The sequence below is a fragment of the Phoenix dactylifera genome, unplaced genomic scaffold, assembly GCF_009389715.1.
Source record: "Phoenix dactylifera cultivar Barhee BC4 unplaced genomic scaffold, palm_55x_up_171113_PBpolish2nd_filt_p 000207F, whole genome shotgun sequence".
NCBI classification, from domain to species: Eukaryota; Viridiplantae; Streptophyta; class Magnoliopsida; order Arecales; family Arecaceae; genus Phoenix; species Phoenix dactylifera.
Genome location: NW_024067723.1, coordinates 632,207 through 703,053, shown reverse-complemented (window position 1 = coordinate 703,053; position 70,847 = coordinate 632,207). Strand labels below are relative to the sequence as shown.

The following is a 70,847-nucleotide window of genomic DNA, read 5'->3' as shown; positions in this document are numbered from 1 at the left end:
GTGCGCATTTAATTGTTGACAGTCGCTCAGGCGGAGATCGCAGGATTATATCCTAGGAGAGAAGGAGAGGAGCTTGACTCCCGGTGGAGAGGAGAGGTCTGCTTCATTCTTTGATTGGATCTTCTTCGGACTTAAGGTCGATCAAGGCCGCACGGCTGTGAGCTCTGAGGTCGGGCGCCACGAGGTCAAGCGCCTTGAGGGTTGCTGCTGTGGCGTTCGTCATCACGTGCCGGCGATGCATCCACGTGCTTCGGGGCAATCCATTTTTTTCCGAACACTACTCTCCGACTTTCGAGTCCGAGCCGCTTGCGAGCTCGGGCGAAGGAAATAATTGTCTTTATCATGCTGGTGGGACCAGGTAGCTTTAAATTGCTCCGCCATTCCGCGCGCTTCAGGGCGTCTTTAATGAGGGCTCGAGGGCACGAGGCGACGCCCTTTTGCCTTTCGAGGCGGTTTTGAGCCGCAGGCTCATGATGAGGCTCCGGGATCCAACGGGACGCCGCTTCGATTTTGTTTTTAAAGAGGCAATGCCATCGGGGGTGGTAGAGGAGGAGGAGAGACAGTGGGTGAAGATGCTACTAGAGCTACTGGAGGTGATCATGAAGAGGGGGGGAGGAAGATGGCGAGCAGTTGCCGCTTCGGAAAGATGTGGTCTCTTGCACTTGCATCTACCATGGAAGAGGGAGATCACCAAGGAGATCATCAACTCATCATTGAAAAGCGAGTAAGTCATCTTCCCTTCCTCCCTCAAACAGGTAAAGCTAGAATTTTTCGCGGATTTTATCTTCTTGTTTTAGTGGTTTTTACTCTTGATTTATTTTTCCCACTTAAATCTTCAAGGATTGGGCATGGATCTAGTGGAAGCTTGGGATCTTGGCTCTTGTTATTGGGGATTTTTATTTTTTTTAAAAGAATCCCATCTTGTAGGAGATTTCTCGATGGAGAGTTCTCGAGCTCTTCGAATGCTTGCTATAGTGGTGTGTAAGGAAGGAGGGATGGCCGGACCTGAGCGAAGGATAGAATTATTGGAGCTCATCAAAAATTGGTGGAGGATGGAGGACTGGAGTAGGGGATTCGAAAGAAATAACCCTCGGCATTGGAAGGGGGGAGCCGGAATCAATTTCAAAATGCCTAAAAGAGGGAGAGGGTATTTTTTGTTAAATTGAAATGACAGACTAATACCTTCCACTGGTCAGTGAGCCGAAGGATAAGTTTAGAATATTTGGATAACTCGAAGGACTAGTTTAGCACTTTTTAAAGTCGAGGGTTAAGTAAGATTATTTTAAAATTGAGACGGTGTCTCTGTAATTTTTCTGAATTTTATTAGGTGCATTATATTGGAGGATGTTGTATGGGGTAGGCTTTTTAGTTTGTTATATTTCTTTTGGCGCTCATCTTAAAGTGGAAACCTAAAAATCAAATTGGAACGAAACTACTACTAATAGAGTCCGTCTGCGCACATGAATAGAAGTTGTCCGCTCACATCCCCTCTTATTCCTTTCGAGACATTTCTCCTTCTCTACGAGTCCCTTTCTCATCTGAAAATTTTCTTCTTTATGAAAGTGTTCATTTCAATACACACCTCCAGATAAATCAAGCCTCACCAGTTGATTACCTAAAAACTATATATCAAGTTACTTGGAGATGTGTATTATATTGCTAGATGACTATTTTGCCAGATGTATATCACTGCTTATGTAGTTTATATTGATAAACACCATATTATGAAAATTGTGTATTAATTTACATAGAGGTGCGTATTAGGATGTTGGATGATTATTTTGCTAAGTATATCAACTGTCTATGTATTGTATATTAGTGAATACCATATTTTGGAAACTATATATCAATTTATCCATAGTGCGTAGTTGGTTGCTGCTAGGTAATATATCACAAAGCTTATAGTATGCATTAGAAAGTTAATGGAATGTCTATTACCTGATCGTATACTATGTATCAGTGACTACGATAATCTGAGAGCTGTATATCAACTTGCTTGGAGGTATGTGTTAGGTTGCTAGATGACTATTTTGTTAGGTGTGTAACATCTGTCCATATAGTATATATTAATGAATACTATATTCTGCAAATTGTGCATCGATTTATTTGGAAGTGTGTATCGAGATGGATGCTTTTACGAAAAAGAAAGATTCACATAAGGAGAAAAAAACTAATGAAGGAGGAGAAATGTTTTATAAGGAAAAAGAGGGAATGCGGATGGATGACCTCTCCTAACATGCATAATTTTATTTTAAAATATTGTGAGATTGGTGGATTTTATTAGTAATTTTATTCCTATTTAATTTTCAGACTTGGTCTTTAATATGGGCGCCCCGGTATAAATTGAAAATTCCAAAATGGGCCTTAAGAGAGAGAACAGGTCCCGGGCAGCCCGTACTTGCCCCAACCAGAAAAGAAAACGTAATACGTCCCTAGCTTACAGGGGCAATGGGGGCGGGACCACTCACCGCGGCGACGTGGAGGAATCAGAGCCGTCCGTCCTCCTCACCTGCCGACTCGGCATGAGACGCCTCGCGGGCAGCCGGGCAGCCTCAGGTGAAAGCGTTCGTTGTCAGCACAAGAAATCTCTTATAAATGGCCTCTTGCATCTCCAATATCAACCCAATTCTCCTCCCTCTCTCCCCCTTCCCCGGACGCCCCCTTTTCTTGCCGTCAATTCTACGATATCGCGGCGACTCCGTTCTCTTTAGTTAGGGTTTGAGACCTTTCCTAATCTCCTAGCTCCCCGCCTCTCTCTTTCCACTCTAATTTGGCTCTGGTTACGTCCTTTGTTTCTATAATTGGAGCGGCCATCGTTGAATGCCGTAATTCGGAGGTAATCAGCGTAGAAGGGCCTTCCTACCGGGAGAAACAGGTGCGTTATTTTATGGATGGTTCTTGATGGGCTTGGATTAGGGTTTTCGTTCCATGTTCGTTGTCTTGTTTCATTTTTCGTAGATTTGTCGTTGGCTTAGGTTGCGTCTGTGGCTGAGAGAGTGTTGATTAGGTTTCATGATGGTAATTATGTTTTTCTGTTGTAGTTTGAAAGAAATTACGTATTTGTTACAAGTTCTGTCCTTTGGTTTTTTGGGGTGTTTTCTTTTAAAAATTTTAGATTTTTTTAGAGACCAAAATTTTGGAAAATTTCTATTTCAGCTATTCTAAGATATAAAAGTCAGGACTGTGTCATCAAAATCCTTTTTTTTTTGTTCCGTCTATTTAGATTATGTCTTCTGACTTATTGTGTTTTTTGGTTGATACTGATCTGGGTTCAACTCTGATTTTACGATGACTAAAGTTAGAACATTCTAATGTCTAATATGCTTTGTTAGTAGAAGTCCAAATTTTTTTGCATCAAGTGTTGTCTTCTCCTCACTCCACCTCTCATCCACTCTCTCCCGCCCCTCTCTCTCCGCCGAAATGTTAACTATGAACTTCTGGCATTTAATTGAAATGGAGATCCTTGGTTGCGGTGAACATATTTTATGTAGAATAATCTAGATAATGTCATGTAAGTGATGACTTGTTTACTACAACGCTTTGAATATTTCCCTTATTAGTTGAATTCATGATCTCACTTTCTGGCTATGCATGTGCTCATTATTGTCTTGTAAAACAGCTTCACTTTTAGGTTATCTTCTTTTTCTTTCTTGAGGACTAGCAACATAAGAAATGTTAGGTTTAGGTTATTTATGATGAGCACAGGTTCTTTGTCGTGCACTGTTTGCACCACAGAGTGCTGTGCAGTGCTCTATGCCGCCATCAGGAGATGGATGGCTATCAAACAAGGCAGCTTTACATGCCATACACAACATGTCGCTGTTGATGGCCGTCCATCTCATGATGATGGCCATCGAGTGCTGCACAGCACTATACGGTGCAAACACGCTGCAGAGGATCCTAGGTCATTTATGATTAAAAGGTCTTTCCTGTTGCTGTGGTGACATGTCTATCTGTTCTGGTGATGGTTTGCTCTTATTATGTTTCGGAATTTTGAGGCAACCATTGATGCAGGAGGTTTGAAATTATGGAGCACGACAAGACCGAGTGCCAAACTCCCGAAGCTCCAATTCTATGTGTCAACAACTGTGGATTCTTTGGGAGTCCTGCAACCATGAACATGTGCTCCAAGTGCCACAAGGATCTGTTATTGAAGCAGGAGCAGGCCAAGCTGGTAGCATCATCTGTTGATAGCACTGTAAGTGGCAGTGGTAGTAGCAGTGGAAAAGAGCCAGTAGTTTCTTGGAGTGTAGATTTTGCTGTTGGTCCGACAGAGCCAAAGACCACATTGGCATATCCATCTAATGCTTCGGCCATAAGCAAGGGTGGTGAGACAAAGGTGAAGGACGGTCCAAACAGGTGCAACACTTGTAGGAAGCGAGTTGGGTTGACTGGGTTCACTTGTCGCTGTGGAAATCTTTTCTGTGCAATGCATCGCTATTCCGACGAGCATAACTGCCCATTTGATTATCGATCAGCAGGCAGGGATGCTATATCCAAAGCCAACCCTGTTGTCAAAGCTGAAAAACTTGACAAAATCTAGAGAGATGGACAAGAAGGTTGATGCAGTTTGGTCAAAGCTTCTTTTATTGTCTATGGCTTCCCAAATCATGCTGGCTGCTTGTCTTCATATGTGTTCTTGGCTATAAATGGATGGAAGTATGATGCTGAGGCATCTCTGCAGCCTCTAGAACTCCTGTATCGTTGATTGCTGAAGGTTCCCTTGTTGGCTCTGGTGTGTAAGCTTTGTATTTGCACTGTGGATGATTTCGAGTTATCATGATGTGCTACCTTTATGATATTCTGTTGTGTCCTTCGAATTGCATCTCATTGGTAATAATGCCCTAGTGATGTGAATGGTTTATCTCTTACTTTGTATTTCATTACGATTTCTGCTGGAAATTGAGTTACAAGGTAAGGTTGCGATTTCTGCTGGAAAATGAGTTACAAGGTAAGGTAAGGTAAGATACCGTACCGAACCGAACCGAATCATACCGACCCGGTTCGGGGACAGCGTATGCGAGAGCGCGCGGCCTTGCGCGCACGAAACCCATTTTTGCGCGTTTTCCTCGTTTCCCTACTTAAAACTGCAACCGTAAAATGCGTTTTCTGCGCCGTTTCTCTTGTGGATGCGTTCTCCGCGCGGGATTTCCTTCCTTCTTTTCGAGCTTTCTCGTTTCTTCTCGTTTCTCCTTCGCTCTTCTCCTCTCTCCTCCGCTCTTCTCCTGCAAGCAAGCGCCGACGAGTATTGCCCCGACGAGGATCACCACAACGAGGCCCAGTACTGGTAAGTCTCCTCTCTCTTCTTCTCTCTCTTCCTCTTCTTCTTCTTCTCCTTTTTCTCTTCTTCTTCCTCTTCTTTCTTCCTCTTTCTTTCTCTTCTTTTCTGTTCTTCTTCTTCCTCTTCTTTCTTCTTCCCCGCGTCGGTACCAGTGCGAACCGGATTGGTTCGCACCGGTACACAGCAGGAACCATTTTCCATGGCTGAACCGTACCGATTGGCCCCAGTACTGGTACGGTACGTGCTGAACCGGCCGGTACGGGCCGGTTCAGTATGCCTTGCCTGAATTATTAAAATATCTTCCCAATCTTTGTATCTAATTCTGGAATTCTTGCTAACTGTTTCTTTGTTCTGTTAACTGGTAAAAATACCTTCAAATATCTGATCTTTGTTGCTTCATCTTGTTTATACACGCTGTAGGTGTTTTCTCCCTTTGACTGTTCTATATTTTAGAACTATCATGAACCAACCATGGAAATTGTTGATCACTATATCGTCTGTATGAAGCATGAAGCCATGTCTAGGTATAAAAAATATCAGATGACTTGTTGATAAATATTCATTTCTTATTATATCTCATGGCTTGTTAATGTAAGATTTTAAAATTTGCATCTTATAGCCGTAGCTCAATAGTTTTTTTTTTTTCTGGCTATTACATTTCACGAGATAGGCTGACACAAAGAAGAAATATTCAACATTGATGGCGTTGAACATAGCATGCATTTTTTATTTATTTACATTTTATTTGCAGTTTATGCTATTTTTATATGTTGTAGGGAGTTTATGTTGTGCTATTTCTGTGTGTTTTAGGGAGTTTATGGCATTTAGTTATTTTGTTTTATGAAAAATGGCTGCCTGGGTGTGCCTAAGCAGGGCACTGCATAGGCTCCTGCCTTAATATTTTGCATGATGTTTGGGCGTAGAGGATGAGATGATTTATGAATTAGTAGTACTAGATATTGCCTAGATGCTCATTTCCAGCACTAACTACATCTTGTTTGAATGTTATGTTACGAAATATGGCCGACAACTAATGTTCTATATCCGTGTATGTTATGCTTAAACTTTGAATCATAATTATCATCAACATCATCTTTGTGGATTCTGCCTTGACCTCTAGGCGTTCACCTAGTGCCTAGGTGCTAGTGCCTTCTACAACATTGTTTTCTATATCATAATTGTTCTCTACTAATATGCTAGGATTTAGTGGTCACATATGCTAGGCACCTTAAACCATGCAACCAATGTAGCTGACAAGTAACCTGGCTAGTTTGATGAGTTGCGTGGGGTTCTTTTTGTTGGTTCTCACGAAATGGGTGTCTAAGACTACTCTTTTCTGGCGAGGTTTTCAGGGAAGTGATTACTGAATCATTTTTATTCGTTATAACTGGTGAGTTTTTGTGAGTGTATGAGGTGAAGACAGTAATGAACTGTTGGTTTGTCCAATGACTGTAGGGTGAAAAGATTACTGAATGTGAACTGTATGACTTAATGATAGTCTAGAATTCTGAGGCCATTCTGGCAATTAGTGATGTTTATTTGAACATTGTCCAATCATCCTCACCTTAGACACTGAGATCACATTATTCTTTCAAGCTTACAGTAGAGGTTAGTGTATATTGTTATGGGTGTGTGCAGCCTAAACCTTAATGCTGGCATGATCACTATAACGTTACTTAAGATGTTTAGCTCTGATGGTACATAAAATCCCGTGTGATTGGACGGAAATGTTTTTTTGGGGTAAACCTGGTATTTGTTGTTTATGTGCCTTAATGAGGTTGATTCCCTCTGCATGGTTGGATAAATAAGGAAGGCTTTGTCCATCTGCACTTGATTACCCTTCTTTAAAGTTGTAAATCTTATCATCATGTACCTATGAGTGGCTTAAGCATTTAATTTTTTTATCTAGATGTTGATATGTGTATGCGAAGACTTGAATGTTTAAAAAGGTGATGGTGTCAGACAAAGTGTTTAAACTGTCAATAAGGTGAATTATAAGCCTAAAAGTCATAAGGCAGAAACCTCAAGATTATCTATAAAATTCAAAAATCTAAGAAAAGTAATTTGAAATAAGTTACGTAAAGAATGTGGGTGGACTTCTTGACGAGATTTGGTATAGATCAACTTTCTATGGTTAGTATACATATCTCACCATACATTAGTTTGGTATTTAAATTATACAAAGTGTCATGCAAAGTCATAGTTTGCCGTACCAGTGTCGGTAACGGTGCGTATCGACCGTACCATACCGAACTGGTATATGGTACAATGGGCATATTGAGTGTTGGTACACTGAACCGGCTTCTATATCGGGTGTACGGACACAGTGATAGGATGGTACTGGTATGGGGTCCGATACCAAGAAAGCAAACTTTGGCAAAGTACATAGAAAAGAGCCAATCCTCTTTTGTGAACTATAAAATAATTGGAACTTAGCTTCTATGAATAAATGAATAATAGTTTAGGCCTCCTACATTAAACATTTTTTAAGGCATAGGGTGTCTGAGCCCCTTTGCTCTGATTCCTTAACTCAGAGCCCCACCAATGATCTTTGTCACTTAGACAGAGGTGTTATAAGCATCGTATGAGATTTTTAAGAAAATGATCAGAGCTTATGCTGTTAGGAAATGTTAGAAACACTCCTTGAGTGTGCTGCTAATGTTTTGCAATTTATTTTGGGCGTTGATATTGCTTTATCAGATATGTTTCACTAGTGTTTGCTATCTTACATGCTCAACTAGACACAGCAAGAGTTCATCTCACTCAAGCTGTAGTGCATATGACTATTGTATAACTTTTCATTCCTTTAGGCTGATTGAGATTGGACAGGTGTTTTTTTTTTAAAAAAAAAATATGAATCATGACTTGTTTACTTCCTTCGGTTCATTCATAGGGAGTCAAACTAGAGTTGATAAAATAGCAAGATGCTATCTTATCCTGTGATTTACTACTCAAATTGTACAAAAATAAATAGAGAAAGATGCTCTATCAGTTTCTGGAAATTATCTTTGTTTGTGTCTTTTTCTTTGTTGTAGGCTGCTAGTCTTCAAACAGTTACCAGTTCTAAGTTGTTGCCCCATTTTTGGTCTAGCAAAATCATTTAATTAATATAAAATGTTGGAAAGATATCATCTTGTTGAACCTTGAGTTAAGGAGGGCGCCTTTTCACATTGCCAACCCTTGTGAATTATGACACAGCAAGAAAGAAGCAACAGAAGTTCTAAAATGACTTCATGAAAATTATGCTTATTTAAGTTTGCTATTATGGAGGTTTCCATGTAATTTTCTTGTCATAGTTATTTATGTACTTTGAGTTTCATTTTGATCTTATGTGTTAAGTAAACAGTATATAGATCATATTGGTGGAAGGAGGCTTCAGTCAATTTGAAAAAAATCCAAATTGCCTTTACTATCATTATGATTTTTGCCGGGGGCTGTGGTGGTGGGTTGTTAATTCCAAATTAAAAACCATGTACCAAACTTTGATTTCTTTTTTGGTAAGTTATGTTATTGATGGAACTTGAGAAGCTGCCAGTGATCTTTTTTGATTTACCTTTGTATAGCATTCATTTATAATGAACTGTTAAAAAAAACAATAAATGCATTTTTCTCATCTTCATGTTGGAGGCTTGGAGTAAAGTATATAGGACTTTTAGTACAACATAGATTGCATTTCAAGTAAAATCATGTGGTCCATGATTTGAATGATGAAGATTTTGATTCAGAGCTCCTCAAATTATTATATGTTGGCAATTTTTTCTTGTTGGTTATTATTAAATCTTGCTTGCCTTCTTTGTCAGGGTCCTTGTGAGGTCTATGCTAATCTTGTAGGTTTGCTCTCTGAGTGCATGATCTTGAACTGTATAACCAATAAGGTAGGTTTTCACACCCTGCCAACTTTCATTTTAGGCTTCGTAGCAGGTTCCCTGCTTGTTCAAAATTTTACGAGTTAACTATTTAACTTTGTAGAGGGTTGATGTCAAGTAAAGAGCTGGTTATAAACATTTTCAGTCATCATTAGATCATACCATGCTAGATAAAGCTGATCACTTATAGGTGAGGGAGACATTGCCACTGCACTATATATGATAGTTACCCAGGTATAATTTGACTTGTTATTTTTTTATTTCATTTTATTTTATTCTAGTTTTTGTTCGTTAGTTCTTTTTTTCAACGAATAATATACTTATGATTTCCGCATGCTGCTAAATGTGGAACTTTGGTAGTCATGTTGAGGTTGTGAAATGTCAAACATTAGTTGGATGGCGGTGATTGTTAAGCAAACTGATTTTGGGAGTACATGTAATAGTTGATTTGAGTATCCTGTACTTTATAGTTTATATGCATTGTCAACACTTTTGCTATGTATGCTGCAATTTGACATGCAATGCAATGTGGTTTCAAGTGTTGGGAAACAGCAAGGATGTATACACAATGTTTAATGGAGCTGAGGTGAGCTTATTAAAGATAATTGAGTAGTAAGATTTATAATTTTGCAAACAAATGCCTAAGAGGAAGCTTAAAAGTTCGATTGGTTTAGCATTAGGTTATTGAATATCTAATTGAGGTGGTTGCATTGACATCAAGGGCTATGATCATGTAAGTTTATGGTTTGAAGCGATGGAAAAGGTTAGACCTGATGGAGGTTGTGGAGAGTATCCTGACAGATTTGCATGGTTTCTGCAGTGGATTTATCCAAATCATAGAGTCTTTAGATGGTGAAGCTCCCTGGTGCGAAATAGGCACTGTTTAATTAACTTGTCACTTTCCAATAATCTAATTTTGACCTATGGAAAAAGATCTTTGTGCACAATCTTTGAAAGTATGAATTTTAAACAAGTGCTTGTACTTGGAAGTCTACATTTGATGTCATTAATTAATGATATGCATGCACACTTGCATGTTGTTAGATCATGCTGTCTGACAAGACTATCTATATCAGGATTTATAGCAGTGCTGCTGGTTTTATGCAGTTGCTTAATTCTGTTTGGGATAAGATAAAATTAGAACTTTGTTTTGTTTCTTTAGATTTTGGTGAGGTTATGGCCAAATATCTCTATCTTCGTTCTTTTAAGCCCAAGGATCTATCATGTCATTCAAGATTTTTGGGGGTTTTGTTTCACCTGCTTGTTCTGAGCCCAGCTCCTCCATCTCCAAAGTCCAATCAGATTGAAGCATATCTATATGTTGAAGCATATCAATCTTGTTTTAGACATTGACTGGGGGAAAGTCTGGTATAAATATTGGTTACAGTCTTACCATTTGACTGGGGAAGGTTTGGTATAAATATTGGTTACAGTCTTACGATATTTGTTTGGCTGCGTACTCGGTGGGTTACATTAAGAGCTCATTTGGTTCATGGGAAGAGAAAGAGCTCATTTGGTTAAGGGGAAGAGAAGAAAGAAAAGTGTGGTCGGTGAAAAAATAAAAAAAATAGCTTATGTTTGGTTGTAGTTTTCAAAAGAGAGTTTTCCCGTCAAAATAAGACTTTCATATTTATGAAAAAAATTCATACATAGAAAAATTCAATTCCTACTGGCTGGAATTTTGGTAATTTTTTTTAAAAAAAATCCTTTAAGCTTTTAGATAGAAAATGATAAAATTTTTTTGTTTATAACAGTTTTTTTTTTTTTAAATGCTCAACCAAACATAAGCTATAAGCTATTTCGGAGTGTGTCACTTTTTTATGGTCAACCAAATAAGCAAAATTATGCTTCTTCATAGATTTTGGCTCTGTTCACATCAATATTTTCTGGAAATTGTTTAAAACACTGAGCACATGGAATTTGACCTTTCTACCTCTCTGTCTTCACTCTTCTGCAGTGTGGGTTTATCACCGTGCACTTTCTCTATACAACCTCTACAATGCTATCGTTTGCTGAGCAATGCATAATGTTTCATGCATAGTTAGCTAACCTAATAAAATGAGAATATATCTGGATTTTTTTATCCTCTGTTGTCATTTAAAAATCTGGTTTGCCTCCTTCTCGGTTCTGCATAAAATAGACCCGGTTGGAAGCTACCAATAGAAACAGACCCACTTGGATCTTGGGGTGTTATCATGCCAGTTAAAAATAACAGAGTTTTTGAGGTACCAGTGCTCCTGGTCCAATTCTTGCAACCATATCGGCCAAGCAAAGTTCTCAATAAGATGTCCATTGTAATACAAGTCTGAGGAGCTGCCTGAACCTCTATTTCAAGAATCACACTTGGAAAGTCACTTTAGCATCCGAGGGCAGCTTTGTTTTTCTGAAAGGTTGCTTGGGGCAGACTACCGGCGAGATTAGTCCTGAGTAGCAGGGGCATGCAGATTCCTTCCCAGTGCCCCTTCTGCCAGGCGGCAGAGTCAGTGGACCATGCACTGTTCCAGTGCTACCATGCCAGGATGATTTGGGAGCTAACCAGGGTCCCTACCGGAAGCTGGTGTGACTCGGCGTCCTTTCTGCAGATAACCAGGCGGTGGGCGGAATTACCACACTCCAGACAGGCAGCTTCAATGGTGAGTTACTTTGGTGCATCAGATCTGGCTATCCAGGAATGCTTGGACATTTGACGAGAGCCGTCCCCCCCTCCCCCTGTGGCTTGTGGTTGAGCAGGCTTCGAGCCAGGCAACTGAGGTTATTTGATCGCATTTGTCGGATGGACCCTTGATAGCTTGAGACACCTAAAGCTCCTCTTCTGCTCACGAAGCGTTCCGCACAATGTTCTTCACCTGGGAGCCCCCACCCCCAAGCTTCTTCAAGGTAAATTTCGACGGATACGTACTGGATGGCGGAAGCAGGGGAGAGGCGGGCTTCATCATCAGAGGGATGGACTCCAGGGTGATTGTGGCTGGGGGCTGCAGATCTTCAACATCTTGATTCCGAAGGCGGAGTTAAGAACAACCTGGTCTGGCTTGAGTTATATCCGACACTCTTTGCCTACATGTGTTGTAATACTGGAGGGCGATTCAACGACAGTCATCGGTTGGATCCAAAGGAGCGCGGGGGGTATGGGCGATAGCCATCTGTTGCTCAGGAAAATTCGGGCTATGGTGCTGTTAGGGGAAAAACCCTAAGTCATACATCCACGGAGGCGCTCGGCCGAAGTACACCGACCGGAAAGCCGCTCGGCCGAAGTACACCGACCGGAAAGCCGCTCGGCCGAAGAGCGCCGACCAGAAAGCTGCTCGGCCAAGGAGTGCCGACCGGAAAGCTGCTCGGCCAAAGGATGCCGACCAGGAAGGCGCTCGATTAGAGGGCGCCGACCAGAGCGCGCGTCAAGAGGTGCCCCACCCAAAATAAGCTGCTCGGTTAGAAAGTGCCGACCAAAGACAGCGCCAAGGCGCTCTGCTAGAAGGTGCTCGTCTAAAGGGCGCCGACCAGGAGTACTCAAAGCAGCCCCGCCACAGGGCGCCTCATCGGGCGACCAGCTCGGCTCGGCACCCTTGCCGAGCCGATGCCTTTACCAAATGTTCAACCCCCGCCTAAAGTCCAAGGGACTTGACAACAACTACGGCTTGCGACCTGCCACTATCTCCAAGCCATCAAGGCATAAGATCTCCGCAAGCGTTCGGCACGACCTGCCATTAATGCATGAGACTCCCTTAAGTCTCCGATGCACTCAGGCATTTAATGAACACGGCCCAAGACGATCTCCGGATCACTGAACCATCAGAGCGTATGGCTCTACCTGGCCGCCGGTTCATTCGGTAATAAATGCACTTACCATCCACAGACCCCAGGCCCGCTACGGCCGGCGGTTCAACCACTCCAACAGGTCCGATCGACCGTGACAGCTCCCTGGTTCCGGTTTGATTCGGCCCCGTTCTCCACTACGCCATAAATGGGCCAAATCGTGCCCAATTATGACGGACAGGGACAAATCCCCCGGTTACCTCCCAGATAACGTAATCCCCTCCTATAAAAGGGAACCTGGGAGAACCAAAGGGGGGGAAGGGGAAAAACAAAAACGGAAACAGATCCCCGGGATTGAACCCGCCGGGAAGCACAGACGCAATTGAGGACATCATCCTCTTCGTCTTCTTTATCTTATCCAAATGTTCTTGCTGTCTTCTCCATATACTCTCTTTCCTGCTCTCTCCACATACTTGTCCCCTCTGACTTAGGCATCGGAGGGCCGGAGCCGGGGAGCCCGGCCACCGGCTTTTTGCAGGACAGGACAGGACTGGACGCACCACCCCTCTTCGGACTGGCACACCCCCCGCAGCAGAGGACGCAGCCAGCCGGCGCACCGCCGTCCGCCCCCTGTAGCAGCGGAGCTCCTCCTTCCCCGGCTTCGCGGCGGCCCCCGGGTCCAATTTCCAGCAACAGTTGGCGCTAGAGGAAGGACCCGAGTTCGCTGCCATGAAGCTAAGGAGCAAAGGGGCCTCCAACGCCTCTCGACGTCCTCCACCCAGTCCTGAGCACTCCGTCCGAAACTCACCACCTCCGGCTGAGTCAGTTCATCAAGTTCGGCCGGAGCGGTTTGATGCCCTGGTGCAACAGGTGCAGGCCTTGGCCACCGCTGTCCAAAGCCTGCAACCTAGAGGCATCCCAACGGCACCGCCTCCGCCGGCTCCAGTTCAACCGGAGCCCCCTATAAGCGGGCTTCCTCTTCGAGGTCAGGACTCTCAAGTCCAGGCCTCCCTCTGGAGAGAGCACCCAGTCAGAGATCACGAAGGCTGGCCACAACCTTCAGAAGCTGAGTCGGTTCCAGGGCAACCTGCACCCGGAGGAACCGCTGTAGCGATCCTCCAGAATGATGAACTCGACAAGAAGGTCGAAAAGCTGGAGCGCCAAATCCAGGCGCTCCACGGGAGAAAATCGGGACGTAACGACGACTTCGAGTTCAATACGAAGTCGCCCTTCTCCCAGGAGATTGAAGATGAACCGGTTCCCCTCCGGTTCAAGATGCCCCAGGTGGAGCCTTACAACGGCAAGGCTGATCCCCTTGACCACCTGGAGAGTTACCGGGTCTTAATGGCCCTACAAGGAGCCTCGGAAGCCATGATGTGCAAGGCTTTCCCGGCAACACTCCGAGGACCAGCCCGGCTTTGGTTCACCGGGCTGAAGCCGAGTACTGTCTCCTCCTTTGAGCAGCTCGGCAGACAGTTTGCCGGCAACTTCGCCGCTAGCCAGCCCCAGCGGCGGACATCCGACTCCCTCCTCGACATTAAACAAAAGGAGGGAGAGTCCTTCAAGGAATATCTGGACCGGTTCACCACCGCAACATGGGAAGTCCGGGAGCTTGACCAGTCAATCGCCATGTCGGCGCTGAAGACTGGAGCCCGGTCCTACAGATTCCTCTTCTCGATTGAGAAGAATTTTCCAGCGGACCTTACAGAAATGTTCGCTCGGGCCCGGAAATATGCCAAGGCTGAGGAAGCCGTGGCCGTCAGGCGGGGCGGGACCGAGCAGAACCCCAAGAAGAGGCGCCGCGAGGAACGCGGCCAGCCCAGAAGCCCATCTCCGCGACAAGCCAAGAATCCGCCCCGCCCGAGGAGTCCACCCCGACTGAGGGGACCGCCACAACAGAGGTCACCACTCCGCCCGAGGTTCCCACTGCAGGCCCGCGCACCTGAAGGGAGGTATGAAAAATACACCCCCCTCAACACCCCTCGGGCCGAAATTCTCATGGAGATCGAGAGTCGAGATCGCATCCGGCTCCCGCCTCCGAAGCCTGATACCCGAACCCGGCGTGATAACCGGAAGTATTGCCGTTTCCACCGGGACAAAGGTCATGATACCGAGGAGTGTTACCAGCTCCGAAATGAGATCGAAGCACTCATCCGCCGAGGGGTGCTTGATCGGTTTGTGCAAGGCCGGCGTGAAGAAAAGCAGCCCGACGAAGCAGCAGCACAGCCTGAAGGTTCGAATGCCAACAGGCCTATCGCCGGCGTCATCAACACTATCCGAGGAGGGGCCTCGGCTGGAGAAGCCTCGGAGGGAGAAACCTCATCGAAGCGCCCGCGCGCTTCTGAAGTCATCTCCTTTTCAGACGATGACTTAGAGGGAGTTGAAACTCCCCATGATGATGCCGTGGTCATCTCCATGATCATAAATAGATTTGATGTAAAACGCATCTTAGTCGATAATGGAAGCTCGGCGAATGTTCTGTACTTTGGTGCGTATTGTAAAATGGGGATGACCAAAGAACAGCTACGGAGGATGAATGCTCCGTTGGTTGGATTTACTGGGGATTCAGTCCCAGTAGAGGGCGAGATCAACCTTCTGGTCATGGCCGGGCTCGCCCCTCGTGAAAGCACCGTGGGGATGAGCTTCCTCGTGATACGTCTTCCTTCGGTCTACAATGCCATCCTCGGAAGGCCAGGCCTCAACGCCCTCCGAGCAGTAGTCTCCACTCACCATCTGCTCATGCGATTCCCCACCAGCCGGGGGGTCGGCGAAGCCCGAGGAGACCAAATGGTGGCAAGGCGATGCTACCTGGCGACCCACGAGGCAAAGCGACCCGCCGAAGTGCCTGCCCCAGTGACTGACCAGCCCTCAACCAAGGTTCTGGAGGCACGGGTCGACCCTCAGAAAGAGCGGGTAGAGCCCGGTGAGTTATTAATTCAGGTTCCCCTACGTGAGAACTCTCCTGAGCTAACCGTGCAGGTCGGCTCCGGCCTTGACGCGCATGAGAGGGGTCGCCTCGCCAACTTCCTACGAGACAACATGGATGTTTTCGCATGGTCGCCTGCAGACATGCCGGGGATAGATCCAGAGATTATGGTCCACCGGCTCCAAGTAAAGCCAACCAGCAAGCCCGTGCGGCAAAAGAAGCGGGGCGCCGCCCCTGAACGACAGCAAGCAGCAGCCGAGGAGGTCAGCAAACTCCTCGAAGCTGGATTCATCCGGAAGATAGCTTACCCGGAGTGGCTCGCCAATGTGGTCCTCGTCAAGAAGGCCAACGGGAAGTGGCGTATGTGCGTGGACTACACTGATCTGAATAAAGCCTGTCCAAAGGACAGTTTTCCACTTCCCAGCATTGACCAGCTCGTGGACTCCACTTCGGGTCACGAGCTACTGGCATTCATGGACGCCTTCTCCGGATACAACCAGATCCGCATGGCGCCAGAAGATGAGGAGAAGACAGCCTTCATCACCGATGGGGGAACCTATTGCTACAAGGTGATGCCATTCGGCTTAAAAAATGCCGGGGCAACTTATCAGAGGCTGGTTAGCCGGATCTTCAAAGACCAAATAGGCCGGAACATGGAGGTCTACGTGGATGACATGCTAGTGAAAAGCAAGGTGGCACAAAACCATATAGCCGACCTCAATGAAGCATTCTCCACGCTCCGAAAGTACCAAATGAAGCTCAATCCAGCTAAATGTGCATTCGGAGTCACCTCCGGCAAATTCCTCGGCTTCATCATTACACAGCGAGGAATCGAGGCCAATCCAGAGAAGATCCGAGCCCTTCAAAAGATGACGCCTCCTAGGACGGTCAAGGAGGTACAACGGCTCACAGGCCGAGTTGCAGCTCTCGGGAGGTTCATCTCCCGCTCGGCTGAGCGCTGCCTTCCATTTTTTGCGGCCCTCAAGAAGCCGAAGAACTTTCTGTGGTCGGACGAGTGCCAGCAATCTTTTGAAGAGCTCAAACATCTCCTGGCTTCCCCTCCCCTGCTCACAAAGCCGCAACAGGGTGAGATCCTCTACTTATACCTAGCTGTCTCCCCTGTTGCGGTAAGCTCGGTCTTGGTCCGAGAGGAGGACAAACTTCAAAAGCCAGTGTATTACACCAGCCGGGTCTTGAGAGACGCCGAGACCCGATACGCCAAGCTCGAGAAGACCGCCTATGCTCTGGTCATTTCGGCTCGGAGGCTCCGACCCTACTTCCAAGCCCATACAGTGGCTGTGCTGACCGACCAGCCGGTCAAGCAGATCCTACAGAGATCAGACCGTGCCGGCCGGATCACAAAATGGGCCATTGAGCTCGGAGAATTTGACATCGAGTACCGACCCAGACCGGCAATCAAAGCACAAGCACTCGCAGAATTTATAGCCGAGTGCACCATACCGGACGAGGACGAACCCGAGCCGGAGCCACTCACGGAGTAGACCCCGAGTTTGACATGGGCTTTGCATGTCGATGGCTCGTCAAACTCGGGGGGTAGCGGAGCAGGGCTCATTCTCACCAGCCCAGAAGGGGTGGTCGCCGAGCAAGCCTTGCGCCTGGAGTTTCCTGCCTCTAATAATATGGCGGAGTACGAAGCGCTCGTTGCCGGGCTCAAGCTAGCCAAGGAGCTAGGAGTGAAGGACTTGAGGGCCTACAGTGATTCTCAGCTCGCCGTCAACCAAATTATGGGCAACTTCGAAGCCAGAGACCCGACCATGCAGAAGTATCTCCAGAAGGTACGGGAACTCGCCTCGGCCTTGGACTCTTTCCACATCCAACATATTGCCAGGTCGGAGAATCTCAGGGCCGACCAGCTGTCAAAGCTGGCATCCTCTCGTATGAGCGAGCTTCCCAAGGGGGCCGTGCTGGAGTATCTTCAAAAGCCCAGTACAGACGAGCCCGAGCAGACCTTCTGCATCGAGTTCGAGCCAAGCTGGATGGACGAACTCATCAGCTATCTACAAGACGAAGTCCTCCCCACTGATGAACGAGAGGCTCGCCGAGTGAAGCGCCTCGCTACCCGGTACATACTATACGAGGGAAACCTCTATCGAAGATCCTTCACTTCTCCACTCCTCAGATGTCTCCGCCCAACAGAGGCGGATTATGCCCTGCGTGAAGTCCACGAAGGAATCTGTGGAAACCATCTAGGAGGGCGAGCGCTGGCCCACAAAATTTTGCGCCAAGGATATTATTGGCCGACGCTACAGAAGAATGCCATGGACTTTGTCCAAAGATGTGACCGGTGCCAAAGGAATGCCAATGTTCAGCGCCGGCCCTCGGCTCCCTTGACTTCTATCAGTTCCCCTTGGCCTTTTGCCCAGTGGGCAATTGACATCCTAGGGCCATTTCCACTGGCCACCGGACAAAGAAAATTTCTGGTCGTCTCCATCGACTACTTCACCAAGTGGGTAGAAGCCGAGCCCCTTGCCCGGATCACCGAGCAGAAGATGCGGGATTTTGTCTGGAAGTCCATTATTTGCAGATTCGGACTTCCCCGCATCCTTATTTCTGACAACGGTCGCCAGTTCGACAACATCCACTTCAGAGAGTTCTGCTTCGAGCTTGGCATTGACCACCGCTTCACCTCGGTCGCGCACCCTCAGACAAACGGAGAAACCGAGGTAACAAATCGTACCATTTTGCAGGGTCTTAAAGCCAGGCTCGACAAATCCAAAGGACAATGGGTCGAAGACCTATATAATGTCCTGTGGGCTTACCGGACCACGTTCCGTGTCCCCACCGGCGAGACTCCCTTCAACTTAACATATGGAACGGAGGCCGTCATCCCACTGGAGATTGGGCTTTCCTCTCCAAGAGTCGAGCATCATGATGCCAGCTCCAACTCTTCGCAGCTCAGAAGTAACCTTGACTTGATCGAGAAAACAAGGGAGGCCGCCCGAGTTCGTATGGCGAGGTACCAGCAAAAGACAGCTCAGTACTACAACGCCAAGGTCAAAATCAAATCCTTCAGACCAGGGGACCTTGTCCTCAGAAGAGCTGAAGCCTCCCGACCTGCTGAGCAAGGAAAGCTGGCCCCCAATTGGGAAGGACCGTACCGAGTCACGCGCGTTCGCCGGCCCGGAACTTACCAGCTGGAGTCCCCAGACGGGACGCCCATTCCGCGGAGCTGGAGCTCTGAAAACCTCCGCGTGTACCATCAGTAGAACTCTAAGGGGTTCCCCATTATTCGATTATTGAACCTCGTTTTATGAATTCCATTTTATAATAAACTTACGGTCCGTATACCCATTTTTGAGCTCACCAATTTTTCCTGATTATCTCATGATGTCAGGTTTATTTCCCCTACCCTGACCACGGTCAAGATGCCCTGCCGCAACGGGATGCCCCGATCTGTCGGGACGGCCCGAGACGTCGGAAGATGAGTTAGTGGTCCTCTCTGACCGGACGAGCTCGGCTCGTGCTCCATCGGCTATGAGTTAGCGGTCCTCTCTGACCGGACGAGCTCGGCTCGTGCTCCTACCCTGAGACGTCAGGATGCCTCAATATATTGGGATGCCCTGCCGCAACGGGATGCCCCGATCTGTCGGGACGGCTCGAGACGTCGGGAGATGAGTTAGCGGTCCTCTCTGACCGGACGAGCTCGGCTCGTGCTCCATCGGCTATGAGTTAGCGGTCCTCTCTGACCGGACGAGCTCGGCTCGTGCTCCTACCCTGACCACGGTCAGGATGCCCCGAGACGTCGGGATGCCTCGATCCGTCGGGATGCCCCGAGACGTCGGGATGCCCCGGCTATAGGGATGCCCGAGACGTCGGGAGATGAGTTAGCGGTCCTCTCTGACCGGACGAGCTCGGCTCGTGCTCCATCGGCTATGAGTTAGCGGTCCTCTCTGACCGGACGAGCTCGGCTCGTGCTCCATCGGCTATGAGTTAGCCGTCCTCTCTGACCGGATGAGCTCGGCTCGTGCTCCATCGGCTATGAGTTAGCGGTCCTCTCTGACCGGACGAGCTCGGCTCGTGCTCCTACCCTGACCACGGTCAGGATGCCCCGAGACGTCGGGATGCCTCGATCCGTCGGGATGCCCCGAGACGTCGGGATGCCCCGGCTATAGGGATGCCCGAGACGTCGGGAGATGAGTTAGCGGTCCTCTCTGACCGGACGAGCTCGGCTCGTGCTCCATCGGCTATGAGTTAGCGATCCTCTCTGACCGGACGAGCTCGGCTCGTGCTCCATCGGCTATGAGTTAGCGGTCCTCTCTGACCGGACGAGCTCGGCTCGTGCTCCTACCCTGACTATGGTCAGGATGCCCCGAGACGTCGGGATGCCCCAACTATAGGGATGCTCGAGACATCGAGATAAGTCAGCGGTCCTCTCTGACCGGACGAGCTCGGCTCGTGCTCCATCGGCTTCAGCCAACGAGTCCGGCCCGCTCTTCGTCACTGGATTTCTGTCGACGCCCTCCAAAAACGGAGTCCGAGCAGAGAAGCGTCTTCAGTCGCCTCGGCGCCAGGACGCACACGGTACAAGGTACCTATTTATTTAATGTCTTTACATTACCTATTATTGGATTTCTGTCGACGCCCTCCAAAAACGGAGTCCGAGCAGAGAAGCGTCTCCAGTCGCCTCGGCGCCAGGACGCACACGGTACAAGGTACCTATTTATTTAATGTCTTTACATTACCTATTATTGGATTTCTGTCGACGCCCTCCAAAAACGGAGTCCGAGCAGAGAAGCGTCTTCAGTCGCCTCGGCGCCAGGACGCACACGGTACAAGGTACCTATGTATTTGATGTTTCTACATCATTTTATCTGTTTCTCTGCCGATGTCCTCAAAGAACGGACACCGAGCAGAGGAGCGTCTTCAATCGCCTCGGCGAAGGAGTGCTCATAACACCGACACATTATTGTACTAAGTCCGGTGAATCCCCGTCATGAGCTGACGAGTATCCAATCCATTTGCAAGAGAAGAATCCGGTTCGCCCCGGCAACTCGAGGCCCGGATTCGAAATTCGCCGCATTAAGAAGTCTTAAGTCCTAACGACCGCCCTAGGGCTTGGTCGAATTCTGGACTAGGCTCGGAAAAACTTTCCGAGCCCAAATCCTTGGTATAAGCACAAGCGTTGTTATACCACTAGTCGAAGAACCGAGCAATGGAGCTCGGCAAGCCAAACTCAAACTCAAACCCTGTGGCGGGAAAAGCTGAGGCCCTAGAGCCCATATCCTCGGAACCTAAAACGGATCCGAGCAGAAAAACTTAGGCTACGGCAGACGAGTTTTCAAAAAAGAAATGTATATTCATTTCAAAAAGGCCCGTAGGCTAAGTACAAAATCCGGGTTTGGCCCTTACAGTATGAGAAGCCATCCCGACTTAAACAAGAAATGACAATTACATCGGAGGCTCGAGCTCGACCACCTCGGCTTCGGCAGTACCAGGAGTGGTTGGCTCGGCTGCCGGTACCTCTTCGATGGCCTCGGCAGCAATAGGAGTAGCCTCGGGAGCGACCTCGGTCACTTCGGGGACAGCTACGGCCGCCTCGGCCCCCGGAGTTTCTGCCTCCGCCTCCGGAGTTTCTGCCTCTGTTTCCACCCTCCCTGCTCCCGGCTGGAGCAGGTTAACATCAAAATCCGGGAGAAGCCGCCGCAGCTGATTGCGGAAATCCCGAAAGCCTTGGATCAGCCCGTTCACGCCCTCCTCAGCCATGAGTTCGTGAAACTCTTCCGACTCACGGAAGAGCTTCACTGCGTTTTGGGCGTTCTCCCGGGCCTCTATCTCCCGGGCCTCGTGGTAAGCGGCTCTCCGCTCGAGGCCCCTCAGCTCCTGCTCGAGCTCCGAATGTCGGAGGCGGGCATCTCCCACCTCCTGCTCGCGGGAGGCCAACGCCTGCTCGGCCTTAGCCAATCGAGCCTCCGCGGCGCGCAGCTCGGACCTTGCCAATGCGTGCGCGCCCTTCTCTTCATCGAGCTCGGCGGTCAGAGCTCGAATCCTTTCATCGGATGCTCCGACCTTCTCTTGGAGCACCCGTTGTTCGGCCTCAGAGGCCTGGTACTTCTCTTCGGAGGCTTGGTACTTTGCCTCGGCGGCCATGTACCTTCTCTGGGCCTCCTCATAGCCGCGCTGGCACCTCCGGGCTTTCTCCCGGTATTCTTGAACCAGGTGCATCAGCATCTCCGTCTCGTACAAATACTGTAAAGAAGACAAAGGAAAACATAAGGCGCCGCTAGTAGAAAAGCAATACAGATTACTCAGGCGAAAAATTTTGCTTACCCGGACGGAGTTGCAGCGCGTAGCGTCCATAAAAGCGTTGTAGCTCATGGACTGCATTATGGCCCGGTCGGCCGGGAGCAGCGCGAGCCGAAAAACTTCGCGCGCCACTCGCGGATTTTCGAGGGCCGAATCGCCCTCGAACACCGACCAGGTGGGTGCGAAGGGCACCCGTTCTTCCGAGCTCAAAGGGCCCGGGAGGCCAGCGCCATCTGGCCTAGGTGGAGCCGACCCCGAGGCTCCTTGACTGCTCCCCGGCTGGGAGCGAAGAGGCTGGGGTCGGGCGAGCGGCTGGTCTAACCGCCGCACAACTATAGCGGGGCGTGCAAGCACGGGACCCGCTGAACTCCTCCCCTGGTCGGCAACTGGAGCGTCCTGCCGACCAGGGACTTGCATCAAGGGCGCCGGGCATGGGGGCGCCATTGGGGTTCTGGAGCCCGAGCCCCCGGAGCCCGCGCCCTCTCTCCGATCAGCCTCAAGGCGCGCGGGCTGAGAAGGCCCCGCCTCGGAGATAGCGGGGCGAGAAGGCCCCGCCTCGGGATGCGTAGTGCGGGAAGAACCCGCCTCGGCCACCACCGCCGCCGAGGGAGTCGAGATTACCGAGACCTTCTGCTTCTTTCTCGGCTCCGCGGGCTCCCCCGAGAGCTCGGCTGCCCTCTTCTGGAAGCGGGCGTAAAGGACTTCACTCTTGGTCACCATTTTTGCGATATCTGCAAAGATAAGCAAAATTAGAACATTAGAACAATAAGGAAATAAAAAGTTGCTGTAACTATCCTTACCCTGAGGACGTGCCGAGCTCAAGCCCACGTTCACCAGGGCGTCCTCGCTAATGAGGCCATTCAGCAAAATCCCGTCCCCAAGGCTGCGGATGGTGTCAAAGATCTCCTGCTCGCGCGGAGAAAGCTGGGGGAGCCTGTTGATGGATTTAAGCTGGGCCGGCCTCCACCTGGGGTCAAACCCCCAGGACCGTTCAGAGCCCAGGAAGAAGAATTTCTCCTTCCAACCATGAATCGATGAGGGGGCACCATGAAAAAGTGGCCGACCCGCCCGGAGGGCGATGTAGAGCCACTCCCCGTCTCCCGGGTTCGACTTGAAAATAAAAAGTCGCCGGAAGACGTTGACAGAGGTAGGAATCCCCTGTAGTAAACACAGTGACAGGAAACCCATCACTGTCCTCCAAGCGTTTGGAGTGAGCTGCGCCGGAACCAACTGGCATACCGTCAGCAACTCATTCACAAAGCTGTGGAGAGGAAATCGGAGGCCGGCCCAGAGTGACTCCGAGTGCACTCCGATCCGGCCTACCGGAGGATCGGTTACCCGATCCCTTCGCCTGGCGGGTTCCAAACGGAACCCGTGAAGAGGGAAAAACCACTCTTCGGCCATCTCGACCTCCAGGACACTCATGGTGGACACTACTTCGCTAGGCAAAGAACCCATTACAAGAGAGGGAAATCAAAAAGAAGGGGGACCTGGGAAGGAAGCCGAAGAGAAGGGACTTCGATTTGAGGAAGACTGGGAGAATAGGAAGCTGGAAGCAGAAAGCAATGGAAAGAGAACAGGGGGCCGGGGGAGAGTTTATATAGACCTCCCCAACGGCCCGGATCAGCGAAGAAAGCGCTGCATCCTGGTTAGATGATAACACGTGTCGGTCTAAAAGACAGAGCGATGCATTTAATTAGGGTTAGCGCTTCGAACGTCGAAGCGCCCCATCGGATCGCGCGGAAAGGCGTCCGCAATCGAAGATCGTGCGGCCCCATCATGAGCCCACGACGCGAGGACGCTTCGCAAAAGGTGTCCCAATAATGAGGCTCTTCGGGAAAGAAGAGACGCCGCCTATTGAAGGCACCTCGAAGCGTTCGATAGCTCAAAACGCGCAGTAAATCGAAATTTTCGGAATTCGTAATAACTCAATTAAAGCTACTTCCCGCGCTCCAGCTGATAGCCAACTGGAGCTCGGAAGTCGGGGGGTAGTGTTAGGGGAAAAATCCTAAGTCATACATCCACGGAGGCGCTCGGCCGAAGTACACCGACCGGAAAGCCGCTCGGCCGAAGTACACCGACCGGAAAGCCGCTCGGCCGAAGAGCGCCGACCAGAAAGCTGCTCGGCCAAGGAGTGCCGACCGGAAAGCTGCTCGGCCAAAGGATGCCGACCAGGAAGGCGCTCGATTAGAGGGCGCCGACCAGAGCGCGCGCCAAGAGGTGCCCCACCCAAAATAAGCTGCTCGGTTAAAAAGTGCCGACCAAAGACAGCGCCAAGGCGCTCTGCTAGAAGGTGCTCGTCTAAAGGGCGCCGACCAGGAGTACTCAAAGCAGCCCCGCCACAGGGCGCCCCATCGGGCGACCAGCTCGGCTCGGCACCCTTGCCGAGCCGATGCCTTTACCAAATGTTCAACCCCCGCCTAAAGTCCAAGGGACTTGACAACAACTACGGCTTGCGACCTGCCACTATCTCCAAGCCATCAAGGCATAAGATCTCCGCAGGCGTTCGGCACGACCTGCCATTAATGCATGAGACTCCCTTAAGTCTCCGATGCACTCAGGCATTTAATGAACACGGCCCAAGACGATCTCCGGATCACTGAACCATCAGAGCGTATGGCTCTACCTGGCCGCCGGTTCATTCGGTAATAAATGCACTTACCATCCACAGACCCCAGGCCCGCTACGGCCGGCGGTTCAACCACTCCAACAGGTCCGATCGACCGTGACAGCTCCCTGGTTCCGGTCTGATTCGGCCCCATTCTCCACTACGCCATAAATGGGCCAAATTGTGCCCAATTATGACGGACAGGGACAAATCCCCCGGTTACCTCCCAGATAACGTAATCCCCTCCTATAAAAGGGAACCTGGGAGAACCAAAGGGGGGGAGGGGAAAAACAAAAACGGAAACAGATCCCCGGAATTGAACCCGCCGGGAAGCACAGACGCAATTGAGGACATCATCCTCTTCGTCTTCTTTATCTTATCCAAATGTTCTTGCTGTCTTCTCCATATACTCTCTTCCCTGCTCTCTCCACATACTTGTCCCCTCTGACTTAGGCATCGGAGGGCCGGAGCCGGGGAGCCCGGCCACCGGCTTTTTGCAGGACAGGACAGGACTGGACGCACCACCCCTCTTCGGACTGGCACACCCCCCGCAGCAGAGGACGCAGCCAGCCGGCGCACCGCCGTCCGCCCCCTGTAGCAGCGGAGCTCCTCCTTCCCCGGCTTCGCGGCGGCCCCCGGGTCCAATTTCTAGCAACAGGTGCGTAGTAGGGGGATGGCCGTCCAGGCTAAGCATGTATATCGTGAAGCCAACGGGGCAACAGATTGGATAACCCCTTATGTGGCTAACCATTCTGGGGAGATCCTTTGGCTAGGGGAGGAGGATTTACCCGGAGCACTCCGGAATGTGTTATCTTTTGACTTTCTTGGGTGTATTTTTATTTCTTTAGACAATCATGCATCCTCTGTCTCAACCATTTGTGCAACTACAGCCCCTTGCTTTGTGGTAATTGCCTGAACTGAATGCCATGTTTGCAAACATCACTTGGTAGCAAAATAAACTCATTCCAATCTGCAGGTATTTATTTTTCCTTTCGGCCACGAGAGAATCTCTACTGTAGAAAAGACTTTCTTGATCAACAGACCATGCTAGTTGATTTATGCAAGAGGAAACCTTGTTATATATTTATTCCATGGCTCACAACAATCTTAACCAGATTCAGAAACTGCAACATCCTACTACTACATCAAACTTTAAGTAAAAGAATGTTTGCATGCTAGCCCCTTGGAAGGATAAACCCAAATTGTACAATGTTTTTATTATGCAATCATACCATCCATCATAAATGTTGCAAGAACACAAATTCAAAACAGCATCATTTCCTTAATTCATTTTGTTAAGTCTGTATAAGTTTGTGCCCCTTGTATAAATTTCCTTGCATCCAGGTAGCCAGGTTGGTAAATGTTGCAGAAAGGGACATGGGAGTTCAGAATCATACAATATTTCTGTTGTGCAGAGTCATACTATCCATCACAAATGCTGCAAGAACACAAATTCAAAACAGCATTATTTCCTTAATTTATTTGTGATCTGTATAAGTTTGTGCCCCTTGTATAAATATCCTTGCGTCCAGGCATACAGGTTGGTAAACTTTGCGGAAAGGGATATGAAAGTTTACTGGCTTTCTATATTTTAGTAGACAAAGGAAACTAAGGTGAAGGCAGAGAAAACCTACCAAATGCCTATATGCTTACAACAACCATTGTAGCGATTTTATTGACAGATCCCTTTTTGCGATTGTTATTTTTTGCTATTAAAGAAGGAAGAGAACCTTTTTTTCTTCCTCTCCGTATAATTTTCTACACGATAGAATGAGATATGTTGCTGTATAAATCTTACCAGAATTAGCATCAGCCAACTGATCTTCTTTCTTCCACTTAATGAAATAAAAGCTCTCTTCTGGTGTAACTGGGAGTTGGGATCATCTCCCTGGTGTACTATTCCAGTTTAGAATCTTAAACCAGTACAAAAATAAGAAAAATAATAAATAAATGTGATCAAACAAGTTTTTGAATAATAACATTTTATAACTGGCTGTGAATTTTACTACTGTTGTGTTAAAAACTTAAACCACCACAATTGTCATTGTCATTAAGAAGAAAATCAATAATGATTGATTTGATAGATTATAAATAATAATCAGTAGTTCAACAAATTAAAGTGGGGTATTTGACTATGCAAAAGTGAGGTCAGGCATCCTAGTTTACGAGTCAATATTATCTTGAGGCTGAACAAATTTGTTTAGACATATGATATGCATAATAATTAGCAAAATTTCTTCTTTGTATAGCTTCTGGATAATCTTATAAGAAAAACCGAAAAAATCATCTCAAGGCAGGACAAGGAAGAAGATATGACCCAGCAGGCTGTTTTGGTAGTACTCAAACTAGCAGAATTCTATGTCAAGAAACCATTTTCTAGCATGCAGTTTGCAGTCAAGTCGCAAGAGAGAGAGCTAGGGCGAGTGGAATACTTCTTAAACGACGCAGACTCCAAACAGAGGAAGGGTGATGTTGCGTATCAAGCAGAGGACATCATCATTGTCTTCGTTCATGCTCAAGATTGCAATGCGACGGCAAAAAAGAGGCTCCGTAGACCATATTGTAAGGTATGCTCTAATCATTCATGAACTAATCTCATGCCATATGGTTGGCATGGAAATTGAAGAGTTGAAGATCAAGAATCATGAGATCTCTGAAAATAGAAATACAGTCTTACTAATACATTGATAAAGGTGGATCTGAAGCAAGTACTTTTGCTGATTAGAGTTTGCAAGGAAGGAGGTATCTCCTAATCTAGATGATGACACAATTGTTCAGGCTTTAACCTAAATAAGAAATTATTTTTTTAATTACTTGATCCAACACAAAAATGGCATTTTGTAGTTTCCATAGTTGGAATGGTGGCCTTTGCCAAGAAGGTTTATAACAAAGAATATATCAAAAGACATTTTGATACCTGTTCTCGCATATCTGTATCTAGAGTGACTCAAATTCTGAAGAAGATTATGGGCAAAGTCATGGGTTTTGCAAAGATAATCTGGAAAGGATGGAAAAGGAAGATTTAAAGAGAAGCTATATAAGTTCTTGAGAACAAGAAGATAATAGTCATGAACAACATCTGGAGGACTGAAGAATGGGAGCAAATAAAAGCAGTGTTTCCAGATGTAATGAATGGAAGTAGTGTTCTTTACTCCACGTTCTACAGATGTTACGAAATCCAATGACCCTACAATCCTATCTCACCACCACCACCCTCTCTCAGCCATACAAAATACAATTTCTAAATGATGAAGTTGGGAGCTTTTTCTTGAGAAGATATTTCCAGCAAATAAGAACATTGAAAGAGCATGCCCTGAAGAGTTGGAGGCTTCAGGAATGCAGCTTGCAGAGAGATGTAGTGGTGTACCTCTGGATAAAGTGGTGCCCCGAGACCTTTTAGCATGAAAAGACAGAACATCTGCCATATGGATGGAAGTAATCAAGGGCATGGCTTGGGAATGAATAACATCTGCCAATATGGATGGAAATAATCAAGAGCATGGATTGGGAATGAGTTCAGGATGGCAAGCAACTTTTGCAAATATCAGCTTCAAGTTATAACAATCTGCCACACCATTTATAACGTCATGCTTCTTGAACAAAAAAATCAAAGGTTCGTTCCCAAGGACTGAGATTGCAGAGAACAGTATTGATTGGATTATTGATTGCGGAAGGCTTCATACCTCATACAAAGAAGAAAAACATGGAAGAGAGTGCAAAAGGCTACCTGGATGAGCTGTGGTTCAGAGATGCATGCATCAAGTTGCCGACAGGAAATTGATGGGAGTGCTATGAGGACCTATTGCGTGACTTGTGCACATCAAAAGCTAAAGAGGATAAACTTCTATGCATTTCTAGCAATTAAAATAACATGGAGCATGTAACTTCATGCCATCTTGTTCTCCATAATCTCACTATTTACCACAAGTATCTAATTGTACTGCACCACACTAACATACTCTAGCAGGTTTGAACTTCAGAAGCACAAGTGATTTGACATAATTGGTTTCAAAGGTGCACCTGATCTTACAAGGCTGCCAGAGGGTACTAAAGGCATGATCCATTTACAGTATTTGGGGTTGAGATGTACTGAATTAAAAGAGGTTCCTTCGTCCATTAGGAAATATTATAACTTACAAACTCCAGACGCCAGGTATACTAGAAAAATTCTCTGCAATTTGGAGGAATCAAGCACTCAGACACATTTTTTGGGAATTTAAGAAACCTACAGAAATTAAAGGTTGTAGGTGCTGGAGAATGGATAGAAGGGCCTTATGCTGGCCAACCAAGCTTCAAGCCTTGCACATTTCAAAAGACTTCTTGTTTTCCATGAAAATGTATTATGCTATTCATTTGGGCAAATACAGCACCTTGTCTCTTTAAAGTTGAGAAGTAGATAATCAATTGTGACAGATTACATTTTGAGCTTATCAAATGATTACACCTCTCTAAGTTATGATTAAGATGATTGTCAAATAAAAACTCCCAAACAGTAAAGAATCTCCACCAATTCTCACCAAGATAGCATTGCGGGGATCAAGATTATAGCAAGAACTGATGGTGATGCTAGGGAAATTGCCAAATCTGCGGATTCGGAGGTTGGAGAATGGCTCATATGTAGGGAAGAAGATGGTTTGTGCTACTAATGGATTTCCTCAATTACGGTGATTGGTGCTAGCTGGCTTGAATGATCTAGAACACCAGAGTTTGGAAAGTGGGGTGGTGATTAAACTTATCCATTTGCATGTCTCTGAGTGAGAAAAGCTAGAGATGATCCCAGAGGGAATGCAGCATGTGAATAAACTTCAGGAGTTGCAATTATGGGATATGCCATGAAAGTTCTAAGATAGGGTTCAAGAAAATCAAGGAGAGGATTTGCAGAAAATTCAATATGTGTCCTCCATCTTCATCTCACCTTAAGTCTTTCATTAGATCACCATTTGCATCTTGTCTTCCTATCTTCCCTTAATATCATGTCTCATTTCCGTTGAAATGCTAAGAAACATCCAACAGCCATACATCTTTTAGTATATCTAGGCTGATCTTCCTTTCTTGGAAAATATGTGCCATATGCTGCTTTCCTATGTTCTCTTGACATGTCTCGTTGGGAGTAGACCAGCTATAGCCGTATAGATTATCATACAAGACGACAATGATTAATAGGGGAAAAAACAATTTTTCTAAAAAAATGAGCACAAAAATATTGTATTTGGTAATTTGTTACTAAACAAAAGTAAGGGATCTGCACGATGCAATCAACTGATTAAATGCATAAAAATCCTAACAAATGTGCAAGGGTGACACTATAAATCCACTAACTGAATGATTTAAAATTTTTATATTCATTTATAGAAATTGATAACAAAAATGGTGTCAGTCATTTTCGTGGGAAAGTTTCTTCATATAGTCCCACAAAGCCATAAGGGCTTTGACACCTACCAAAACATCATGAGTGGCATTATACTTCAAAATTGAAAGTAAAATAACTCCGGCATTTTTATAATTTTCTCTAAAGTATTCGAATATTGTTGATCTGCTTAATAGTTCAGGAGAGAAATCGTGGTGAAACCATATTTTTCCTTGGTTGTGTTATACAATAGTTGATTTTTTGATGCCGTCGAGATGTTTTGATCTCGTATTTTAATACCTCTAGTTAATTTTTTTATGTAAACAGTGACATTTCATTGATAAATCAAAATTTTCACTTATTATTTGTCTTGCAGGAAACAGAATTAATTGGATAGTTTCTCAATAAAAAATGGTCACTTCCTGAATTTTCCCATGAATTTAGACCATCTACTGGTAATATTGGGTCGTGTTTTGTTGACTAATAAGTTGGGCAAATGTGTTGATTCAAGTTAGCTATTTCCTCTAGAGTGTCGCCAATTCTGGTTGAATACGGTAAGTATGCATAATAAAACCAATTACTCTACGCATGATCAACTGGCCCTCTATTGCTACATTCAAAATTTTCTGCTCGCCATGTATTTAGTGCCCTTAAAATATGTCTCATGTTGAAGTTTTATGTTTGACAGGGCATTGATCTTGCATGAATTCCTGATTTATTACAAGTTTTATAATATGGTAGTCATGTATCATTCATTGCCAAGTGTTGCATTTACACAATTTCATGCTAACTGTCGTGTACTTTTTGGCCATAATAAGTGGTTACTCAGTCATTTTGGAATAAAAAAGGGTTTCGGCCAAAAATAGGCCAGAAACCCTATTTCTACTTCTCCTATTCCTCCCCTTGTTCTTTTTTACTCTTCCTTTTTTTCCCCTCCGTATCTCTTTTTTTTTTTCTTTCAAGGAATTTACACTTTTCCAGCATCTTTTGTTGGAGACTCGATTTGTAGACGACAAATATTGCCGTTGAGGCCCGTATAATTCTGAGCATGCAGGCCTAGATTATTCACAATTCTTCAAGTATCAAACAAGCATGAAAACAAGTTTCCACAGAAGAAGAAGAAACAGACAATTGAGATGGAGGACCTCAAAAGAAGCTTACTGCATCAATTTAAGGATAAAGCACCTACAGAAAGCTAAGGTTGTTTGACCATTTGCATGAGAGAAGCAGAAAAATTGCCAAACACAGTTTTTTTTACTCGCTTGCTGTAAATTACGCTTGCCATTTGCTTTGCTTTCAAATTATATCACTGATCTGCTCAATTAAGTCATAATCCATACTAGTTTTGTTCTAATTTATCTGAATTTTACCGCCTTTAGAGTGTCTAAAACTTCCTTATCTTGATCAAAATTTCAAAAAGGGAAAAAGTGAACTATTCACTTCCATGCTTCTAGTTCTCAAAATTTTGGAACAGCGTCAGATTACAAAAGAAACAACAACAATAACAATAACAACAGAAGAGATCCAGAGAATTGGTTCGTGAAATGAGTATAGCATTGTCCAATTATTACTCCATCAATAACGATCGATGTGGTAGAAAGAAAATCCAAACTTTAAACTAGGAGAGCACTGGAAGTAACAGCGAAAACCCTAACCTCGGGGATCGCAATCAGGTAAAGGTCGGCATCAGCAAGAAGCGGCGGCCGACGACTCGGCCTCGAGGTATTTGCAGATCCGCTCGACGACCTCCCTCCCCTTGGCGCTGTTCTGCTGGAATCGCTCGGCGCAGCGCTGCTCGACCTTCTCGGCGATGGCGGCGAGGGCGGCGAGCGGGCGGCAGCGGACGCTGGTCTCCTGGCGGAAGAGCGTCCATCCGTCGGGGCGGTCCGGGTGCGGGCGGTAGGAGGAGCGCTCCTCTACCTCGATGAGGCCGCGGAGGGTGGCGTTGCGGGCGACGATGTCCATGGAGCGGGCGCGCGCGTCCACGACGGAGGACTCAACGCAGTGGCAGATGACGGCGTCCTGGCCGCTGAGGGCGCGACGGAGGAGGAAGGGGAGGGGCGGGGAGCGGACGGTGATGGAGCGGGTGATATGGAGGCGGCCGGCGGCGGGTTCGAGGCGGCGGGAGAGGGTTTGGACGTCGACGATGTGGGACAGCACGGCCGGGGTATCCGGGTCGGTGAACTTGCGCCACGCCGCCGCGGTTACCCGATCCCACGGGTGCCGGTACACGTGCTCCTGCGTGTACGCGCGGACCATCGGAAAAAAAAAATGGAGGCGGCGAGCAAGCGAGGCGAAGCAAAGCTGGCGACGGAAGGGTACGAGCTTGTGCTTGTCTGCATAAATTTCTCGAGGACAAGGCACCTGGGCCCACAGTAAATGGGCTGTCCTGGGCCGTTCGACATTGTCTGATGGCCTATTAACGCCCGCTATTCTTTTTTTTTAATTTTTTTTTACACAATAGATCCTCTAAAATGAGGCATCCTCGCATCAGGGGCAAGAATCTATAGCGAGCGAGCGAGGAGGCCTGTGCACCAATATGGCCATGCACTATATCAATCAGCTCAGTCTTTTTTTTTGGGGTCATCTTAAACTCTAAATTCTAAATCCTAAATTCTAAATTCTAAACCCAAAATCCAAAATTCTAAAACCCTAAATTCTAAATTCTAAACCCTAAACCCTAAGAGATGAGTGCATAATGAATGGAACTCACAGATGAAATGATTGGCTCGGTGCATGAAGTGAATATGGTATAATTTTTCGAAGGAAAGACTTATGTCCAGCTGCCCTGAGAAGGGAGGCAAACATGACCGAATGTGAAGCTGGCAAGAGTAGAACTGATGCTTTTCAAGATTTTTTTTGTCCAATAACCAAGACATCGCCATCATGGAGTCATCTTCAATGATAATATGGTGGGATTGGTCGGATTAGCTGTGGGTTGATTGCAATTCTGATTTTTGAAGCCATGCCATGCTGCAATTTATTTAACACTTGGAACTGAACTAAGAGAGTGGAATTCCAGCAGCATACAAAGCCTTCCTTTGGTGATCATGAATCACAAATCTGCTTTGGTAGAATTAGAACGAACGGATCCGTCAAAATTATTTTTGATAGAACCTGGTTGAGGAGGCTGCCAGGAAACTCAGGTCAGGTGGGAAAGGCAGGAAGCTTGGCATGCGAATTCTCTTGGATCAATCACCTTATTTTTGAAAGACTTTCTCATTCCTTCCCCTCCATGATGACAGCCAAATATGAACCTGCAGGGTTTGAGATGACTATATGAGCTCATTTTCTTGGGAAGCATTCACCTGACGTTGCTCTCTAGCACTTAAAAAAACAAGTCATCAGTAGATTCTACGTCAAGGAGCCCAAGCACGATTAGGGGTGCAATTGAATTGGATACGAATCAAATTGGATTCGAATTGGATCAAAAAATTATCAATCCAAATTTGACTTATTTATTAAATATATTAAATGTTAAATTTGAATCCAATCTATTAATTAAACAGTCAATTTGATTCGATCGATATAACTCATTTATTAAATAAGTTAAACGGATTTTAAATAAATAAAATTGATTTAAACATGTTAAATATGTTAAATGGATTAAGCATATCCGATTAAATTTATTTATGTCAAATTCAAATCACTTTGATCGGATCATAATTTGTCACTCAAAAATATTTTGGTTGGGCGTGGCAATCGAGGGGAGATATGCAAACCACCTCGAGCAAGTGTCCGCTTAAAAACACAATGCTCTGTAAATCTCCACCGTCAATCGCACCGTAGATCCCGACGTCGCCATTGCGCTCTCACAGCCCCCTAGGGCACGATCGGATTTCAGTTCGATGAGCGCGGCAGGGCGAGCGCGGGAATTTACTTTTGGTCGCGCCCTCGCATAATAAATACCAGTCCTTTCCTTTCGCCTCTTCACCTTTCTTGTATCGGAGACGAAAATGGGGAGAAAGAAGAGAACCAGGGCTGCAGAAGAAGGCGAACGCGAGGAGCAAGGAATCCGAGGAAGCGAGGCATCCACCGCCACAGAGAAGAGCTTGTACGAGGTGATCTAGATTGATCTCTCTCTGGCCACACTCTCTTCCCATTTCTTGATTTATTCGAGAACTTGTGCTATGATTGCTTTTTTATCCTCCATAGTTCTTGCCCTAGCTTAAAATTTTAGGATAACATGATGCGGGAAAATAGAGATTTGGGACGATTGGTTCATTTCATTATCATTGTCATCTCCGCCGTAAAATCAGCTTTTTCGTACACCCATATGCTCTTGAAATGCCAATGGCTATGTCGGTGCTGGTCTTGGTGTGTTGATCGCAAATTTTTGCTCCGTTTCGTTGGAAATTCTCATGAATGGGGCCCTATTTTGCTCTTAAAGATCAAAATTTTGTTCAAGGTACTGATCTGTCAAACAGTTGTTTCCCAACGGCATATTTGATCACCATTTCATTGAAAATGGTCAATGATTGCAAAGTGTAAAGTGATAATGCAAGGAAACCAGAGAGTTCGTGTTCCCATTCCAGTAGCCTATCAGCTGCTTATCAGGACCTTGTGCTTTTGGAGCACTAGGATCTGTAGGTTGAGTGAACCAAAATATTTTTTGGATCCTTCCAACATGAATTCTTATGTAACCATAATCTTTTAAGATATATAGGTGTAACTTTCATGGCCTAAGATGTGAAGATGGGAAATCTAGACAACCATTTCAGTAGAAAATGAAACAAGTGACATCAAGAGGTCATAGAAGCCTAGAAAGTTGGGAAATGGATAGTAAAGAAAAAGAAGAGGGGGCAGGGTACAACAGAGGGGGAAAAAATGACTTTGAAAAGGAACTGTGTTGGCTTCCTCCTTTAAATCCTGCTTCAAAATGCGAACCAGAGAGGAAAAGAAGAAAGTAAAGAAAAAAATTTTCCTTTTGTAAATGAGATTTGGTAGATGAAAGGAAGAATGAAGAGATAAAATTGTGAAGATCCTCTGGTGTACTTAGTATTTTGGCTTTGCTATTTCCATGTGCCGCACCAAATGCTTATGGGTGAGGACAAAGAAAAATCCATGATGCCCTTGATCAACAAGGATTATTGTGAACCTGTGCTATGAACAAGAGGTGTTCAATGAACATGCTAATGCTTTAAAATCAAAAAGAAAATAATCAAAATCACAGAGTCAGCCATTCATTCTCCATATATAATTTCTGGTTGTCACATAAGTAAATAACATTTAAGGGGCTTCAGGATGTCTTTTGCTATGATTTAGGCATTTTAAAGCAAGTAGCATTACTTACAGTCAGTAACAGGTGTTTTAGGAAATGCATTTAGAAAACTAATTGTATTTAGCACTAAACAAATTGGGAAGCACCTAAACACATAAGAAATTTGAATATGATTGCTCGGGAGCTGGGACAACTTACTTGTGAAGTTGATTGCATAAGAGCACAAAATATGAGTGAAACCATATTGGTAGATGTATAGAAAAATAAGTGGGTAATCCTCTGCCTAGTGTTGCTCTGGCAAACCTCTGATGCGATGGCTGGCATAGCTGCTGCTTGGGAACATATCTTATTTGTGCAGCTAAGGCTACAAGCTGACGCAATCTGGCTTGAAATAAACACAGACATTTCCAGGACACTCTCCAACTAACCAGCTACCTTAATGCCCCCCACTCCCCACCCCAACAATGAAGAGGATCTTTACATATTGGTAAAAAAATTTATGAAATGGAAGTCACTTGAGCAATGAAGAAAATGCAAGTACACCAGTAGCAAAAGAAAATGTACATGCTGATACTGATATAGTGTGGAGCTACAAAAAACTGAGTTGGAAACATGCACATTGATGAAATTTTGGATTTACCGCATTTAATGGGAGAGTTAGAAGAATGGGCAGGGAGTCTTCGATAACACTGGTTGGAAGTTTATGTGGAAAAAAATGAAAGGTTTGTCTGGATAACTGATCCCAGATAGGAGCAGTCGAGCCACTCGTCATGGCTCTCATGTTGGAACACTTTGTAAAAAACACTGAGCCTAATATCTAGTCACTTGTGCTGACTAATTCGTATGATGCAGGGCATAGTTACAAAGGGTTTGCCCATCAAAATGCAATAGATAAATCAATTAACATTGGACCTTTGCATATTCCTGATTTTAGACAAAGAATCTCATAATACATGATTTTATAATTGTCTTTCAATACATTGAGTTTCCGAGTTCTTGTATTGGTCTTTCTTAGAAAATAAAATCCATTGAAAGTCCAATTTTCTTATAGATTCTTGGTGTAGAGAGAACTGTAACTCAACAGGAAATAAAGAAGGCATACTACAAGTTGGCTTTGCGTCTCCATCCAGACAAAAATCCTGGTGATGAGGTGCACTGTCATCCACTTTTTCAAAGTTTTCTTTTAATTCCATAGCTAGATCTCTTGAACTTTTTCTGTATCTGCTCGGTTGCTTTTATTCCAGGAAGCTAAAGAGAAATTCCAGCTCTTGCAAAAAGTGATATCTGTTCTTGGGGATGAGGAGAAAAGGACGATTTATGATCAGACTGGTTGTGTTGATGATGTTGTGAGTCCTTAAAAATCAAAATTCTTCCTATATCTTAAATTGAAGTAATTTATTTGGTGGGCATACTGTTATCCTTTTCTTATTTGTTTCTGTGCTGGTCAGGCCTTATCCGGGGAAGCTGCTGAAAATCTACAGGAGTTTTTCAGATCAATGTTTAGACAGGTATATGCAGTAAACTTAGAACACCCACCCACCCCCCTCCCTTGCTCCCAAAAAAACAGATATCACCTTTCATTTTTTTATGATCATGAAGAAGATTTTCTTACCTGGATGTAGGTGACTGAGGCTGATATTGAAGAATTTGAAGCTAACTACAGAGGATCAGATTCTGAGAAGAAGGATTTGAAGGATCTCTACACTAAATTCAAGGGAAATATGAACAGGTATTTTACACTTATATAAATGCATTTTCCTATCTTCTGCAAGGATTAGTTTCTTTCACTCGGTGATACGCTATCCACTCCATAGGGCTGGTAGTTACAAATTGAGCTTTGGCCCCTTAAAATTTTAGTTGTTTCTTTAGATGATCTTTCTGACATCGTGAAATTGTGGGATATCTACGCCTACCCCTAAGCAAAAGTCCATCTCTTATGCACCTCTAGATTCCTACTTATTAGGAAACCAGTAATCTGTTAGAAAACTTATATTACCTGGTCTTTCTAAAGATAAGAATGTTATATGAAACCTGATAATCCAAAGCCAATAGAATCACAAGTGTTGGGTCACCTGGAGAAAAGAAAGAAGGAAAATCACAAAAAGAAGGGACAGGAAGCAAGGATGACTAGCAAGACATCCCCCCATTCTACCTCATGCTAACTATCAACATCCCCCCATTCCACCCCATGCTATCTTTATTGTTTTCTTCCCTTGTCAAGAATCTCTGTATTTCTCTTATGTTTCTTCATGGGATATGAAGGGGTACTTCATATTTCTTTTGTTGATGCTTTAAAATTAACGGGTCAAAGCAACTCTTAAATAAAGAAAAGTTTTTAAGCAACTGAGAATTATATATTGTTTTAACACTATTTTTGATTTGTGCACTTGTTATGCATTCAAGCAAATTAATGTATAGAGATCTTCTGATTATTTTTTTTTCTAATATTTTTATTCGAAAATGGATTATAGATCATGAGTTGTTATTTTTGTCACCTCTCAGCTGAAATCCTGGTTTCGCCCCTGGGCACAGCATGTTTTCAGTAATATGGTTCCCAGGGAGTCATTGTGCTAATCTCCTCCAGGTATATAACTTGTTTGACATCATATCTTTGTCATCCAGGCTTTTTTGTTCAATGCTTTGTTCTGATCCGAAGCTGGATTCACACCGATTCAAGGATATCATTGATGAAGCGATAGCTGAAGGTATGGTTTGTTTTTCACTGTCCACAGTCTGAAATATATAAATCTACTACTCTTTCTCTCTCTATAAATATAAATATAAATACAAATATAAACAATGTTTGGTGAATAAACATCAATTATTTTCTTTAAGTGTAGGGAAAAACTTATCAAGTTGTTATTCAGTTAACTATGGTCACCCCCAACCAGTCCTGCATTTGTAATCTTTCTAATGATTTCTCCTAGCTACTGTGTTTAGAGAATGACAGGTGAATGTAGGGTTTATAGTTTTGTTTACTGTGATACGTTCTTTAGTATGCTTGAGGCACTAATTAATTTGCATGTTCTTATTATAGGTGAACTGAGAACGACAAAAGCATATCAAAAATGGGCAAAACTAGTGTCTGAAACCAAGCCACCTACAGATCCTATAGCAAAAAGGGGAAAGTGAGTTCTTTAACTCTAGAACTTCTTTGGGTGATCATGCAGGAGACTCTTTTGAGCCTTCATAATTTTTGAATCCCAGCCTCCATAATTTCTGAATTCTCTGCAGGAAGAAGAAGCAACCATCAACAGATCTAGTTGCCATCATTTCACAGCGTAGTAGCCAGAGGAAAGAGCAGTTTAACTCTATACTCTCATCCATAATGTCTAAGTACAATGGGGAAGTTACTCCAGAACCAACAGAAGAAGAGTTTGAGAAGGCCCAGCAAAGGCTTGAAAGCAAGCAGGCAAAAAGACGGAAACCCTAATGAAGCAATGCTGTGGAGTCTTCTCTGGTAGAATTCCTAGTCTCATGCTATGTATTTCATTGTTTCAGTGCGAGTAGCTTATCTTACTGGCTCTTACCTAATATTCAGATAGATGCCCATTTAGAAGCCTCACTTTGATGGATGATTTTAATTTACAGGTGACAGTTCTAACTGGAACCTGGTCCTATGTGAGGTATCGGTGTTATCAAGAATGGTTGATAGCTGAAGTTAACAGTTCTCTCGCACCTAGCGGATCTTCTACATACTGCCAGGAGTAAGCTGAGGTTTGAGTTGTTATTACAAGATCAGTAGCCTAAATTGAGTAAAACACCAAACATTTGCTTTAGGCGATAAAGAAATACTACTAGCTATTGTTCTACTTCTGGTGAAGTGACAGGGTGCTTATAATTTTTTTTTGGGTGATTGCGTGCTATAGATCCTGCTCATGATTCTTTTTTCTTTCGTCCATTTCTTTTTTAGGGATAATTATGAGATTACTTGACTTCCTGGAATGGTCTATGGTTACTGTTGAAGACGTAATGGCAGCCAGAATTCTTGACAGCTTTCTTAACTAGTAAACCGCTTGCACGCTGCACGGGAATCTCAGGAGAACCTAATGAGACGAGCATATATGAAAATCTGAATAATTTATGACAGAAAAAAACATGAACTGTTTACACATTTGATAATGTTGATTAGTGTACAACTATGTACGCTGCTAAAGTAGTATGCAGTATCAGGACTTACTCTGACATGAATCTATATACAATTTGTATTAAGTTCAAAACAAATAAGAAATTATTCATGTACATGTTTATATTTGTCAATCAGAAACCAATATAATAATAAGCAAATAACCTTTTTTTTAAAAAAAACAAGCGAACTAATGTAAGGTGACAATAGTATAATTTTATACAAAAAAACAACAAATCATTTAACAACCCTTTCTTTTATTGTCCAGAAGAAAGGTTGGGGAGGGGGGGATAATTCTATAGCAAAAATTTGAGGCAACTAAAATGCAGTTATGCATCTATGCTAAGCTTTTCAGAAAAGGTTTGCCATATATTAAGCACAATCAATTAGTTTTCTTCATTTTCTCGAAAGGAGTGAAAGAGGAAAAAAATATGTAATTTACTAATAAACAAATGTCAAGTTAAATTGTCCTTTCATAATTTTTCTTAAAAGAATAAAAAAAGGGTTCTTTCATAATACAAATTGATTGTAAAAATGGTGAAGTCTCATGTTCTGTGCTACCTATAAATATGATAAGAACAAAATATGATTCCGTCAAAATTCATTTTTTATGTAGCAATATCACGAAGAACCCACAACAAGCTTGAGATAATGGCTGAACAATTTTGATCTCCATTACAATATATATGTAATAATGTTCAAAACATAACAATCATTATAATGGTAATCACTTGTAATGGTTATCTTGTATTATAACAGCCCATTATGATATAAATAACAGGCATTGTTTGCATTTGTACTGTTTGTCTGAATAAAATCTAATTTTTTTTAAAATTATTTTTTTAGTTGTTCTCTTTAAAGTACCTAAAAATAATAATTTTTATTAAGTGAACAATGAGTTGGAAAATAATGTTGCCATGTTTTAGATATTTTCCATTATAAAACTGTTAGAACAGCTGTTATAATGATGGCTAACACAACGCCAACAAATTTGAAATCACTTATTATGTGGCAGATAATTCCCATTATAACCATTATAATGATCCATAATGATTTTGGTGGCCAGAATAATTCTATTGAAATCTTGGCCAGCATTGATACATTGAATATATGCATATCCTATCACACTTTTAAAATGAATTTTATGTGGGAAGTTTTTGTATAAGCAAACCATTTACCTGTTTGTTGCAATCAAAGATGCTTCAAGAATTATTTATATTTCAATCATCATATGATTGACCAAGAACATTACGGTCACATAATTTGTTAGACACATCATGGGAGTAAATCTTTACAGCATAGAACTTTTACTTTTTTTAAAATCGTACACATTACGTGCCTATCAATGTAAACAATTTATAAAATTTGAGGAATACAGCATAGTATATGTTTTTGTATCAAAATTAAATCAAATTACTCAACAATCATTTTTTTCGTGTATCCAGCATTTTTGAATTAATTTTTAACAGCCAAATTTTATTCGTGGTCAATTACTTTGTAATTGGATGCTAGTAGTATCATAGGAAATCTAACCATAGACATCAATTTTCGGGCGCTGGATTACATTAAGATTGATGCCTTGGTTGATCTCTGTGCATCTGCACTTTCCCTTGATCATAGTGGTCTTAATAACTGCATCATTCTATTGTAGAGGATCTCCATCAGAAGCCTGACTGACCAAACATTATTTTCCCCATCGATTGTGATGTGTAGTTATTAATTATATATAACGTGAATGAGTTGAATTACTTATCCTCTATCTACTAGGCAACTGGGATTGTGAAAGATGCTTCAGTAGAAATATTTTTATTATAGCTTCAACTCATTTCCAAGAAAAAAAAGGTTCTTGCTCATTTATAAATTTTATAACACAAATATAACAATGTTATAATGGAAAAATAGTAATGATATTATCCAAGTCATTATTTATGTATAAAACATTATTTTCCTTATGTTACAAATTGTAATAGGATTGGATTTTGAAAATTATTATTATAATAGCAAATAACCTATTATAATAATAATTATTCTTTTCTTTATTATAACTAGCGTTGCAAAGGGGTCGAGCCGGCTTGTGAGCCGATTCGATCCCTTTCTGGAGATATATATCTCAAGTCGGGTCAAAAAATTGGATTCATTTCAAAACCACGTCAGTTTTAACCTTTGTATTTTCCAATTTGATTTGCCCAACCATCTCATGTAAAACCTAAGCTTAATTTGGTGAATAAAAAATAGAGGCAACTTGACCTAATTTGTTCCAACCTAATCGAAAATCTCAATTATTTAAATCCCCATTTTCTTCAAGCTAACTTCTTTTCATATAAATCAATTTCTCTTTGTTCATCTTAACTGCCCCATATCTCTTTATCTATTTTCACTTAATTATATTTATACATTCATTTGTGGATTTGTATTTATAATAATCTCAAGTACGTAGATATTTATTTACTAAATTAAAGGCGCAGCTCTAGTGTCAGATTTTCGGTCTGAAATCATCTCGATGGCTGATCTGGTGCTTTGATTGGTGTAACTCCCGTGATGCTATGTCAGGCACCATATTAGATTGGTAAATGATAAATAGTTTGATAAAGATTTCAACCACAGATTTTTAAATTTAAGATTTAACTATAATGGCTTGGGGCTCCCTTCATTATGTTATATACAAAGAAATGGGGGAAAAACTGTGGTTGTGACAATTCAAATGTTTGCATCAATTATCACCCCAAAATAGATCGTACAGCCAGAAAAAGAAAATATGCTTATCACAATATTATTGGGACAGTAGCACTTATTTTTCCATTAGTATCTGTTATTTTTTTATTATAATATCGTTATAATAGTTATTATCGTAATAAAATTTTCAATTATCACCCCAAAATAGATCGTACAACCAGAAAAAGAAAATATGTTTATCACAATATTATTGGGACAGTAGCACTTATTTTTCCATTAGTATCTGTTATTTTTTTATTATAATATCGTTATAATAGTTATTATCGTAATAAATTTTTTTGATATTATGTACTGTAGAAATATTTCGGTGGTCAGCACCGTGGATCGTTTCCCTTCTATCCTGGCTACGTGTCTTATCCAGTGAATTTCTTACTTGATATTTTAAGTTTTTCGTCGTTTCTTTTGAACGCTTGCGTACCTCGGTGCTGCTGCAATCAGCCAAGCTAAATCAAGGTGAAAAAAAATTCTAATGCCAATTTTTAGGATCAATCTATCTCCGTCCCTTCCATGATCCCAAAACATATAGGGCTCGTTTGGTTCGCAGAAAAAGAAGGGAGAAAAGTATAGTCAACCGGAAAGTAATGAGATGTCTTTTGTTTGGTTGGAGTTTTCAAAGGAGAGAGACGGAAAAGTTGTATTCCCATGGGAATATGATTTTCACATTTCATTGAAAAGTCTTTCCCATGAGAAACATGGGAAAGTTATTTTCTTATGAGGCAGGAACCACTCCATTTTCTCTTTTTCCTAAAAAGGCCCTTCAGCATTAAAGAAGCATTAAAGAGACATTAAAAATCTAAATTTTATTAAGGGCCTAATAGGAATTATATATAACTTTTCCAGGAAAGTGGATGGCCAACCAAACATAAGTATTTTGGAAATTTGTCATTTTTTCATGGTCAACCAAACATGCCAAAAGTACTTTTCTAGGCATCTTCTTTTTAGGAATTTATTTTTCAGAAATTATATTCTTAAAAGGAAAAATGCTTCCGCGAGCCAAACGAGCCCAGAACTAGGCCCATTTCACGATGACCAATATTTTCATAGCAGTGAGATGCGTTAGATCGAGGTTGAAACAATCTGTACGAACCAAGAATGTGTTCCAAATTATTTGAGCTAGTTGTTACGGTCTATTCCGGCCCTACCGAGCCGGCTGCAGAGGCGCATCACACGCTGCCTTTCCTGCAAAAGTAATGAGTGATTTCAACGGGTCATATGATCATCCCGTGACTTAATTTGCACTCAAATCGCAAACCATAAAAACTCCGAGTTCAGCTCTGATCTTATGCAATAATTTCCATACCTGCCATTGGAATATTTAAATATAAGAGATATCTCCATTTGGGAAAAATTGTCAATAAAAATCGTTGCCTTCGAGCTGTCTTAATGACTCTTGCTTTCAACCAATGAAGTCTATGTCAAGGATTGGACGCGCTGCTATCTCTCCAGCCATGAAAAACCACCAAGAGGTGCATTTTTTCTGTTTTGGCTGCTTATGAACAAGAGACGAGGGGGATGAGGAGAACCTCACCTGCATAGCAAACTCCACTAAACTCCCTCACTGCTGGAAAGTGTTCGATGCGAGCAAAACATTTTTTACTCATATCCTCCCCTTCTATGGCAGAGCCTTATTAACGTGGTAGCCCTATCCCCGTGTGAGTACATCATACCAGCACCACCTAAGTAACGGCAGATCAGATAGCGACTCCACCGAGCAAATCAGGCGGAAGTATCCGATCTTTGCATTTAATCAACGCCCGCGCGTTTCAAACCTGGACCACTCCGGTGGAATCAAAGCCTCGTTCCCACCGTGCTACCACCTCGATGGTACCAAGAGGTGTTTCAAAAGCCCTTCTTTTTTTTGTTGCCATTTACCAAATTAACCTTCTTTACAGGTGGCTTTGCTTGGATGGACTATGTAGAGTTTATATAGTATTTTATTTTCGAATTTTATTTACCGCATTCACACTTTACGAGTATGAGCTACCATTATATATATATATATATATATATATATATATATATATATATATATATATATATATATATATATATATATATATATATATATATATATATATAAAGACTATTTACCAAATTTTTCAAGCAGTTTCTCCTAGTTTTGTTTTTATATTTCTTTTATTTTCCCTCAACCATTTACCAAGGGACTTTTGGATCACTTAGCTGAAATTAAGATTATGCAAAAGCCTTGCATTTTTAAGTGGTTTCTGCTATACGATTTTTCCAAGAAGTAAGATAAAAGGAGAGTTTAGCTGAAATCAAGGGGAGGTTGGGGTTGAGCCTCAGTATCCAATGCCTAATAAATTTGGTAAGAACTCTTGGCTTTCATTTGGGTCATCAATATTTTTATCGAACCCTTTAGTAGGGTATGTTCTAAGTGTTAATCCACCTCTTACAAACAAGCTTTGAATTTTATCCATGATTTTAGTTGTTAAGCTAGAAAATTTTGTTTGCAGCAAATTATGAATTATAAGGTCTCCTGTCAAAGTTAGATCACTTATGAGTTATGATTAAATTTTTACTCAATTATGAGTAGCTTTTATCTTGAGCATCAAATAATCATGCTAGAATTTAGAGAAATCAAAAATATAGCTTTTAGGTACATGTTGTGATGCTAAAGTGGGCTGAAGGTATCATTCATTTCAATATTAAAAGGATGATCTTGTATGTCTTCTATACAGAGAACCAAACTACTGGATAAGTCACAAGAACTAGTAATTTGCATTTGAGAAAAGAGAAAAGAGCATTTGATGAATAACCATGATCAAAGCAATGAAAAATATTTAGAAGTAATTTTTCAACAAGTATGCTTTTCATGTACATATTTTTTTTTCTCTTTGTTATTTATTTTAGAATAGGTATAAATTAAAGTGGTGATTATTATTAAAAAATGCTTATAAAAATAACGAAGGAAGAAGTGGATGTTCATGAAGTCGGCTCATAAGTCTCCACAAAGATAAAACATGCGAAGAGAGAGTACTTGATGGTTAGCTGCAATACCAACAATTAATCTATTAGAAACATATTTTCATAAATATATCCTTCATTCGTCATAATTCTTTTCTTTTTACTTCATTTTTCAAAGTTTATAAAAAAAAAAAGACAAAATAGAAATTCTATAGTAATTTTAAAATATATTTTGTTGGAAATTGAAAATTTTATAATAAAAGGAAATATATGTGGAGAAAAAAACCTAAAGTTTGCGTTACAAACACCAACGAAGATGATAATAACCTCATCAATTCATGTCACTTTTAACGCCAAGTCCCTCCCCATCCGAAACGCTTATGCAAGACTCCTATCACTGCCTGCCCATTAAAAGAAAGAAAAAAAAGCAGCAGGGAACAAGGACAAGAGACCAGAACAGCTGTCGACCGTCGATCCACTCCATCCGGACCCCACCCCGCCCCATCCGACGGACAACAACCCCCAGGCGGCGGTCCCCTCCGGCCATCATTCCCTCCTCCTACTCTCCAATGCCAAGCAACCTTTCCGCCCACCTCTCGCCTTCCCCTTTCCTTTCTCTTTAAATAACTTCCTCATTTCATTTTTCGAAAAAAATAATATTCCCTTCCCCGCCAAGCTTCCCAAGCCATTATTACCACCACTTCGCCGAGCAAATCCATCTCGTTCCCCCCGCGTGACACCGATCTGAGCGTTTTGATGCCTCTGCGGACTCCTTTACTCCCCCCGCTCCTAACGCCATGATCGCCATTTAATTCTCTCCCTGTGCTTCCTCTTCCTTCTCTCTTTATTTAACATGGTTCGGAGAGGCGGTGGGTCGAAGGAGGAGTCGGAGATGGAAGGCGGAGGCGAGGAGTGGTACGATGTGGTGGAGCAGATCGGGAGGGGTTCCTTCGGCGCCGCCTTCCTCGTCCTCCACAAGACCGAGCGCAAGAAGTAAGCCCTCCATCTCCGTCTTCTTTGCATCTCAGCCGTTCGATTGGTGTTTTTCTTTTTTCCTTTTCATGATTTCTTTTGGCATGGCAGGTATGTGCTGAAGAGGATACGATTGGCGAAGCAGACGGGGAAGTTCCAACGCACTGCTCATCAGGAGGTAATTACCTAATTCAAGGTTTTACGAATATGCTTTGTGATTTGCGTACCGATGGAGGGGTTCTTGTGATCTGTGGCGCAGATGGCTCTGATGGCGAGTCTGAGCAATCCGTACATCGTCGATTACAGAGACGGCTGGGTGGACAAGGTAGAGTTTGCTATCGCCCTTCGAAACGCTCGTACACACGATCGTGTACACTCGAATACGGATTTCGAGAAAAGAGTAACGATGCTATAGGCCCCCCGGTATGTGCATTAAAAAAAAAAATAAAATCATCCAGCCACTTTGAGCGTCTCTCGTGGCAATTTGTTGGTATATAGAACTATAGAATGACTAGGAGCAGAAAGTTAGGCTCTAAAATAAAAATAAAAATAATTGGCGTTTCGTTTAGTTAGAGAGAGTTTTATTTTTATTTTTATTTTAAAAAATAGAAATATCTCAATCGTTCAAAACTCAGTCTTAACCTTTTTTTTTCTTCTAGTATTAATATTTTATTTCTATCTGATTCTGATTTCGGTTACAAACTAAATGTGGTGGAGGGTATGACTATTCTGATTTCTATTTTAATCTATTCTAAATTTGATTCCGATTTTCATTGCAATCTAAGTGCACCCTAAGTTTGTTTCTGGTAAGCAAAAAGACAAGCTTGGAGAACAAAGGATTTATATCCAATGAAGCCGGAGCATGTGTGTCATAAGTGGCAAGGACTCTTAGCATTGGAAGCAAGGATCGATGGAAATTCTATGGAAGTGACATATCCCATCCACTAGAATGGTGTCATGTTGACTTGCTGATGAGTTATAGCAGAGATGAACTCAAGATTGAATCGGAGATGTCTAGTATTTGAGAATTATTTGTCTATTGAACAATGGTTATGATTTACTCTGTCGTATATCATGAATGTTATGTGCTATCTCATGTACTATATAAGGCACATTCAATTATAACTATCATACAATACATAACAGCTATGATTAGAAGATCAGACCTCTAGAAATAATCATGATCTAAAGACGATGATGCTTGGTAGGAAAAGTAATTTTATGCATAGACTAACTGGATATATTTTGACAAAGAAATTTCGTGTATGAGTTTAGAATTTTATGATTATGTTGAGCCCTCCGCAAAATATGGCAAATAAGCGTCAATCCTTAGTTTGGTCATGTTTAAAGGTGGGAGCTACAATGGAACTTCAGTATTTTTACTCTATAAAATTCTAAAACTCATCATATAGCTAATGACATATTTAATTTCTAAATCAAAATGTATATAATTTTTTTATTAAAGAATATAGTGGTTACTCATCATTGGTCATGTTTCTACATGATACCTTTCACTTGGAGAGATGGGTGCCAAATTGGTTGGGCTTCCATGTACTCGCACTTTATTAGTGAACACCTAAAGGTAACATTTGTATATCTTTGACCTTGTAACTAGTACATAGCAACCCTAGACCCCATGCCAAGATCAATTATCCTTCCTTGGGAAGGGAATCCATTGTGAGAGAGAGAGAGAGAGAGAGACTTTTGTCATTAATATTGAGAGAGAGAGAGGGAGACTTTTGTGATTAAAATTTATGTAAAAAGATATTCATAAGAACTCGAGATAAGGGGCTTCCCCGCTGTATTCCTTTTTCAATGAATGCAACACTTGAGAGAGAGAGAGAGAGAGAGAGAGACTTTTGTGATTAACATTGAGAGAGAGAGGGAGACTTTTGTGATTAACATTGAGAGATAAAGGGAGACTTTTGTGATTAACATTGAGAGAGAGAGGGAGACTTTTGTGATTAACATTGAGAGAGAGGGAGACTTTTGTGCTTAACATTGAGAGAGAGAGAGAGAGAGAGAGAGAGAGAGAGAGAGAGAGAGAGAGAGAGAGAGAAGGTGCACCCACTTTTGTCACTAATATTGAGAGAGACATGAAGAATTTAATATAATTTAACATGTGAGAATTGAGATCCTAATCTACAATTATAGACTATCTTCTCCACATCACATTACTTTGGTGAACGTGGCATCATTCATGCCAAACATTTCTCAGCTGTCATGTACATGAGCAGATAAAATGGTTTCTCACGAGCCTGGCTACTACTTATAATATTTTGAATGGATGTGATTTGCACATAATTATCACATTTATTATTTTCTAACAACTAGATCAATAAACAAACATTATCGGCTATAAATTATTTTCAGTATTATACTTATTTTAACATACATACACATATAGTTTAACAGATTTCGAGTAAACTAGCATTAAAGTTGCAAATCACCTATTTGGTCACTTTCTTTATTCGACCAGATCCCTCGGACCCTCCAACTAGTCTCTTTTCCTCGATACTTTCTTTGTTCTTGGCTTCATACTCTCCTCTGGTGTACAACATATTAGTGAACATTGACTTGTGGCATCCAAACAGATCTTTGATTGAAATGAATGTACATCAAATTGGCACAACCATCCATCATATATTCCTTTTAGCCACATAGGTTGCATGTAAGGGAAGCATAGATTGCTCGCCTAGAGAACATCTGCTGAAAGAAATAGAAAGGCAAAGGTAGGCAAAATTGGAACCTGTTACTCTTAGAGACTTGAAAATTGTAACATCAGTTTAGTAACTAATACTCCTGTTTCTGAGCAACATATAGTAAAACCTTTATGAGTGGGTTCTCAAGCGACTCGATAAAATTTCTATCATTGTTATCCATGCTATAAAACTAGACTTCTTTTTTCATTCGAGTTGGAGGTAACTCTGTCTTCTCTTTGCAGGGGAGTTCTGTTTGTATTGTGACTGGTTATTGTGATGGGGGAGATATGTATGTAATAAGATTTCACCTTTCTCCTGATATCATTGGCTTTCTTCTCTCCCATTCTAACCTTGAGTCCGAAACAGGGCTGAGAGGATAAAAAAGGCCAGAGGAGTGTTGTTCTCAGAGGAGGTAAGGAAAACCATGTTATGTGTCTCGCCTATCATAAAAATCACCTAAGTGCTGTTTAACTTCTCACGCATCAACTTTTTTCTGATAAACAGAAGGTATGCAAGTGGCTGACCCAATTGCTTTTGGCCGTCGATTACCTGCATTCCAACCGTGTTCTCCATAGGGATCTCAAGGTATAACCATCTACTGCTTTGTAAGCCAAGTACTAAAACCGACAGTTCAACCTTCTTCCAAACAAAATTGTTAATGTAGGACTACTTACTTTGGTGGTAATTACAGATGTTTTAGAGCATCTCATTCCATTTTTTTCCCCTTTTCCTTTCTTTTTGAGTCATAGAATAACCCATTTGCATTTGATTTCAGTGTTCTAACATATTCCTAACGAAGGACAACAACGTACGGCTAGGTAAGATTGAGATCACTCCTGCTAACGCTACAATAGCAATCTGAGTTGTTTATCACATACTGCACATATTGCATGCTACTGTATGATGATATTACCGAAGGATTGTATCCCAAAATCTGTTTGGAACCCTTGGGCGCTCATATCGGCAAGTCCTAAAATAACATGGTAGTTCATAAAACCTATCAATAGCATATCACTAATTTTATATAGTTTGCTCTCCAAGTTCTGCAAAATGGATTAACATTCTAATATGAAAAATATACACACTCTGCAGAACAGCTTGTGCTCATACTACATAGTATACCAGGCATCAAAAGAGAATAAATGGCTTCTTATTCTCTCTCTTTTTTTAAGCGGTTTCGTGGATTGCTGCAGGGGATTTTGGACTCGCAAAATTGCTCAATTCAGAAGATCTTGCTTCTTCGGTACAGCCCTTTAAATCACTTGCTCTAAGTTCAGTAAGGACATCATAGTTTGTTCTGAAGGTATAAAGATGCCTGATATGCCAACCTCTAACAGATACAATTCATTCAAGTGGTCTGTTACTTGTATGATTGCAAGCATGCCTATATTGAACCCAAACAAAGACAATCAATCGTAAGAGATAGCAAAATTACACTAACATGTTTGAGACTCCTATCAATTTTGTTCATGAGCTTGAAAGTTCAGTCATGGTTACCACCACTAGGAAAGAAATAAAAGACCGGCCATTTATTTTACTTCTGGTCCAGAAATAAATTTGAATGTATCATGTACAAAACTTAACAAAGATGGACAATATTATCTTCTTTGCTATTGCCATTAGAAACTTGCTTGATGCAATAATGCACAGCCATTATAATTCTTTAAGACATGGTGATATGAATGTATAAATATTACCTGTATTTCTCCTCCAAAGATCCCTTGATTAATGGAAGGAGATGGCTAAGCCAAAGGAGGGGCAACAGCATAATTTCAATCTTAGCAGAAGAGAGAATAGGGTTCTAAGGGCAGAGATTCGGATATGTCAGAGCTCCCAAAAGTTATTGGCTTATCATTTTCTTCTCTCCTGTCAAAGGCTGCCTTCTTTGCCCTTTTTGCCTTTTTTCTTTAAGAAAATTAAGAAAAGGATTGCAACATGATATCTGTGATGCATATAGTTTACTCAATCATGAATTAAAAAAAAAGCATGTAACTGAGACCCACATTCATTCTGACCTATGCTATAATGTTTTGATTAAAATCACAAGTTTAACCATCCATCTTATTTGCGATTGTTTCACTGTTATTTTGCTTAAAGAAAAAAATATCCATCTTAGTCTTCTCTAAAGACCTTAGTGCAAGATGCTACCAATGAATAATAACATCCTTCTCCCAACTAAGCTAAATTAGCCACCTCTTTTTCCTAATTTCTCTCACTCAGACGCATTGGCAATACTTGGTCTATGCCTTCCCTGATTAGTTCACACAGGCAACATTTATCAAATTTGAAATCACTTAAAGGATAACCACCTGGTTCCTTCTAGAGAAACTTGTTATATCTGACATTGGATGACTGCCTTCACTAAAGAGATGTGAGATGTTTTTTCCCATCATGAATCCACAACCTGTTAGATTGGAAATCGACTGACCTAAGTCAGTTCCAATTAGTTGCAAGCCAGATTCCTTGAAAGAACCTGAATCATCAAAGTTGATGTTTACGAAATCAACTTCTATCACTAAAGATAGGAAACGTCTAAGCTTCTTTTATTAAAACAAATGCTATTGTCCAAAAAAAAAAAAAAATCCTCCACCATATTGGTCCATTTGAAGGAACAGAACCAAAGAAAAATCATATTTGCAACCAAAAAGCAACATAATTGAAGCATTCAAGCATGGTTCTGTGACATAAAATGCTGCTCTTTTGCATTATAAAAGATTAAATGATATTTGCTACACACATGGAAAAATGATCTTCTAATTTAGTTCTCTTTCAGATATCTTATAATATTTTGCACTCTCTGTAGGTTGTAGGCACTCCCAACTACATGTGCCCTGAGATACTAGCAGACATACCCTACGGCTACAAATCAGATATTTGGTCACTTGGTGAGACTTAGCATCAAGCTTTCAAATTTGAGTGAGTGCACATGCACACTTCAGAGACCCAGCAAGCATGAATAACACTTATTATTATTATTATTTTGTATTGTCTCCTATTACAAAGTTCAGGTTGCTGTATGTTTGAGATTGCAGCACATCGCCCGGCATTCCGAGCCCCAGTAAGTACATCAAGATATATTTTAAATGTCGAATCCTTTGGCTGCGGACAGAGCAAATCTCCTAGTATTGTTAAATGAGAAATTAATCTAACCAAACACACCCCACCTTGCTATGAAAATATTTGGACAGGACATGGCAGGATTGATCAATAAAATAAACAGATCCTGCATATCACCGATGCCCACTGTATACTCTTCTTCACTGTGAGTATGCTGTCCTCCATAGTATCTCAAATCTGATATTTTGTTAACCTTGCTACAGATAACAACTTGATGCCATGCAATTGATCTCGTAAATTATATACAGCATCAATTCTATTTACACTAACTACTGCTGTAGTTGGTTTCAACTATAGATTCATCACAAACAGCTTTATCAATTGAGATCAAATGCTATATAAATGACAGGAAGCGATTGATCAAATGCATGCTGAGGAAAAATCCAGAACATAGACCTACTGTGAGTTCCAATGACCCTCCTTTATCTAAGCAATTCAAACACTTCAACACATGCTTATGTCTATAGTTCCATATGTTCAGGCTGCAGAGCTATTGAGGGACTCCTATTTGCAGCCATATCTTGCTGAATCCTGTAATCCTTCTCCTATTTACCTTCCAATAAAGAGTAACAACAACAGTTCACCAGAGAAACGAGCAAGAAGCCGAGGTAACAGTCAGCCACAAGCTGGCACCGTCGGTAGTCGTAGTGCGGCAGGAGATGATGCATCAAGACAGTCAGGACATGTAGCTCAACCAATAAGAAGGAATAAAGGAAGCTCATCAAGAAAGTCCATTAATGACACAGTAGATCTCCACTCTGCTGGTAACCTGAATAACAATGAGATTAAGAGGATTGATCCTAGTAGTTCTAAGATATGGACGCGTACTGATGTTGACGAAAGAGGACAGGATTATAATGGCAGCCTCCTGGTTAAGAATACAGATGAACAAGAGAAATTTAAAGGCAATCAACTAACCAGTGAAAAAATTGGGTGCATGCCTACAGAGAAACACCAAACAGACCAAACTGATGGAACTCTAATACGCACCTTGAAGGTGGAAGCTACTGCTATGGACTCAAAAGGAGTGAAGTCAGATGACATATGTGTACAATGTGAGACATCGGTAAGAAGTGGAGATGAAGCAGGCCCAGCAAGACCTGCTAGCATCCCTCTCTTGCAAAGAACAAAAACTGACATAGAAGAGACAGGTGGAGTTGCAGAAGTGACCTCATCTGTGAGCACACTTACCCTTGTAAATGGTGATAGCATACAAGCTGAGTGGGACAACTTGAACATTATCCAGCAAAGAGCTAATGCTTTGGAGTCCCTCCTTGAGCTATGTGCACAGCTGCTAAAGCAGGAGAGGCTTGAGGAACTTGCTGCTGTACTAAGACCATTTGGAGAGGAAGTTGTATCATCTAGAGAAACAGCAATCTGGTTGACAAAAAGTCTCATGTCTGCACCTAAATTTGGAGGGCCCAAAATCTAATAGAAACTACAGCTGGTCAGACACCAGTTCCTAGCATTTGTAGGACCAGAGGAGTAATACTGGCATTTAGAACAAGCTGCTGCCAAATGCAATGTGTTTCTGCCAATCTATGGAGCTGTTTTTTCTCAACCCCTGATTTTTTAGCTTAAATGAAACACAATAAATATTCTCTAAGGAATGATTTAATTAATCTTGGGGTGCAATTATAGTGATATATGGTGTGATGTTGTAGTTGGCACAACAGCTATATTATATGTCATTACAGGGGCATACCAAGCCCCCATACCATAGCATATCCAGTCAGTGCAGCATATTGCATACAAGCTAATACAGCTTAGTCCTTAAAACCGTTCTCACCAATAAGAATTGCATCTAGAGATAAGACGAAGTGGATGCACTGTCGTCAGCAGTTGGACAAACAGCACTCAGTGGTTCATACTTACGGAACACCTTGACCTCATGCAAGGCAACTGTAGTTACAAATGACATCTGCTGTCGGCAAAGAATAACTTCACAGCAATCAATAAATACAGTAGCTGCTAACTATCTTTTGTTCTTTGCTGTCAAGAAATGATTATCCAAGGCAATTTAACAGAATAATGGCGGGCCGGAGAGCATCAAACAACAAGAGAACCTGAAGACTACCAACTTGGTGCCGAGCTTCATATTTTTACTCAATGACTTGTGTTATCAGTTGATCTCTACAGACAAATAATGAACTTAATAACTTGTAGCAGGATGCAGAAATTATTTTTGGTACAATCCCCTTGAGAATCTGTTGAAAATTTCCTAATAGAATTCAAAAAAAGAATCCTTGTTTTTGTGAATTTGATAGTTCTTTTTTCTGTCATTGGGAGGCATTGTTGTTATCAAGTTTTATACAAGAGGTCCTACCAAGGCATCCACTGTTGACATACTCTTAAATTTTAGGGTAAATGCAGTTACCCAAGGTACCAGCTTATTCTAAATTTGAAAAAGAATAGGCTTAATACCAAAGATTTCTGTGTTGCTATCCATTATGGTAGATGGAGAATGGCGATATCTAGAGTATTGATAGATTTTAAGAGCTATGAATGGTTTTTCTGGAAAACAGCATAACAATGGAGAAATTACCAACATGGAAGATTTGTTTGATGAAATTCTAAAATTGGTAAATTGGATAAGCATAATACTTGCAACCCATGAATTCGAGGAATAGTTCATGTCCAGAAGGAGTAATGTGTTCTCTCTTTTACACTATAAAACACATGAGCGGTACAAGAGGTGTGGGTTGCTTGAAGAAATCCAGTGGATACAATCAAGTAGGTTCTTCATCAGTCACAGGGACAATTTTACCAACTTCTTTCTATCAATGGTAAACAAGAGGAGTAGGTTAAAAAGTTACCTACAACATCGGTCAACAATGTTAAAGTCCAGCAGAAAAGCTTGAGCTAGTAGGTGGATGGGCCCGTAAGCATATAAGCACTGCTACGGCCCCTTCACTATCCGACGTGGGATTATTATCATGTGAACTAGAAGTGAGCATGTTAAAGAATTGGCCAGAGGAACAATCAGCTTTTGATACCATGCTGAAGTCCTAACCAAAAGTTTAAGCTATTGGGCGGATGGACCATGAGTATATAAGCACTACTAACATAGTAACATCCCTTCCCTGTCTGATATGGGATTTTTGCCACTCCCGCAACACCCTCTCTCAAGTGTAGGGCCCGAGGAGGGCTAAGACCTAAAGAGAGGTGATATGTCAATTGGTAGTGACAATTTTGGTGGATCTGTGGGCAAAAGGGATCCTGGGCTCTGGTAGCATTTTGAAGTCCAACCCAAAAGCTTAAGTAGGTAGGTGGATTGGCTCATGAGTATATAATCACTATTAAGGTCCCATCCCTATCTGATATAGAGTTATTAGCACTCTCTCAACAAACAATTGTTGCATAGAAAATGAACATAGCGATGGGTTGAAGTTACCATGTTTGGTGGATAAACTTTACATGAATCCTCTATAAGCTTATGCCAGATGGGTCAACATTCTCTTGAAAATGTGACATGCCAATAAGTTATGGTTCTACAGAGTTTAATTTTTGGGAGCTATAATAGCAATAGCTGACTGAGTTATGAAAGGAGACACAATGGTGATGGTTACTGAGTTGCATTCTTGAAAAGGAGACAGTTATTATAGCAATAGGAAAAGTAAGAATATCATCATCATGATCAAAACAGAGAAAATATCACAGAAAGACCTTTTTTTTTTCCAAATTCATTCCAGAAAGAATCGGCTGATGACTTCAGATCGTGATTGAAATAAACTAAAACTGATGCAACCATTGCTGAAGCCAATTGCAAACTTTAAATTGAAAAACGAAAGCAACATCATGCTAAACTGCAGACAAAGATCAAGCAAAACTTTAAGAAGAAGGATGCTGAAATTTCTCCTTTTTGATGCTGTAAATTGCTAAACACACAGAGATCCTTAGAAGTGCCAACTTTAAGAAAGATGAAAAACCAAAATGCTGCAGAAGTATTACTCAAAATTTACATTATTTTGCACTGTAGAGGACTCATCAGCTCCACAACATCTATTTAGAACACCGAATTCAGAATTGAAAATTTTAAAAAAAGCACAGGGACAACATGATACCTCGACGAAGTCTCAGAACAAATTTATCTCACCGCAACCAGAGAGTGACCAAAGACCCAGCTGAAATGCCCAGAATGCAACAGACCGAGACCACGCGAGTCCTCAAGAACAAGAGGTTCACGCTCTTCGATACCTGGAGAGTGAGGGTGAGGATCTGAAGCCGGCCTTGCTCCTCCATCTTCCGGAAGAAAGTGATTGGCTTGAGGCTCCGGCGCATAAGAAAAGCCAGCGAGAAGGGGAAGGCGAAGGCCATTAGGCCCTGGATCAAGACCTCGTCGGGGGGCCGCACGGCGTAGGCGATCCAAGCCCCAAGGCCCAGGTGGCCGATGCCGAGGACGGCGAGGGTGGTGCTGAGGTGGTAGATGGACTTCCTCAGGGAGTCGAGCACCTGACGGGTCTCGTTCGCAAGGGCGGAGACGTCGCGCTCCACCGTGGGACCGGTGATCTCCTGGTGCTGGAATTCAGGGGATCGGAGAGGGTCTCCGGCATCGGAGGAGCTCTCCGGCGAGCTCGAGGAGAAGTTCCTGGAGCTGGGATTGGGATTGGGACCGCCGGGTGGATCCAAAGTTACGATTTTGGAAAGGTTCGAGTGGGATTTGAGCCCATAAATGCGAGGGTTTATGGAACTCAGTGAGGAGTAGGGCCCAAGATTGGGGATTGTGAAGCTTTGCTGGAAAAGGGAACGGGATTGGAGATTTTTGGGGGAAATCGGGTAGGATTTGAGGAAGCCAAGATTAGGTTTGGGAAAATCCGAGAGAAAGGGAGTGAGATCGGAGGGAATGGGGATTGGTTTGCAGAGAATTCTGAGATGAGAGTTGAGCTGGAGGAGGGCAGTAAAGGAGTTGAGATTAGGGTTTTTAGGATCTCGGAGGAGGAGTTTATGGGTTGTTCTGCGAGAGAGGAAGGAGGCCATCAGAACGGGGAAGGAGAAGGGGATCAACACAGTCCCCTATTTGCTGTTTTTTTTTTCCCCAAGTCATAAACCCCCAAACCACCAACGCTTAATTATTTATTCAAGCATTGCATAGCTATGAGATGTTGGACTTCTAAGTTTCTAACCATTAGTTGAAACTGTGATGGAGGAGATGGGCGACGTGAATGGATCTTTCTCAATTTATTAAGTCAAAACAAGCCATGCCATTATAAAATTTCACAAGTTGAACATGAATTCCATGCAGTGCCCTTTATTTATTTGATACAACTCTGCATCTTGTCCTTGCAAATGGAATCAGCATACTTAAGGAAGAAATCCAATTTCTCTTCTCTACTTGCTGAGGAGGGATTTTTTTTTTTTTTTAATTTTTAACGGTGCCTCACACACGACGGATGTAGGTACAACCAACAAAATCAGAAAAAAAAAAGTTAGCAAAAAAATGAGTAGACACATAATTCTCTCTGAGAAAACCTCTGAAATGATGAGCCGCGTAAGAGGCAACCTAGTCAACAGCAACATTCGTCTTTCGGTAGATATAAGTGGCCTAGAAGGAGTCACACTCTCTCAAGAGTTTGCACATGTTGTGGATCATTATCATTCTGCTAGCAACGTTGCGCCAACCTCGGATCCACTCGATCACCGTAGCTAAGTTCCTCTCGAGAAGGATGCGGTGTGCATCCAGAACAAACCTCGCATAGGTGATGCCCTCTTATGGGGCTCTAAGCTCGGCACTAATCACAGAAGTATCGAAGATCCGCTGCCCCCCGACCGTCCTCAGTTTGGTGTCGTGGTTTCTGATGACAAGTCCCACACTTTCGCTACCCCATCCCTTACTAACACTACCATCGAAGTTCACTTTGAGAAAGTCAGGAAGTAGGGGTTCCTAAGAAACAAAAACGGTCTTAGTCACTACAAGAGCAGAGTGGGAGTCCCAGATGTCCCTAGTCGTCCCAAAGGAAGCCGTCACAGAAGTGTAAATAATCTCCGCCGCATGAAGTAGAGCTCTGTCTGCCACCACCCTCGAATACACCCTGTTGTTCTCGAAAATTCGGACATTCTTATCTAACCAACTATAGTAGGCCAGATAGACAATGCTAATCCCTCGCTCTGCAAGACGAGGCCTTCGTGAGGAAGCTTCTAGGAAGCCAAAAAAATTCTCGGTCGAAGACCACCCTGCCACGGGCCAGGGGAGACCGAGGGGGAGGTGCCTTCAACATTCAAATTGCCCAAGTTATTAGATAGTGAAGACTATTTTCCCCTAACACTAAATTTTTGGTTAGTTCTGCTTCACTTTTAGAGTGAAATCACAGGAACCCTCTTGTATCAAAAGTGCTAAAAAAATGTGATTACTGATTTGTTGCTTCAAAGAAGGCTTGTTTAGCACAGGGCTGGTACTGGTTGCATCTGGACTCAACCATCCCTAACCAGGTCATATGATGAAGTCATGAATCAAATCTTAGGGGGTATGAGGAAAGCAAGCCATCAGGGGTCAAGAATATAATTTAATAAATATCTCTTAATTTGCATCAAATTTTGTTTTTGCTGGTGGATAAGGGTGAACATCATGGGATTGTTGCATTCAGCTCGAAGTCCTTTGACATGCATCTGCATCTTGACATGAGAACCAAACTATTTCCACACGCATGCTCTGACTCTGAGATCAGTGCAAGGGATCCGGGGGTTACAGAAACCTGTGAGTTCTTAGAAACCATAAATTCTCGGGAAAAATTTTGGTCATCGAGACAAGAAATGCTCTTTATTTAGCTAGGTCCGGGAGGAGGTGGTGTTTGATTGATCGAAATTAAAGAGCTCTTAGCACGAAACTGGTTCCAAACGGAAAGAGGTCAGAAAGATAGGGAGGTGCGCAAAGAGGCTGGTGATTGAACCTCATCCTATTCATAGATGAGATGGCCTAGATTTGATGCCCATTAAGATCGTGGACGCCAGTTTGGCTGACTAATGGCTAAGTGATTCGCAACATCGACGCTCGAATGAACCTCCAGGCAAATAGCACAAATGGTTACAGTTCAGCATGATCTTAAAGCAGTAGATGAGAAAAAATATGACGATCTAGAGCAGCTGATAAATCCTTTGAAGATCTCGTGACATGATCTTGATGGATTTTTACCTTTCTTTCTATGTAAACCAGATCAGGGGACCCAAGCATGAGAACTTTCACCTTACTTTTAGCTCATAGCTCGTATTCCCAAATCTCCTCTGTTCCACTAAAACTCTGCTTGATTTAAGCATCGGAGGGTCCCATACCGTGTAGACCAGCTCGTTCCGAGTTGATCAATCCATCAGATTAGGTTTTGGGCCGCAACAATAGTTTTTTGACAGACATACGAGGATTGCAGGTAATTTTGGATTATAGTACTGCAACCATCAAAGATTCTTATGACTGGCTGCCATCGTTGTTCTAGTTAAGAATATTCGGTTCCCTTTTGTCATGCTGACCGTAGTTAAGATCTCAGAAGAGCAATGCTAGATTGTATTATCCAGGAATCGGAACTCTTTTTAAGATATCAGACGTAAGAAATTATAACGTACCTGAAAGATAAATAATACCTTGTAGAATCTTTTGTTCCAAAAATATACGCGGGAACTCACATTAAATACAAACGCATCCCAACCAGTTTCTTCTCTTAAACCAAACAAATGTAGTGGATCAGAAAGAACAATATAAGAGGAGGGAATTTAAAGAAAGAAAGAAAGGATAAAAGATCTTCGACAGATGAGGAGAGTTACTCCCGTATCTCCTTGCATGGTGGGTTTCCTCTTTCTATCTCCTTGTGAGGCCTACTGCACGTAGAAAGCGAAGAATGAGAGGATCGATGGAGGCTCCAATCACCACGCCAATGGCAGGGGTGACCTCAAAGGAGAAGCTGGCGGGGCCTGGGGCCAGGGTTTCAGCAGCCAAGGCCATGGCGACCTAGGTGGAGGCAATCTTCCTCATTCCATTAGCTGCTGGCGGTGGACGAAAAGATTGTTAGGCCGAAGTGTTAATCGTAAATAATAATATGCTAGGGTTTAGAATCACAATAATATTGTATTCAAGTTTAGGACATATACCTACGGAAGATATATTAAATGCGATTCTTCAAATTATTTGAAATAACAGCGGCTTGATCTTCCCTTTCTTGCTTCTCACAAAAGATAGCCGTCAATAAAGCAAGATAAAAACTATTTGGAGAGGAGAGGGGGACCTAGTCTTTATATAGAAAACCTAAGGGAGGGGCTCCAACTCTAATTAGGTTTTCTGGCCTACATACCAAAATTACCATAATAAATAGGACTCAATCCTATACATCCAAGGTGTACTAAAGCCCATAAAACAAAGTGATCACACATGATATTGGGCTTAATTATAATACCACTATGAGTCATATGTCTAATCCGTTTTATAAAATAAAAATACGCAATCAGTGAAAGCCCATATTTTGAAATTATTCTAACACGGAGACCACATGCTGAGGAGGGCCTTCAACTAATATTTTTCCCTCGGACACTCAGAAGTTTTCTCTTGAAAGGCACTCAACTTTGAAAACCTCATCATTTCTAGTGTACTAAAAGTGCATTAGCTAATCTTTTTTGGCGATCTTCTATGACAGTGGTGTAGGTCTGGACTTAAGCCATCCTTGAATGGGACAAAGCCTGATTTAAATTGGAAGAAGCATAGGGATACATAACAGAGGAGGCGTGGAATTGAATCCAGCAGAGCAGCATAGTTTTTACTAATCAAACTGGATACATCTGAATGAAATCTGGGCATGACAAAGAACCTGCCGCATCTTGAGGTCTTTATGCTTCTCTCTCTCTTTTAGACTCTCATTTTTCGCTTGCTAACCCGCACAGCTTCGTTATTCGTTTTCTGCAATTCGTACAACTGTGATGGGCAGATGCCATCAATCCAATCATATGCTGATCTTCCACAGGCCCCAGTTTTTGGCAATATCCTAACGAGCTCTGTTAATTCCATTATCCTGTCTCAGCCAAGAGGCAAGGACTGTTCTTCTAGCCCACATATCTATAAATTTTGATGGCCTTGCAAGTACATGCTTCCAGGAATCCATGAAGTGATTCTTATAAGTTCATGCTATAACTTGTTAAAAATTGAAATGCAATGTGGGGTTCACTTTAGATTCTTACCTATTCACTTTACATGGTTATTAGCTCGCAACTGAATGCTGCTTTAGAGCCTGCTCTATGTTGTTATAGTTGGCCGATAATCTTTGGTGTTTCACTGGTATGGCTAGAATTCAGGAGAGCCAATAGGTAACCTTTCATGCTAATGATTCAGGGAACCCTTGTAAGAAGGAAGACCGCAGGATAGAAGTTTTGTTTTTTGATGGGAGGAGCCGCCCTGTAGATGTGTGTGGGCGATGCCACATTGTTAAGAGAGGACTGTTACTTGGTAGAAAAAGTGCCACTCCATGCTTGGAAATGGCTGGTGATGCACAAGGTATAGCTGCGGGCAATGCCATCTTGTCATTAATTATAGCAAGATGGAGAAAATCTATAAGGAGGAATACTAAACATTGCTTGACAATTTGTGGTGGTAACAAGGTAGAGAAGGTCCATATCTTCTTGGATTCAGTGGAAATAACACAGGGTGTTGATTTTAGAAGCCAGATTGTACTGAAAATCCTTGACATTTTGAATTAAAAGATGCCCATTAATTAAAACAGGCCAAGGGTAAGGTTGGGCGTGGTTGGATGTTCATAATAGTCTTTTTACCTCGGAACTGGGATGGAAGAAATTCCCGTTAAAATTGATATGAACATCACAAGAAAAGGATGGAAAATTTCTTTTCTTGTGCCGTCTTGTATCAAAATAATAATAATTTTTTCTCTTGTTCGTCAAAAATTACTATTCCTTCTTTTCGGGTCTATTGGAACTACTTTGTTTAGATTCATAGGAAGTTGTAGACAAACAAAAGAAAAAGATTAGAGAAGGAGAGATTCATTGAACAAGTAGAACAACTTTAATTATTCAATTAATTTAGGGTCTCGGTTGTTGGCATCAACCTCGAAAACTCTACCAATTACATCTGTTGGAACTTGAGTTCATAAAAGAATCCTGAGTTCCTTTATTTTTGATTGTATAACAGACTTATAAGTCATGTTTGGTGAGGTTGCGATGATTGCTGAGCCAATATTGGTATGCGTATTGAGGCTGGTTTCAGTTGGACTGATCAATCTTTGGACCTAAACATGATCCAGTTTAACATTGGCTATGACATGCACCCTTACTAGCTGCTGCCTTTTTTTTTTTGTTGAGAATAATCGTTTCTTGCCTTCCTGTATTTGTTAAGAAATTGCCATGTCAATAGAAGTAAAGCACGTAAGAAATTATAGAGTAGCATTACAGTATTTGCCTCAAAACGAAATCAGTGTAGCCAAATTAAAAAAAAAAAAAAACATAATTAATACTATCTTAAGGGTCTTTTACTTCATAAGAATCCAAAAAAATATGCAAAATAAATCTATATAAATCCCATCCAGCACTTCCCTCAAACCAAACCAATGCAGCAGGGAGGAGGAAATTAGAGAAGTAGCGAAGAAAACAATAATGCAAGAAGAGAGAGAGAGAGAGAGAGAGAGAGAAACAAAAGATAAAAAGATCAGCAAACAAAAAGAGTCATATCTTCTTCTTTCTTTCTTTTTGTGAGGCCTACTGCAAATAGAAGGCAAAGAAGGAGAGGACAGAGGCCCCGATCAAAGCAGCAATAGAAAGGGTGACCTCAAAGGAGGCGCTGACGGGGCCAGGGCCGGGGCATCAGCAGCCAAGGCCGTGGCGGCCGAGGCGGCGGCGGCGATGGTTAGGACGGCGCAGGCAATCTTTTGCATCTCGATTGCGGGTGATGGACGGCAAGAGTGTTTGGCCGGAGACCACCTTTAATTGGTGTGCAGAGGAGATGGAAAAGAGCATGTTGATGGCTTTGCTTGTCCTCCTTGTTTGCAGGCCTGAGCAGGTAGAGGGGGTTTTATAGGTGGCTTTGGTGGTTGGGATAGTTTAAAATATTTTTTATTAATATTATCTGTATCAATTTATATTATTTTTTTATTAGTATAATTTTATTAGAGTGATTTTAGGAATTACATAACGACTTATATCAGCCAGTGACATTTTTATTTTTAAAATTTTTCACCAATCACATAATCTGCCATTATCATCTCTTCTATTTTTATTATGGTCGTATCGCCATATCTAGAAACTTTAAAGATTCTCATTACCGATCTATTCTTTATTTCTCTGCAGATTCTCTGTAATCTTTAATTATATTATGGTTGTCGTTAGGTGCTGGGTGGTGGCCTGTATTGGGAGGGCAGCAGCAAGATTGATCGAATAAGAACTTAGACTGGACAGCTATTAATATTTTTCTAATTATAGAATACTATCTCCTTATATTTCTTTTTTTAATTGTTAATTATATTTTTTTCGACAATTACATCGACGTGCCATCCGATGATGGCGTAAAATAGAAGTGTGAACCAGCTCGAAGGGAGCCAAGAAAATGAGCCATTGTCAGAGAGGAATTCACCATGCGGTGCATGGAGAATAACTTAATTAATACTCCTTCCTTCTGATTTCACATAGGCTGAATTCGAGTTTTGCTCAATATACGTCCACGGTTATAAGATTCTCTAAATCATGATCTTTTCACTCTTCTCAAGCAGCTGAAATGATTAAGAATTATTAGCACTTTATGAATTTTACTATTATTTATATGTTACCTGGTACTTATTGCGAAAATTAATTGTTTAAGAAATTAATGTTATCTTTTGGGCACTCCACATATAAGCAGTCCAATTAACTGTTTTTCTGATTTTTTAATGGAAGTTCTAATCAGCGTTCCTGACTTTGTAATCTATATATAACTCCAGCTGAACTGTTCCAATGTCACACTTGTTGCGAGCATTAAGCAGCACCAAATTGGAGTTGTCATTGACCCCCTAAACATGTATTCCAGGGCTATCAGCGGTGGATCCATTGAAGATTTTTTTTTTTTTTTTGTGGCATGAATACTATTCTAAATATCAAATTTTACATAAATATCCTTCTAAAATTAATATTTGCATGGTCTTGTCAAATACTTATTTTGTCATTCTATTCTTTTTTATTCTTATTTTTTCATATGTATCACGCTACCTAACGCCGTTAAAAAATTAACGATTTCAAATTAAAATAACTAAAATATCCTCAATGGATAGTGATGGGGGGCAAAATGGATCGTCCTATTCACAACATGGGACCACCCAATTTCAGCCAAGTAGGCATCAGCACCGAACATGCTAGACCCCAGTCCTGTTGAACACCAATCCGACTTCGGACCCTACAGAAGGCCGAGCAGACCTCGCCCGGACCTATCCGCTCGGAGCGCCCTGCAGAATCGACCAAAAGCCGAAGAGGCTCCATCGATGATAAGTGCTTGATAATCTATAATTTAGTTATCTTTCCATAGCACTTATCAATGTTCTTAAACTAATAAATACGTATTTTACCATGAAATTGAATGATCATTGCAATAAATTTAAAATATGGTAAAAAGCAAATAATTCTTTTCTTAAATCAGACTCTGAACTTGTCTCCCTCTTGTTTGCAATCTTTCATGAAAATTACAGGAAAACATATAAGGAGGAGATTGTGTTGACCCGGATTGGTAACCTGATAGAATTGTAGTCAAGCTAAGGTTATAATTAAATGGGTTTTGGTCCTGATTCGATCGAAAGTTATAATTTATTTTGTATGGGGCAGAGGTTTGATTAACCCTTTTTATTAGGTCACGGTCCTGTTTTTAGTCTTGTCTAGTCGAGTTCGATCTGAAGCAGCTTAGCAAGAATTAAATTTAAATGACAATGGGCTCAAGGACAAGTCAACCATCATGACCCACCTCAAACCCAAAGTCAATTCCCAACCAATTCCTTACCTACCTTCATATAAAATTTATAAATTTAAAACAAAAAAAAGAAAATAATGAATATAATAAAATAAATAAAAATAATTCCGGGGAGAATCACTTATTCACTGTTCATATGAACAGTGTCCCGTAAAAACACTGTTCATATGAACAGTGAGAAATAATATAATAATAATAAAAAAAGAATTTATTAAAACTGTTTCACTGTTTATCTCCTTCCTCCCGTTCGCTATCCTTCCCGTGATCCCGCCTCACAGAGCAGCCCGCCTTCCGTGCATCCAGCCATTTTCCAGATCTCCTCTCATCCCACGATGCAGCCAGCAAATCAGGCGTTCATCCGAGTAATCTGCAGCGCGTCTCCGGCCATCCGGATTTCCTTCCGTTTCGAACACAGCGATGGCGTCCCGGATGTCAGCTCCCAATCACGCCCAGATCAGTAGAGATCGTCCCATCACGCCTCACATCTTCCCAGTTCCTGCGATCACCGTGCGTATCAGCCAGCAACATCTCCAGCTAGCCAGATCCTCCGCCTCTTCATCCGCCTGCATCCCCGCCTCCGCACAGCTGCCATTCCGGGCGTCCGAGACAAGCTACGCATGCTCCCAGCGTATCACGCGATGAACCAGGCCGCCTTCCGTGCACCCAGCTATCTCCCAGATCTCCTCTCATCCCGCGGTGCAGCCGGCGACCAGATTCCCCCCAGCTCCATTCCGCTGATCCCGCGGCCCTTCATCCTCTTCGTCCGCAATCTGCCTTCCGGCATCACGCCCCGGAATCAGCCGGCCGTGATCTCTTCTTCCTTCCCGAACGAGCACTCCGGACAGCTATAAAAGGAGGAGGGTGGCCATCGGCTGAGGGGAGCTCGGGGGGAGGAAAGAAACAGAGGATACTCTGTTTTGGTGAAGAAGAAGAAGAAGAAAGCCGAGAGAAAGAAATAAAAAAAAAGAAGAGAGAGGGGGGAAAGAGAATAGTTGTGATATTTTAGGAATAATGGGAGGTGATCAATTTCATTTGAAGATGGGAGGTCGTCCGGAAGCCATGCTCGGCTAAACGTCTAGTCTAGGGCTGGATGAAGCCCTAGCAATGTATCAGGGCAATTGTAGTTCTTACTTTTTTTTTATTATTTTGGAGCTTGTTTAAATTCTTATTTTCAATGAAATATTTCTTTATGATATTTAAATTTCGAGCATGCTAGTTACTAATCATGTTTGCTAAAGTAGTCTAAGATGATCCATGCCTAGGAAGATGAAGTGTGTTGCATCCTAGATTAGCATACTTAGGTAGACACTTCATGCTACACCGAAGATGGATCTTCCTAACACTCTTTATGCTTTTATTTTAAAAGGCTTGTAGCCAAAATTGCATGCCTCTCCAAAAAACAAAAATTAAGAACACAATCCTTGATGCAATGCTATGTGGTGGATTCCAAACCCTAGATCTATTTACTCTGATAAATTCCAATCCGTACTCATAGTTTAATTTAGTTAAATCAAGTTAGCAAATCCTTCTTTTTGATTTATTTTTAAAAGAAAAATAACTTATTCTTCAATCCCTGTGGACCGACATCCGTAATCACTATCCTACAGGATACGTGCTATTGCGTGGTTTATTTTTGAAATTGAAATAACCGATCAGTCGACTACAGGTATCTACAATGATGCCCCTCGAGCCGAACTCGGAGCGCCCTGCAGGATCTGCCGAGAGCCGAAGAGGCTCTGTCGACCACAGGTATCCGCAACAACGCCCCGACCCGAGCTCGGGGCTCCCTACCGAGCTGACTTCAGAACCAAGGAGGCTGAGCCGACCTTAGAGTCCGTCGGGCCGACCTCACCAAACGTCGCGGCCCCTAAGTCGGCCTGACCTCAGTGCTCATCAAGCTAACTTCGTCAAGCATATGCTGTGACCTTCAAGCGAGCCCGGCCTCGCCCCGCATCCACGTGCGCACTTATGAGCGCGCGCCTCTATGCCCGCATACGTGGTCGTACATTATAGCCTCACCGAGCCATGCTTTGCTAGCTGGCCACTTCACAACATGTCAACCAAGGGCCATACCCTGCCACCTCTGTTGACGCCATGCCATTCACAAGGACGGCCTATACCGTATGACTCAAGCAAGCCCTGGCTGCACGCTACCTAGGCACCTCTGCGGGGACTATAGATAGCCCCATCAGATAACGCCTAAGGACTTTTGGGCTGGACCACCTAAAATCTACTCTAACTTTATCATCGGAGGGCCCTCACCGAAACCCCACCGGTGAGGCTTTGTGCAGGTCCGTCGGTGCGCAGAAGGCGACATCCCTTCTCCGTCCCGTCAGCCGCTCTTCCTGGCTCCTCTGGTGTGGTCACCGATTTTTATAAGACGATTGCAATGGAAGACAAAAAAAAATTATTTTATTTTTAATTAAAATAAATATGATTTTTATTAATGGTGTTAAAAGAACTGTGAGTATTTGTTAAAAAAATATATATTTTATGAGGATATAAAAAAATTAAATTTTTTAAAAAATATTTATATAAATTTGAATTTTTAGAAGGGTGTTCATTAAAAAAAATTCAAAAAAACAATGGCAGCAGTGAGTCCAAACGGTACATTGTTCACGTTGTTCATATAATTCCAGTCACCAGAACACCCCACGGAATAATGGTTTAGGATTAGGAAGAAATCATTGCGCTAGTCTTTTATCTTAAATTATGAGACAGGTAGGAGCGAGGCATGTGGTAAGCATTCAATTTACTGGAATAAAGGACGAGAACCGGACTCACGATTTGGTCGGTGTTCCATTGCCCGGTCCATGGATCCTTATAGAGCAAATTATATCATAATAGCTGTTATAATGGCTCCAGGCTCTCTTAGTTATATTATATATAACCACAGAGGATTGTGGCTGGATTTGTCCACCTCCTTTTCTCTCAAATTTTTTATATAATAACAGAGAAAAATATAACTATGGTTATAAAAGATTATTTGTTATTATAATGATCTTTCATTTTTCTGTCGTCAGATGCTATTTCCTGTTATATATATATATATATATATATATATATATATATATATATATATATATATATATATATATATATATATATATATATATATATATATAGAGCACCATTATGACATTTGAAATAATAATATTATTTTTTAAAAAAATTACATTTATTATATTTATATCCAATAGCTTGCAAAGTATCTACATCCAGTTAAAATAATGGCTTTAATGAAGTCGTTCGAATGAAAAAGAGGTTACACACATTTTTTTTATATCCTTACGTAGCTTTACATCAAATAATTAAATATATTATGTTATTTTTTTAAAAAAATTTCTGATATAATATTTGGATTCTATTTAAAAATTTTAAAATTTTTAAAATTAACGGTTTGACTAATATTCTGTTAAATTAGATAAAAATAAACTTCAAGAATTTTTTTTTAAACCATCGAATGTAAGTATAATTTATTTCTAATTTCAGAAGAGTTTCTGTATTTTACTCAAAACTTTATATTGCTATATTATGGCGCAAATAATCTTGTTAATAATTGAGAGATAATCCTGTACCCTAGAACTGTCACTCTCCAAGGTGGCTCAAATTACTGATCACCTAACTCCAGGCTGGTCCAGGGTCGGTATTGTTGAGAAAGGAGGTGGCTGAGATTGACGGAAGCCCATCTCCATGCACACGGACGCACCAAGAACCCTCTCCATGCATTCCCACCACCCACCATTAACAAAAACCTACGGTATTTGAAGGCCCAAAAGAAAAGCCTGAACTGTTTGAAGTTTAGATTAACCATCCCCACCACCAAACCCCGCTATAAAACGCCTCCATTCCTTGCGTCCATAAACAAGAAGAAGAAACAAATTAACCCCAAGACCGATCTCTTTCCCATTTTTTTCTGCAGTCTCGCCATCCACCGCTGCTGCAATGGAGATGAGGATGATTGCCTGCGCCGTCCTGGTCGCCGCCGCCTCGGCCACCTCGGCCTTGGCCGCTGATGCCCCAGCGCCCAGCCCCGCCACCGGCGCCGCCTCCGAGGTCACCCCTGCCATTGGAGCCATGATCGCGGCCTCCGTCCTTTCCTTCTTCGCCTTCTACTTGCAGTAGCTCTTTCAAGGAGATAGAAAGAGCAAGAGCCATCCATGCATGTGGAAAGATAGGGGAATAACTGTACTCGTTTGTTGAGGATATCTTATCCTTTGCTTCCTTTTTTTTTCGTCACCTTCTTATATTGTTCGGTTTGAAAGAAGAGTTGGATGGGCGATTTGTTTGGATTTAATTTGTGAACTGGGGTGGATATTCCTGGAATAAAAGATCTGTAAGGTGTTATTTATATTTTCAGACTACATGGTTGATGGTTCCTACATTATTAATTCTTTGATTCCAAGCTCTCCATAACTGGATGACAAAGTCTTCCAAGGTCCTAATATGGCGATTAATTATTCTTAGAAAAATAAAAGATAAGCAAAAGTTTTCTCGCGTGAAAGGAAGAGATGCCCACCTGCACCTTAATTATATATCCCAGGTAATGGAATGCACCGCACGAGAATAAATTCTTTATACATGACGTTGCTGTAGGGCTATAATTCCAAGAGGTGTTTGGCATAACGGAATGAATCAGGATGTGGTAATTTTGACGGCAAGTTTTAATCAATTTATCTGTGCATGTATTGTTTCTTTTCTTTTTCAGAAAGGGAATCAATCAAATATAGCGTTTAGATTGGGCATGGGTTTCAAGAAGCTCAAAATTGTATTCCATTGGGTCGGGTTTCCACAAAAGGCTGGATCCAAATTCAAAACTTGGTCATATTATCAACGATGCATATTTATTGTATGTAATAATATTTGTGATATTTAATTGCTCATATTTTTACTTTTTTTGAAAAAGAAATCAAATAGCTTTGTTATGTAGATGTTAGTATGAATATGCTAATATTAATGTACTTGATGGTTACTAAAATTTATTGCTCAATGTACAACAAATATTAATAACATTAGTACTAATACTTGACGATCATTAAAGTTCATAAAAAATTAACTATTAGAAATTTCTATTTATTATAATTTATTCTATTATTATATTATATTTTAAAAATAGTTGAAAATAGAAAAAAATTGTACCACATACTAATACTATGGACAACCAAATATTCTTACAGAATATATAGCTTTATAGTTAAAAAAATAGAATTTTGTTTCAAAAATTAATAAAAAATATTGGATTAACTGAACAAATAGGCACAAAAGGAATTCAAGTACAAAGCGCAAATCGTATTGATGGAAAAACTTAACAAAACAAAGTAGAATTGCAACTTTAATTTGACCTCCTACAGTTCCAGGAGGAAGTTAATAAAAAAAAATATTTTTTTAGCCCCAAGTAAAAGGTATAAAATATTTGAATACCTAACTATCTTTCACAAAGTGGTGATGAAATATATAACTTATACAAAAAATTTTATGAAGCCCCCATACGACCTATCTATCTTTGAATTTAGCGTTGCTAAGATTATAAATTGGTTTTACTTTAGATTTGAACTTGAGCTAAGTACAACGTTATTGATATGATCAGGCCCAACCTGCGCTCACGTCACTTCCAATCCAACTTCGAGATGCGAATGTTCCTGGGTCGCGAAACCGTTTCTTCGAGTCGAAGTCTCGCATCCCACCGTTTGCTTTACGCGTCCCGTAGCCCCATTCCGGACGCCACGCGTGGAAATCAAGTATAAAAGCAGCGGCGCGCGACGCGCAAACCAATAGCGGAATTCAGAAACAGCTGTCCCGGCTCATTAGCTGGTCGCCATCGCGTCTTGGGCCCCACTCCCACCTTTCCAACCTCTATATAAAGAGTCGGCCCGCTTCCTATCAATTTCAGAACCGGACTCGAAGGCCGAAGCTGAGCAGAAGCCCATCAATTACTGATGGCGCGGGTTACCTTCTCGGCGGTGGCGTTCCTCGTTTTGGCGGTAGCAGCGGTGGCGCAGGAGATCGAGACGGGTATGGCGCCGGGTTCGGCCCCGGCGCCGCTAGCCGGAGCGGCGGCCGGAACGCCGGCCTCCGCTGTGGTCGTCTGCTGCTCTGTCTTCTTCTCCCTCC

The 70,847-nt window shown here is 42.3% G+C and overlaps 5 protein-coding genes across 9 annotated transcripts; 3 read left to right on the top strand and 2 right to left on the bottom strand.

Annotated features, from left to right (window-relative positions):
- The first annotated feature begins 2,609 nt into the window (after positions 1-2,609).
- LOC103704777 (zinc finger A20 and AN1 domain-containing stress-associated protein 8-like) lies at positions 2,610-4,871 on the top strand. Its single transcript, XM_008788202.4, has 2 exons — positions 2,610-2,875; positions 4,015-4,871. The coding sequence occupies exon 2, from the start codon at positions 4,028-4,030 to the stop codon at positions 4,541-4,543; it is 516 nt and encodes a 171-aa protein (XP_008786424.1). The 5' UTR covers positions 2,610-2,875; positions 4,015-4,027; the 3' UTR covers positions 4,544-4,871.
- Positions 4,872-25,190: 20,319 nt separating this feature from the next.
- Positions 25,191-32,376, bottom strand: LOC103720331 (PRELI domain containing protein 3A). Of its 3 annotated transcripts, XR_606128.3 has the most exons (3): positions 31,698-32,376; positions 26,494-26,583; positions 25,191-26,133 (listed from the first exon to the last, which is right to left on the bottom strand). XR_606128.3 is itself a non-coding variant. In XM_008809976.3 (2 exons), exon 1 carries the CDS (start codon positions 32,299-32,301, stop codon positions 31,729-31,731), a length of 573 nt encoding a protein of 190 aa, XP_008808198.1. In that variant the 5' UTR covers positions 32,302-32,376; the 3' UTR covers positions 25,726-26,133; positions 31,698-31,728. The 3 variants fall into 3 exon arrangements, 2 of the variants coding, with proteins under 2 accessions (XP_008808198.1, XP_026665502.1); XM_008809976.3 differs by lacking the exon at positions 26,494-26,583 and having other exon boundaries at positions 25,726-26,133; XM_026809701.2 differs by lacking the exons at positions 25,191-26,133; positions 26,494-26,583 and adding an exon at positions 26,629-28,164.
- Positions 32,377-33,828: 1,452 nt separating this feature from the next.
- Positions 33,829-39,496, top strand: LOC103720332 (chaperone protein dnaJ 6). 2 transcript variants are annotated; one of them, XR_606129.4, is made up of 10 exons: positions 33,829-34,103; positions 36,315-36,413; positions 36,508-36,609; positions 36,712-36,771; positions 36,886-36,992; positions 37,886-37,968; positions 38,301-38,391; positions 38,498-38,723; positions 38,855-38,980; positions 39,177-39,496. XR_606129.4 is itself a non-coding variant. In XM_008809977.4 (9 exons), exons 1-8 carry the CDS (start codon positions 33,999-34,001, stop codon positions 38,694-38,696), a joined length of 846 nt encoding a protein of 281 aa, XP_008808199.1. In that variant the 5' UTR covers positions 33,829-33,998; the 3' UTR covers positions 38,697-38,723; positions 38,855-39,129. The 2 variants fall into 2 exon arrangements, 1 of the variants encoding a protein (XP_008808199.1); XM_008809977.4 differs by lacking the exon at positions 39,177-39,496 and having other exon boundaries at positions 38,855-39,129.
- Positions 39,497-45,589: 6,093 nt separating this feature from the next.
- Positions 45,590-54,096, top strand: LOC103720333 (serine/threonine-protein kinase Nek6-like). 2 transcript variants are annotated; one of them, XM_008809979.4, is made up of 13 exons: positions 45,590-46,040; positions 46,131-46,197; positions 46,279-46,344; positions 48,964-49,010; positions 49,088-49,133; positions 49,226-49,306; positions 49,497-49,539; positions 49,915-49,964; positions 51,525-51,606; positions 51,730-51,779; positions 51,910-51,983; positions 52,188-52,239; positions 52,320-54,096. In XM_008809979.4, the coding sequence occupies exons 1-13, from the start codon at positions 45,901-45,903 to the stop codon at positions 53,268-53,270; spliced, it is 1,749 nt and encodes a 582-aa protein (XP_008808201.1). In that variant the 5' UTR covers positions 45,590-45,900; the 3' UTR covers positions 53,271-54,096. The 2 variants fall into 2 exon arrangements, with proteins under 2 accessions (XP_008808201.1, XP_017701468.1); XM_017845979.3 differs by having other exon boundaries at positions 45,595-46,040; positions 46,279-46,442.
- A 1,572-nt stretch (positions 54,097-55,668) lies between these two features.
- On the bottom strand, positions 55,669-57,005 carry LOC103720334. The gene has a single exon (XM_008809980.4). The coding sequence runs from the start codon at positions 56,813-56,815 to the stop codon at positions 55,931-55,933; it is 885 nt and encodes a 294-aa protein (XP_008808202.1). The 5' UTR covers positions 56,816-57,005; the 3' UTR covers positions 55,669-55,930.
- Positions 57,006-70,847: the final 13,842 nt, after the last annotated feature.

Bases quoted from the DNA above. Each gene is read 5' to 3' on its own strand.
- LOC103720333 (XM_008809979.4), top strand. From the start codon at position 45,901: ATGGTTCGGAGAGGCGGTGGGTCGAAGGAGGAGTCGGAGATGGAAGGC. The intron at 49,540-49,914 runs GTAAGATTGAGA...GGATTGCTGCAG, and splicing joins GGACAACAACGTACGGCTAG to GGGATTTTGGACTCGCAAAA. The intron at 49,965-51,524 runs GTACAGCCCTTT...CACTCTCTGTAG, and splicing joins CAGAAGATCTTGCTTCTTCG to GTTGTAGGCACTCCCAACTA.
- LOC103720334 (XM_008809980.4), bottom strand. From the start codon at position 56,815: ATGGCCTCCTTCCTCTCTCGCAGAACAACCCATAAACTCCTCCTCCGA.
- LOC103720331 (XM_008809976.3), bottom strand. From the start codon at position 32,301: ATGGTCCGCGCGTACACGCAGGAGCACGTGTACCGGCACCCGTGGGAT.
- LOC103720332 (XM_008809977.4), top strand. From the start codon at position 33,999: ATGGGGAGAAAGAAGAGAACCAGGGCTGCAGAAGAAGGCGAACGCGAG. The intron at 36,772-36,885 runs GTATATGCAGTA...ACCTGGATGTAG, and splicing joins TCAGATCAATGTTTAGACAG to GTGACTGAGGCTGATATTGA. The intron at 38,392-38,497 runs GTGAGTTCTTTA...AATTCTCTGCAG, and splicing joins CCTATAGCAAAAAGGGGAAA to GAAGAAGAAGCAACCATCAA.
- LOC103704777 (XM_008788202.4), top strand. From the start codon at position 4,028: ATGGAGCACGACAAGACCGAGTGCCAAACTCCCGAAGCTCCAATTCTA.